This window comes from Panulirus ornatus, chromosome 7, assembly GCF_036320965.1.
Source record: "Panulirus ornatus isolate Po-2019 chromosome 7, ASM3632096v1, whole genome shotgun sequence".
Lineage (NCBI taxonomy): Eukaryota > Metazoa > Arthropoda > Malacostraca > Decapoda > Palinuridae > Panulirus > Panulirus ornatus.
Window position 1 is genome coordinate 28686355 of NC_092230.1, and position 59025 is coordinate 28745379.

The 59025-nt window shown below is 43.5% G+C and overlaps 1 protein-coding gene across 1 annotated transcript; it reads left to right on the forward strand.

The window, feature by feature from the left end:
- The first annotated feature begins 15673 nt into the window (after positions 1 to 15673).
- LOC139749476 (fibroblast growth factor 1-like) lies at positions 15674 to 57859 on the forward strand. Its single transcript, XM_071663383.1, has 5 exons — positions 15674 to 16785; positions 24283 to 24972; positions 51234 to 51385; positions 52698 to 52801; positions 53330 to 57859. Exons 2-5 carry the CDS (start codon positions 24818 to 24820, stop codon positions 53525 to 53527), a joined length of 609 nt encoding a protein of 202 aa, XP_071519484.1. The 5' UTR covers positions 15674 to 16785; positions 24283 to 24817; the 3' UTR covers positions 53528 to 57859.
- Positions 57860 to 59025: the final 1166 nt, after the last annotated feature.

Below are 59025 nucleotides of genomic sequence, written 5' to 3' on the forward strand. Positions count from 1 at the left end.
ATATATATATATATATATATATATATATATATATATATATATATATATATATATATATCGATAATGGGATGGCCTTGGTTAGGGCCTCAGCTGCCCGTGCCGTCTCGGCTAACATAAAAAGAATATATATTCTCTTTATATTTCAATTATGGCCCGGCCTTGATATGGACTTTTGTCCCTGACTGGAGCCTTCAACATAAAAAAAAAAGAAGTTACCCACACCACTGTGGGGAGGGGAAGGCCTCTGGGTTACTGCCGCCCGGCCACCCACAACACTATACACACACACACACACACACACACACACACACACACTGGGGCAAAAACCGGGGGGCGGGCCTAGCGTGATGGTCGCACGAGATAATTTTAGAGACAGGTGACGATGGCTGAGGTGGGGGTGGACGGGTGGGTGTGGTGGTGGGTTTGGAGTTGGGGGGGGGAGCATAACACGTACCTACCACACCTACTGACACGGGTACCGACCACACCTACTGACACGTTATCAACGACACTTACTGACACCCTTACCTACCATACCTATTGGCACAGTTACCTACTGTACCTACTGACACAGGTACCTACCACTTCTACTGACACAGGTACCTACCACACCTACTTACAAAGTTACCTACCAAACCTACTTACATAATTACCTAATATACCTACTACCACAAGTACTTACCACATAAGCTTACAAAGGTACCTACCACACCTACTTATACAAGCACCTACCACACAAAATGACACAGCCTCCAACATCTACTTGCCATACCCATTCACATGAAAACTTTTCACACACTTACACGGGTACCGCCTACCACACCTACTTACCGCAGTAATCTAAAGAGGTAGTAACGACAGGCACTTGCATGGGTATTAACACACCTGTTTACCTGTCCCACAGATACCTTGAAGAGCTACTTACAACGCCCACTGCTTCCGACGACTACTTACAACACCCAGTTACACAGTTATCGCTACCATCTACCACATCTACTGACGCTAGTATTTTCGGTATTTACTAACCGTAAGCAATTATCATTTTTTTAATGTCCATGATTCTCAATTACACTATAAAAGTATTCAACATAATGCAATTCTTCATATGCTATCAACCTTTCTACTTAATTCTTTTTCTTAATTCTAATTTCCAGTGTTTACCACACTCTGCACTTATTACCCCTTGTAATTAATACACTGCATGTAGCACTATGGCAGGTTAGAGTGCATTGTTCGTGTCCATGATGAGATTAATTTCATTATCAAAGGAGCTGCAGGAAGAGCTAAGAATACTTTGCGCACGGACGCCAGCAGCAGTAACAGCAACAGGAGTAGAAACAGTAACATTAACAAAAAAAATACGAACAGCCATTGTAGAGCAAGAAAGGGGAGATCGAAATTAGCGTTATGTGCTAAGCTAGTAGGTAATGGCTGAAAAAATGAAGGTATGACCCTGTCTTTTTTTAGTATATATATTTGGGTTGAACACATGTACCTATAAATGACCTATGACCACCATATGAAATACCAGTCGCAAGTTCATTTTATTTCATCAAAAGAACCGAAGGTCAGGCCTTAATGTAAACCATATGCACGGGTTACAACCTCCTCAGTGAAGAACTTTGCCAGATCACCATCGACCAGTGTAAACATTCGCCAGGTTATTATTTGCTGAGGAAAACCATCATTTAGGCTGACGTTTGACAGCAAAGGTATTTTCGCCGGTTTGTTGTTTTACTGGTTTACACTGATGACATCCACGAGGTTCCTGATTGCTTGTGAAGGCATTCACATTGACTGTTTGATGGACCAGGTATCTGCCAGGTTGCCGTCTTAGTTTGTCAGTGGCGTCTGCCAGGTTACCGTTTGTTATTGATGGCGTCCGTCCACTAAGTCACCATATATCAAACACATCCATCAGGCTATTTTGTTGATAGTGTATGTGTCCGTTGGGCGACCGTTCGCCAGTGAAACTTCTATCAGGATATCGTTTGTTAGGTGAAGGCATTCGCCATCATACACCTACCCCTGCCAGCAGCAATAAACAATGAACCTTAGCAACACCACCTTCCTGCAGCGCAGCCAAGGGACCTCGGCAACACCTCTGCCCTGCAGCAGCACCACCACCATAAACAACAATTCTTCTCTCCTATAGTAGCACCACGGGGCTCCGGCCTCACATCTCGTGCACCTACACCAGCATCACGGGACTCTTGCCTCACATCTCGTGCACCTGCACCAGCATCACGGGACTCTTGCCTCACATCTCGTGCTCCTGCACCAGCACCATGGGACTCCTGCCTCACGTCTCGTACTCCTGCACCAGCATAGTAGCAATAGTAGCGAGACCACGTGTTCACTTACCCCGACCTTTCGCATCACCTTCTCTTAAATGAGAAATGTCGTAATGACCTTTAACCTCATGCTTTTGGAAGAAAAAGTATTATATGGTTGAAGAATATTATAGTCAGACCCTGTACTACTTTTGCGGACATCATCCAAAGTTGTTCTATGGTCGGCTTGGTGTATGGACACAACAATGGACAGACAAGGACACCACTATTCGCCGTCCCATATTCGCCGACGGAAGCGGCTAAAACAGAATCACCTGTTACAGCAGCAACAAACATACGAGCATAAGAACTACCAAAAGAAACAGAACAACAACGAAGGCACCATTTGCTGCACAACCACAACATCAAAAAGAAAACAGAAAACGAATTAACCTTCGTCTTTGATGGCACTTGGCAGTTTCTTATCTGTACATCCCCGTAGGCCATAATGCCCGGCACATAAATCATAAATCACCTGGAGGAAAGCACTTGGCCTCACCTACGGATTTACATCTTATACTGAACATCCAACGTGGCCATGTAGTGGCGGCAGGTGTCAACTTAGATCGTAGTCATTCCTAGTGACATCGTGCGTCTGGCAACCGTTCAAACTGCCCTGAAGAACGCTCGCAATGGTGAGCCGGGAGTGGGACGCACGCACGCACGCACGCTACCATCATCGCACAGGTACAATATGACCTTAGCCACCACCAACAATAAGCTAGAGGGAAGACAAAAATATAAACAATATCATCAGTAATAGAGAAAAAAAGAAGAATTCCAACATTAGTAGCAGATGCTACAGCACAGAGGGAATGAAAATCGGCAACAGCTGATAAGTACTGATAAGGTATACCAGTGACAACCTAGGAGAAGCAGAAGAAGCAGCATCATCAGCAGCAACATTGACGAAATATCAAAATCATTTCAGAAGACAACAGAGTCAAAGGAATTATAACAACAGTAGTATCGTTAGCAGCAACGGGAATAGCAAACGCATCAACAGGGATAGCGGGCACAGCATCAACAGCAGCAGGAGCAGCAGTCGGCGTGGTTGGTGTATGAGGGAAGCGGGTGGGGGGGTTGACAGTGTGCCAGGCAGGCAGGGTAAAGTGGCTGGCCGCCGTCGCTAATGACGCTACCTGGGCTGGTCGAGCCATACTTGGTCCCCGGGGGTCAGCAGCTCCCAGGGTGATACCCGGCGGCAGGTGTGGTAGCTGGGCAGGGCGGGCCAGCCGCCACTCGTCATCACCTCCACCAGCAGTACTAGGGACTCCAGTGCCATCTGTTGGCTCAGTAGGTGACAGCAGATGACAAAGACACTGGGAGAAACAAGGGGGAAATGTCGCTGACAGTACTAACGGGACGAGAGAGAGAGAGAGAGAGAGAGAGAGAGAGAGAGAGAGAGAGAGAGAGAGAGAGAGAGAGAGAGAGAGAGAGAGATCTTTCCTGACATGAGCCAAGCGTGGATCGCTTCAATCGCTTCCTTCACTAGAGGCGTCCTTAACCATGAGGGAAAGAAAGACATGTTTAACTTGTACCTACGCTTCGTCCTTCAGTCCTCATGCTCACATACACACTTGAGCTGACTGCGTACAGGTTTTGCTGGGCTACGGCGACGGTACTACGCATTGAGGACGAGAGTACGAGTTTTGGTGATGAAGGCCAGGTCCTTGTCCTGGCACACAACGTTCGCATCAAAGACCAGGCCAATATAGGATCGTACGGTCGTGCTCAAGGATCACACCTTCGTGTTCACGGTGGCTCTATCATCCTCAAGGTTCGTATCGTCGTTCTCAAGGGTCACACTATCGTCGTGCTAAGGGACTGCACTATCATCTTCAAGGGTCGTATTGTCGTGCTCAAGGATCATACCGTCGTCCTTAAGGGTAACACAACCTGAGGCGTTCAAGTTGTGTTACCAAGGAGGGTTTATCCATCAACCCTAGGTAGGCCAGTAACATCAAAGAAAGGCGCAGAGGGAATGTTGAAGGCCACTCAGCGAAAAAACTAGAAATATGTAATCAGTACCAAATTTTAGAAATAGAGATCATTCATTAGATGATATTTGCAGGAAAGTAGATAGGTCATATATTAAATGTAAAGTGCAGCACAAGTGCCAACGGGATAGTATGGTATACGATATACCTTGCAACGGATTTCCGTCCATTTATTAAGAAGAAACACGATGATGCATTACTAAAAGGACAGGCAAACATAAAGTCATCATAGGACATCGAATGCCCTTGCTATCCATAGAGACAATTATGGGCATTTACCAAGGTGGCAAGGAGCAGAAATAGAACATAAAGAAATGACCAAACGAGTGAAATTAGCCTAGATAGCGGCTAACATATGCACAGCAGCTGCAAACACAGCAAATGAGGAACGGGGGATCGGGACCGGGATCTGGGCGAACGAACCAGCCGGGGAGGACCACTGTGCGACATCCAGCGAGGTGAATTGCGGATATATATATATATGTATATATATATATATATATATATATATATATATATATATATATATATTTTTTTTTTTTTTTTCAAACTATTCGCCATTTCCCGCATTAGCGAGGTAGCGTTAAGAACAGAGAACTGGGCCATTGAGGGAATATCCTCACCTGGCCCCCTTCTCTGTTCCTTCTTTTGGAAAATTAAAAAAAAAATTGAGAGGGGAGGATTTCCAGCCCCCCGCTCCCTTCCCCTTTAGTCGCCTTCTACGACACGCAGGGAATACGTGGGAAGTATTCTTTCTCCCCTATCCCCAGGGATAATATATATATATATATATATATATATATATATATTGGGAGAATGAATACTTCCCACGTATTCCCTGCGTGTCATAAAAGGCGACTAAAAGGGGAAGGAGCGGGGAGCTGGAAATCCTCCCCTCTCATTTTCAATTTTTCAAAAGAGGGAATAGAGAAGGGGGCCAAGCGAGGATTTCCCTGAAAGGCTTAGTCTTGTGTTCTTAACGCTACCTCACTAACGCGGGAAATGGCGAAGAGTGTAAATAAAGAAAAAATATCTTGTATTTTTGTAACTTTCTCAATTTCTGTGAAGCCGCTTTCATAACAAAACGTAATCCAGTTAAACACCAGCGTTGTTCACCCTAGCTAACCTTACTCGCAGGTCGTAAAGAGTCGAGGGCAGGAATCTCAAGGAAAACCTTCAAAAATGCTCAACAAAATGCCACCATTGATGGAGGAGGGACTTAACCCTATCTCGCGTCAGCTCAGTCTGACTCTCAGTAAAAGAGAGCAACAAGTCAGGAGTGGTTGACAGAACATAAAGTAGACAATGCGCGCCAACCACGATTACCCAACCAGTAGATTTACTGTAGAGTCTACTGCACCAGGCGAGAGGAGAGAGAGAGAGAGAGAGAGAGAGAGAGAGAGAGAGAGAGAGAGAGAGAGAGAGAGAGAGAGAGGTTGTTACCTGACACCTGACATTGACCACAACCTCACAGAGAAGACCTCAACCACATGACTCCACTATCTTTGGTCCCCGTGAACGCTGACCACAGTGACCTCTCTCCTCAACCTAATGGCAGCTTAGCTCCTCACACCAGGGAGAGCATGCAACCAACTTCAGGTATGAACATCTTCCCTGACGATAACGTGTGCACGCCTTCTGCCGTATACATCTAACCCTACCACAGCTGACCATGGTAACTCCAGACAGATCCCTATCAGCAGAGAAGCACTGAACAATACAGGTAACATTAGCAAGGGTAGATACATCAATGAGAAACGGTCATGATTTTCACTCAGTGTACCTCAGCGGTCACGTTTATACAAATTAGTGTATAATACTGAGCAAACAGGCTTTCTGAACTTTTATAAACACATACATTCTTGAACACTCAGATGTCATTCTGACAAAGAGCCTTGCTCTCCCAGACAATCAATATTCCCTTGCTATACCACTTACCAAAAGGTCCCTATCAGCCAAAATGTCAAGGCTGTCATAGCAATCAGATTAGACCTACAGCACAAAATATAAGACGACTTCCAGTACGTTGATACTGTGTCAGTAAAATCAGCGACCTCACTGGGACCTGTCATCCTAGCACATACATACCACCACGTCAGGGGTGATTCATATTACCACAAGGTCTTAAGATGCCTGACCCTGCCTATATTACTGGTGACGTTAACGCTAGACATACAAACAACGGGTGCTTCTCAACACACATCACACGCAGAAATATAATGATAGAATACTATGGCGCACAACACCAAGGGCAGAACATTACAACACCTATAGGCCACCGAGGCCTTACTACCCGTGACATAATCCTTGGAGATTGAAAGAAAAAGGTACAAATTCCCCATCAAATATACATCAGACAGAGTAACCCCCTACGGGTAGCGATCATATCCTTAGGGTGGTTACAATATCAACCACATTCAACATCATCCCTGCCAGACAAACGCAGGTAACTCACAAAACAAATAGAACCTGTGTACAGAAATTGCAGGCAAAGATCATCCCGGGAAAGACCTCAAGAGGAAGAAAACTGTAGAAACAGACGAGGTAATAGAACTATGATATGAAGCCGTTGGAAAAGCGAGGTCTATAACGATTCTCACCACAAGATACAAAACATTCACATGCACACCAACCACCGGGAAAAACAAACATTGTGTCACGAACTTACTAACTCACTACCACACCCGCAGATGGACTCATGCCATATACCAGCAATGCAAAGATCTCCAGGAAAAAATAATGGAAAAGGCAAAGATAGAAAGAAACAAACACTAGGAAAATACGATCATCGCTCGCACACAAAATATAACAAAGAATTCAAATCATTCTGGCAAGGAGTTGGACGGCTACATAGAAGACCCCCGGGGCAGCATCACATATCCGACAGTTAAACAAAAACAAAATTAATGATGGCCCAGGTACAGTGCGCGAATTCAGAAACAAATGGAATTTTGTATTCAAACTTATCCCCTGAGGAAGAAGAAGAAAGATTTGCAACCAATGCCCACAGGAAAAGAAATTATTGACTGGCTAACTCAGGACAAGGAGAGGAACCATCCCACTTCAGTCAATCAACACAGCTGTTTCCTGACAGCTGACTCTCAATGAAAATCAACTTGTTAGAGCTACGAACAGCCGGCCTATAAACCAAAGAGTCTGCTTTATGAAAGAACCAAATAGACGAGAAACAGATTACAATGCTACCACTTCTTCTTAGCATGTAGACTGCACCTGACACAAGGTACAATCCTGAGGTTAAGGTAAGCCAGGGTAATAATGATACCAAAACCAGGAGTGTCAGATATTCACTCACGAAAATCTTCGACAAAGTGTGGACGATCAGGGCACAACATGAATCATTACAGTCAAACGTGCTAGAAGTTACCAAGAGTCTATGATGCAACTTCCATACACAAACGCACTGCCATAGTCACCATCAAGTCAGCAGCGTCACCGTTTTCATTTGCTAAGCGGGGTTCCCCAAGGTAGCGTCCTGTCACTAACACCATTCGTAACCTATACAACAGATGTTCACCCACCAGCTGGGAATATAAACGTGTATTTGTTTTATGCAGACGACGCAACCTCACTTTGTACAGCCATCAGTCTCAGGCTTCCAGTATGCAACTTAGAAAAAGTCTAGAAAATGAAGACCAATGTAAACAAACTCAATAGACAGAGTAAAAACCCGATTACAAATGTACAGAGGCTGACTGGATAATGCATCATAAGAATTGTAAAATCTTCGGCTACACGAACATAACGAGGATATTCATAATACAACATATTAACAAAACAAAAGACCCGAAGAAAATTACACACACACACACACACACACACACACACACACACACACACACATGCACACACACACATACATACATACATACATACATACATACATACATATATATATATATATATATATATATATATATATATATATATATATATATATATATATATATATATATATATACATATATATCAAAGAATCCCTAACTAGCTTTTGGGGAAGCAAGAGCTACACCTACTGAAAGCTGTAATTCCTCCCACATTAACCTACTTCCTAACGCCCACTTAACTCGCCTCCACGCCTGGGGTAACTCGGGAAGATCTGGGGTGATCATGGTGAACACTTGGGGGAGACCTGGGTATGACATAGGAGGACCTGAGAAAGCCCTGGGGGAGCTGTACAGAAGCAGCATAGAAAAGGTGACAAAGCTACAAGGATCAACATACCCACGACCTCTACAGTACAGCACAAACATGGAACATCCATGGTTCCCACGGAGCCTCAAAACACTGAGGGAGGCTTCAGTCATCCATCGATATACACAGTGAGCAAATTTTAGCTCAGCTTAGCCAGTTTCCCTACTAAACCAATGTTACACACACCATCACTAACACGGGGTACGTAGGCAAAGCACGAAAAATTCGCTTCAGGCAAACACACACACACACACGTCACTACCCACACTATCCGTCTGTTCATTCAACAAGTATTTTGCTTCTCGACTGTCCCTTCCTCCTTTCCAACCCTCTTTGCTTTCCCTCATAATAAGGTCAATGATAACGATTATTTTGATGATAGTGTTGTCATTATCTTTATCATGATCATTATCATTATCAATATACTATCAACATCACAATCATCATTATTGATATTATAATTATTATTACTATCATTATCATTATTATTATCATATTATTATTATTATTATTATTATTATTATTATTATCATCATTATTATTATTATTATTATCATTATTATTATCATTATCATTATCATTATTGTTATTATTATTATTATTATTATTATTATTATTATTATTATTATTATTATCATCATTATTATTATCATTATTATTGTCATTACTGTTATCATTAGCAGTTATCCTATCAGTATAGTAATAATGATAATAATAATAATGATAAAAGCGTGCTGCGGGTCCTAGCCTCAGTTGCTGTGATCAATATGGAAAACTCACAGGTGAGGTGGCCGAAATAATGTCTGTAGAACATACGTGGTAGCGTTAGAGCTAATAAGGCTCTAGAGGGCTTTTGATTCTATGGGAAGTGTCACGCTGTGTACTGAAAATCCAAAAGTCAAGATTACTTCGGATGGTCAGTTCGAAATGAGCGTAGAGGTCAAATGTTCGGTTCCAAGGCATGCCACTAAATGAACATGGCGTGGGTTAGTACCTTCCCTTAGCTCAATTTGGTCGATATGAAGGCCAATTCCCTGGGCATCAGGTGCTGTAAACCTTGTTTATCGACTCCATCAGCAACCTCTGGCCATAACACTTTCCTCCACTTTAAAGTATACCGTCTTCTCCTCTCCTCGAGTCGTATATAGCATACCGTAGGATAAAAAAGGCGTGAGGTCATGTGATCTTGGATTGTTTACGGTGGAAGGCTACCTCAGCGCCGACTGGTGGCGGGTAGAGGTGGCTAGGCTGGAATTACTTCACCGGGAGTACATCACAAGAGCTTTGGAGAAGCTTATGTGCCTCCTTGTCCGTATCTACATCCAGGTTTTAAATTACCAGAGTTGGCAGTAGTAATCTATACGTTTACGCCCTTGTAGATAACCGCTCGGCCTTTGTGAAGTTGTAGGTCTTGGAGAAGTGACGTATTATTTTCCTTGTAAAAAAGGGGCCCGCTGTTGATCGTAGTTCACAACCATCTGGGGTTATTTACCCAGGCGTAAGCGAGTTGACACCTTCCTCTGACTATGGTAACTGAAATACGTGAATATAGATACTCAAAGGCGGATATTACTGAGGGTTAAGATGAAAGCCGGACCATTATACTCAAGGGTCGTACTGTCGTGCTCAAGGGTCGTACCATCGCGCTCAAGGATGTGTGGACGTGTATGTTTATACATGTGTACATAGGTGGGTTGGGCCATTCTTTCGTCTGTTTCCTTGCGCTGCCTCGCTAACGCGGGAGACAGCGACAAAGTATAATAAAAAATAAACAATATATATATATATATATATATATATATATATATATATATATATATATATATATATATATATATATATATATATATAATGCTTTAATGAAAGCTTTGAATTTCCTATTTGACTAACAAGTTTGCTAATTCGTAGACGGAATTTTCTCTGTAATTTGACTTTCCTGTCGTTTTCTACATTGGTGTCACCAGCACTTCGCTATCACGGAGCTTTACGCCACACCTGAGACTAATGGTTCTAAGCAACAAGTGCTCTAGAGGCACTCAAGAAATCTAACCAGAGACACCCTGAAAATGAAAATCCAAACTACATAATCCAGTCGTGACAAGAGAAGGCTAATTTTCATGGAAATTCTTCTTATATCAACTTTCAACTGCGATTAATAGGTAGGTAACCCCATAGTTTACCCTCAGCCTTTACAGCCAGCCAGCAGCTCCCACTCAAGGTTAGAGGGAGCTGGCAGAACATTGCAAGCAACCACTAGAAAGAATCCTCTGCACGGCTTGTTACTTCTACGTCCGTCTTACTAAACAGAAGGTCCATCTTTCACTTCATTCATCATCCAACCATCGCGATGAAGACACCTCCGGACATCGAAGAGGATCAGCTGACATCTCTTCGCCTCAATAAGGGAAAACGTTCCCAGAATATCGCAACTGTAACAACTATAACGACCTTTTGACAAAGAATGAACTCAGGAGAATTGATATTCGGTCTTGCTCAAGAAAGTAGTTCAACAATAAGAAGTGGTGATATACAAAGGAGAGAGAGAGAGAGAGAGAGAGAGAGAGAGAGAGAGAGAGAGAGAGAGAGAGAGAGAGAGAGAGAGGCTGGGAACAGGAGAGAGGGGTGTGGCAGGAGGTGAGGCAGGCGTCATGGTTGGCAAGGGTCGGGTAGGGCAGCAGACGGCTAATGCTCTCTCTCCCTCAATTAACCTGACGTCATATATCTTGAAAATTATATACACTACGTTGGTGCCCTCCGCCCCCGCACGTGCAGCTGTGGTCCAGCTCTCACCACGTGCTACAACCACAAATGCCAGACCCAACAGTGTCATATCCACCAGTGTCGCATCCGGTGGTGTGACATCCACCAGCATAAAATTCGCCAGTGTCATATCCACCAGTGTCACACCCACCAACATCAAAGCGACCAGTGTCACAGCCAGAAGTGTCATATACAGGCCAGGAGGTTTAGTGGCTGGGTGCCACGCCCTAGGGCATCGGCAGGTAGGCCTCACCCAGCAAAGACCTATATATACACATAGTATATATCACTCTGCCCCTTACACATGGGGTATTTTTAAACCCATCACTGGGAGAGGAAAGACAACCTCCCCGGGTTGCGTACGGGTCGAGTAAGATGGTTAATAACTGGCTCCAAATGAGTCTTTTAATACCGTGTAGCACTCAGGTATTGTCATGTTGTGAAGGCAGTGGGGACGTGTGTGGTGGGTATGTGTGTCGAGTGGACGTGTGTGGCGTAGGTGTGCGTTGAGAGGACGTGTGTGGTGTGTGTGTGTGTGTGTGTGTGTGTGTGTTGAGCGGACGTGTGTGGCGCGTGAGTGTGCTGAGAGTACGTGTGTGGTGTGGGTGCGTATTGAGTGTACCTGTCAAAGGTTCGTGGGTGGCGTTATCCTCCTCACCCTCTTTCTGTCTTTGTTCCTCCTTGTCTTAACTCTAGCCATAGACGCGAGGAGGACTGAGAGCTATGATTGAGGTCTACGTCACTTGTCATACTGATACTGAAACCTGTGGTGATTACGAGGTACAGAGGGAGGGAGAGACTATCAATCGTAAATTTCAAACTTGTGTATGATCGTAGATGAATCGATGTTGCCGTAGTCACAGCGCTATCAATGAGGAACGTTTGGAAGATGGCTTACAGAAAAGTTGAAGTAGCATGTACTTATTCACTGGAGATTCTAAGTGTGTAATGTCGGATTCCTTTTGTTAATCAGTTTTTTTATTATTTCATTTCTCACTGGGTCTTTAAGTGCCCTTTGTATTCTACTAGTTTCTGCGAATATTGGTCTCAGGAATTCATGTCCTTCACAGCGTTAAGAGATCCTGGAAATCGGCCCCATTTGGTGAGCTGCTGCTAGTTAAGAGGTGAACACCCCCGCTACACTGACAGGAGGCTCAGTTTTTCTCGGATAAAAAATGATTCCAACAACGGCTAACGACAGTACTTGAGAGATATGATAGCTGAGAAACGATGAGGTAGTATCCGAAACGACATTTTACGAGTTTCTTTTCCAAAAGTCCAAATCTAAGACAGAACAGATAACTTACAGACTTATTTCCATTCTCTTCTCCCTCGCGTCATTTTCCGTCATGTCCACCCATGTTCTATGTGGCAAGGCTCCTTCTTCCTTGGATGACTGTTTCACATGGGCGCACGTCACCCAGCAGCCTACCGCTGTCTCCTCGGCCAACTTATCTGACAGCACATCCGAGTCTGTACATTCATCCTGACCTGGACAACCACAAGTCATGTGACAACACACCAACACCAGGGGTGTTCCCAGCAACACATACGTCGTCCACCATCCTTGACGAGGCATCAAGCTGAGGTGGTCTGGGCGGGTGCCATGCCGACCCACGTGTGTCATGACGTCACGGCACGCTTCGAACTGGATTAAGTTCCTACGTTGAAGTTATCAATATATATATATATATATATATATATATATATATATATATATATATATATATATATATATATATATATATATATATATATATCATAAAGATATTACGTGTGGATACTACGTTGGATAATACACACCCGAGAGATGGATCTAATCGGACACTGATGTAGAAGCAAGCCAAAGGTAAGCAACTGCATTGTGTCAGGTGTGGCTGAAGAGATACATAAGACTGTATTTCAGTGAGGTAAGACGCGGGCCTCTGGCACATGCAGAATGATCCGTGATATGTTTTCTGCTAGCTCCTTTGCCTCTGTTGGGCCCAACACTCCTACTTCAATTTGGATGTTGCTTTACAAGGAACCACGTAGTACAGCATGGTCACTGAAGTCCATCACACAAGAATGCTCATAAGATCCACAAGGGACAGCCAGTGAAGAGAGCTGGAGATTTTAGTGCTGATAAGATTTTAGAGTCACCAGGACACGATAAGAGCCTCGTGCAACCCTGGATGTGGGTAGGACGTGTGTCAGTGGCGCTCTCTGGCCGCCTGCAAGTCAACGTGTCGACCTGAACCTCTCTCTCTCTCTCTCTCTCTCTCTCTCTCTCTCTCTCTCTCTCTCTCTCTCTCTCTCTCTCTCTCCTCTCCAGCTTGATACTTGATGACGCCAAAGTGGCCCTACCATCTTTACACGATAGTGTGTACCTCCAGCGAATTTGATTGTGAAAGAGATATACGTATGAGATACCTTTGCCAGTGACCGAGTGAAACAATAACTCAATGAGGGCCTCTCGAGAGGCCTACGTCGGAGCTGCGTTTGCCTCACTGTAAACAAAGGGCCACGGCCCTCCGGACGTTGGAGTTGTGACCCACCCAACTAACCAGAGAAGTTGTGACCCACCCAGCTGATCACAGGAGTTGTGACCCACCCAGCTGATCACAGGAGTTGTGACCCACCCAGCTGATCACAGGAGTTGTGACCCACCCAGCTGATCACAGGAGTTGTGACCCACCCAGCTGATCACAGGAGTTGTGATCCACCCAGCTGATCACAGGAGTTGTGACCCACCCAGCTGATCACAGGAGTTGTGATCCACCCAGCTGATCACAGGAGTTGTGATCCACCCAGCTGATCACAGGAGTTGTGACCCACCCAGCTGATCACAGGAGTTGTGACCCACCCAGCTGATCACAGGAGTTGTGATCCACCCAGCTGATCACAGGAGTTGTGACCCACCCAGCTGATCACAGGAGTTGTGACCCACCCAGCTGATCACAGGAGTTGTGACCCACCCAGCTGATCACAGGAGTTGTGACCCACCCAGCTGATCACAGGAGTTGTGATCCACCCAGCTGACCACAGTTGTTGTGACCAAAGGAACTCCACAACAATTTCCTCGAGAGGCAGAGGGCGATCGCCTAACGGACGTTGATCACCGCATTCACTCTGTACCAACCAGTGCTCGTTCAGACGTTCACATACAAAATTGTCTTATACCTGCTACTGTGAATGTCATAGATAATTGATGAACAAGTGCACTGCTAAGCAAGGAAAGAGCTTCGTGTTCCCATAGTTATGTGTGTGTCAACTACTGTATTAATGAAACGCAGCCAACATGAAAATATTCATCACTTAATGTTCATCATCAAATACATATGTCAACACAGTATTACTGCAGTTCAAGCATATAACTTTATATCACTTAATGTTCACCATCAATTACATAATTTATGTCAACACAATACTACAGCAATTCAACCTGCACGTAACTTTACATCACTCAATGTTCAACAAATCACCACAAAATGTATAATGTGTAAACCATAAGATATGTTCCCTAAAACTTCCTGTACAATGTAGATAGACTTTATTAATGTGCTTATTGAAAGCGTAGAAGTATCCAGCCCCACCTTGATCTTAAGCTCTTTCGTCATTAAGAAACTAGTTTCTGTTATGACCTCTAGGTATGTAATTCCTCTGCTGTGTATTTTTAGCCGAATGGCTGCCTGAAATCATTAAACTGCTCTTCGTCAATTAATTCTATGTGGCTAATATTTCATTGACCCACAGACTTTAGAATGAGCTCCCTTGATTTTACCAAACACTCCAGCTTACGACTTTTTATGTATACGTGGAAGAATTCTATTTACCTGATATATATATATATATATATATATATATATATATATATATATATATATATATATATATATATATATAGAGAGAGAGAGAGAGAGAGAGAGAGAGAGAGAGAGAGAGAGAGAGAGAGAGAGAGAGAGAGAGAGAGAGAGAGAGGTATAACACTTTAGGTTACAAAGAGAAATATTTCTTAGACGAAAAATGCGGTACAAGTTTATGGAGGTTATGACCATGTCAATAGGTCATGATGATAGTATTTCCCCACGAGTTCTTACCATGGTACCATGTGGGTCGTGAGCCGCCAGTATGATAGCACGTGTCCCAACCTGGCCTGTCGCGACAGTGCCCGCGTGTCGCCACCCTCCGATACCACATAACTCATACAGTAATCTATTAATACAACACAAGTCGTAGGTGATACAACAAGGGATAGCACTAGGAGTGTGGAAATCAGAAATTATTTGCAGATGTTGGTGTGAGGAGACCACATGTGGTTGAGGGTTCATGGTTGTGTAGGAAGTGATTATGGTTGTGGTGGTATGGCTGGGGCCTGGGCTGGGCCTCGCTTGGGCTGCCAGTGCCCGACTAACCCTTCCCCAGCCTGGGCCGCTGCTGCCGCCCGCGCCACACACTTGGACCACGCCTCCCTCACCCTACCTGCCTACCTACTTACCTACACCCTTACTACCTTACATCATCCCTCGAACACCCTGCATCCTACACCCCATCGTTTTACACCCTCTGTAGATACACCTTCGGACCCACACACCTCCTGCCGTACATTTGCTGTTGAAAGCCACACAGCCACAGCAGAGGTGCTGATTTGACATATGTGGTTATGTGCGATGTTGCCCCCGCCCCCCTCTCTGTTTCCTTTGATTCTGTAAATATGAACTAAAAGACACAAGTCATTCCCAAGCGGTGTGGAAGACGACACCTGCCGCCCCACCTGTACCAGCTGTGAAGTTACCTCCGAGTGTAAACAACTGTTAACCTGAGACGCTCACACACGGTCGAGTGCACCAGAGACTCACCAGAACCAAAGGTGTTGTGGATACGTAAAATCAACCAAGTGTAACTTTCTTAGATGTTGTATGATGATCAATTACAAGTGAGTGTGCTTGGGTATGAGGACGAACAGTGAGGTGAGCGGGAGTGAGAGGGTTGTGAGACAAGCGTTACCAAGTTTTGAGTTCAAGTAAGTGGAGGACTATTGGACCTCTGTGGACCAGTGACCACCCTCCACGTCTGGAGCGCCACACTAGCGGACGTCCGGCCGCAAAAGACCTCTGAAGAGCGACACCAGTAGGCGTTTACCCCCCACACGACCCTTGAGTTGCGACATCACCAGACTTCCCAGCTGCAAACGAACTCCTGAGGTGCGACACCAGCACACGTCCAGCTGCAGACGACCCCCTGAGGAGACGTGTGGACCAGCAGACGTCTGGCGCCCTGCGACCCCCTCCCCCTCCACATGAAAGGGCGACGTGTGCCACAACAAGCACTGATTGACAGTGTTGGGAGGTAGCGTCGCCCTCCCTCGACGCTACAGGAGCCTGGCCTGAACCAGGACCTTCCAGCTAAATCTTCGTCTCTAGCGCACTGGACGTGGCCCTTCACCACCACAACCACCGCCACCGCACTGATTATTACCACCACCACCACATCACCATCAGGTAGGTTCCCTTGCGAGGTTGCCTGCCATATAGTCACCTCCATGATTCCTGCCCGTGACTCACTACAAAGTCTCCTGCTCAAGCCAGACGACACCACACTTACTGACTGAGCATCAGTGTGGAGTAGCATGGCAGTGTGAGAGACACACTTACCCTTCTCTTGTCAGCGGATTCGTATAAGAAAGTATTTCTTTTCAAGGGCAGACGAGATAAAACTGCGAACATTGTCCCGACGCTCGTCCAAGCGTAGTAATCTGGCCGTGTTTTTGACATCACTCGCGAGAGTGAAAAAAAAGAGGTAAATATAGACGTCATGTGTCCGTGTTCACACCAACACACACACACACACACACACACACACACACACACACGCGCGGCGCGGATGTAATCTGAAAGACAAATATACATTTCCAAGAGAGCTGGCCGACTACTAATGCTGCCGTGGACACAAAGGTTAAAGAAATAAAAGAAAAGAAGATAAAGGCAAGTTAGCAGACGAGGGAGGAAGCTTAGGTAAAATACTGAAAATATTAGCGGCTTTTCAGCCGGCATCACACGTCGCTCCCATCTGTAGCTCTCGCTGGAGCGCCAGGCATCATTCAGCATATTAACGTGCTGGGGGAAACATAACAAGGTAGCGACAGACGACTGAGGGAAGCATCAGTCTGATCAACAGTCTGGGAGTTTTTTCTTCCTGTAGTAAGAAAATTAACGAATATGATGACATCAGAATTTTCAGCGTGAAATCATTTCCACACGACGGTATCTGGCAGTACAAATGAGTTATATTGCCCAAAACCGCTATTCTTTAATTACCTCACCATCTCCTCCCGGTCTTGGTATTGGAAAACAACCTAGTTCAAGTGATGCAACTTTCATATATCTATCGAAATGACAATATAGACAATTAAGTACAAAGAACAAAAATCTGTTATTGAATGATATTTAGTCTGGGTTGAGCCAGCAGTATTCTGGAAAGGGAGCTGTGGTTTCGGTGCATTATACACGACAGCTAGAGACTGAGTGTGAACGAATGTGGCCTTTGTTGTCTTTTTCCTAGCGCTGCCTCGCGCACATGCGGGGGGTGGAGGTTGTTATTTCATGTGTAGCGGGGTGGCGACGAGAATGAATAAGGGCAGACAGTATGAATTATGTACATATGTATATATGTATATGTATGTGTGTGTATACATATGTATACGTTGAAATGTGTAGGCATGTATATGTGCGTGTGTGTATGTGGGTGGGTTGGGCCATTCTTTCGTCTGTTTCCTTGCGCTACCTCGCTAACGCGGGAGACAGCGACAAAGCATAATGAATAGAAAATAGAATATATATATATATATATATATATATATATATATATATATATATATATATATATATATATATATATATACACACACACACTTAGTTTCAGGAACTCTGGGTTACAGCAAGCTCCTGCCTCGAATCTCACAGCAATCTGTGGATTAAAGAGAGTCTTAAAGGATACACTAGCATTCTTTCCGCAGTTCTTGACGGTGGACAGCTGGGAGGCCGGTGCTACCCCACCATATGGTACAAGGATTTAGCTGTGTGTGTGTGCCTGGCATTGGAAAGGGAGATTGAGTTACATAGTAAAGTTGAATATTCATAGACATCCAATGAAGAAACGAAGGAGAGAGAGAAACAAATACCTACCAACTTATCTACGAGTACTTACCAAGTGTCTGGGTTGTTGAATAACAGTGTTGCTCTAGCCTGACACACACCTCTCATCATTGTCTATTCGAGATCGATCAGAGATCGACCTCAGCCATTTTAACAGGCTTTCTTTGAAATGTTTATATAGATGTCCCTAGGGTGATTCTGTGTCTTCCAATCTGAAAGGCTTTTATATTCATATCATTATTCTTGATGCTCTCTATTTGCTGCCATGGATAAAGTGGTATGTACCATTCTCTATCCACAGCCAAGCCTCACGGACCTTTTGGTGGTACCCCTCGTCAGTTTCATATGCTGTGGTTCAGTTCATTTGTCCCCGTTGACCTCTGTATGCCATATCGCTCCACTCGCTCTAACACTCGCACACCTCACACCCACCTGAACGAACAGACCCCAAACATTCAGAAACTTTCACTCTATCCTTCCTCATCCTCCTCGATTTCTCCCTTTTCCTTGTTCCCTCCACATCTGACATGTATACTCTGTCATCCTCTCCTCACTCATCCTTTCCACATGTCCACACCATTTCAGCATACGCTCTTCAGCTCTGTCGTATATATTTCTCTTACTACCGCACCTCTCTCTTACCCTAACATTTCTTATTTGATCAACCCTCCTCGCACCAGAAATTGTCCTCAGACATTCAATTTCAAACATATCCTCCCTTTTTCTACATCTTTATCTAAGGTCCATGCCTTGCATCCATAAAACACGGTTGGGACTACTAAACCATCAAATATACCCATCATTTTCCTTTCTATGATTTCTTCAATGAGCCCAGGACTTCTGCCCCCTCACCCACCCTATGGTTCACTTCGACTTCTATGGTTCCATTCACTGCCAATATTCACTCTCAAGTATCTAAAGCTCTTCACTTCCTCTAAGATCTCTTCATTCAAACTCACAATCCAAATAATCTGCTTCTCTTCATTTCTGTTTATTCACATTTACTCTCAACGTTCTTTTCGCACACACTCTGCCAAACTCAGGTACCAACTTCTACAATTTCTCACTTGAATCTGCCACCAGCATTGAGTCATCAACAAACAGCAACTGACTTATTTCTCAGGCCTTTACACCTCCAATAGACTGCATACCTGCTTCTCTCTGCAAGACACTTGCTTTCATCTACCTCATAAGCCCGTTCATAGATAAATTGAACAACTATGGTGATATCACACTCTCCTGCCACACACACACACACACACACACACACACACACACACACACACACACACACACACAACTATCAATCAATCTATCTATCTATCTATCTATTATCTATCTATCTATCTATCTATCTATCTATCTATCTATCTATCTATCTATATATATATATATATATATATATATATATATATATATATATATATATATATATATATATATATATATTTATATATAACTATGACAGCTTAGTTACCAGCACAGGGAAACATTTCTCTGACTACACGTGCAGGAAGTAGCAAGTAATCCTTGCCCTAGACGCCACATACATATGTTACAAAAATTTCACACTGACGCAGTTGAGACGAGGCACAGGTGTGGGGGGTTAGTGACAGCGGCGGGTGATAGGGCGCGTCTGGCGGGACTGAAACTGCGGCAGCACCTCCCTAGGGCGACACTCGGCTCTGATGGGGCAAGACTAGACCTGACACTTAAGAAACATGCTCAAGGACCGTGACGTCGTCCTCAAGGATCGCATCGTGCTCATGGCTTACACCGTCATGATCGAGTGTCGTAAACTGCTGGGTGCAGAAGGATCGTACCGTCGTGGTCAAGGGGGTCACTGTATGACGTCCGCTGGAGAGGGTTCTCATTCATAACTTGCGTGGCGGCGGTGGGCGAGGTGCGTGGTCCGGGGAGGGACGCCCGCCACTTGGCCCTCAACAATGGCAAGCGTCACCTGCACTTACTCTAGCGTGGAGGTGCAACGCGCGGCCTCCTGCTAACCCCCCCCCCCCCAACCACACACACACACACACACACACACACACACAGATCGCAAACGCTGAGACACCTCCCCGAAACTACGTACGCATTTAGCCTAACTTGAACATATCATTTGTTAAAAGATACGTGTGTAATGTGTTACTTTACAGGAAGCTGTCTTAACTTGCTACTAACACAAACACGCACAGTTTATATATATATATATATATATATATATATATATATATATATATATATATATATATATATATATATATATATATATATATATATATATATATATATATATATATATATATATATATATATATATATATATATATATATATATATATATATATATATATATATATATATCACGTACTATCAAAATAAACTGATGTACCTCCTTTCACCTAAGGATTCGAGTGTGTGGAGTGTAACAGCTCTGCTATGGCGGAATAAAAGTCTCCCATATCAGTCTTCTATGATCCATGAGATCCAGTAGCGCCCATGGAATCAACAGTGTGCGCAGAGTTGATCGAGTCAGAAATGATGGGGGTAAGAAAGAGGCGTAGTATTAAGAAGAGTATTGTTGAGAGGGCTGAAGAGTGTGAATTGAAATGGTTTAGTCAAATGGAGAGGATGATCGAGGAGAGGTCGACAAAGAGGGGTCTATGTGTCAGAAGTGGCGTTGACAAGAAGGAGGGGAGGAACAAATTGGAGATGTATGGTGGATATATGTGTGTATATGTAGCCCACTTGTACAGAACAAGAGGGGATGATTAAGGAACCACCAATATAGCCTAACCCGACCAATTACTTGGCTCTGGTCATAATAATCAACGCAGACGACCTACACTCAATATCACATGTTTTTATCACAGTGTCAAGACGATCAGCAAACCAACTCGAGAGCAGAACAAACCTCCGACCATCACCCAGTATTGTGAGAGCCAACACCTCCCTGTCTATCACCCTCCCACTCACGGGTTCGGGTGATTGGGAGGGTAAGGCGCTGGGGGTTCGACTGGGCCGAATATTTCCACCCACGCGCTCACCAGGATCCTTCACCCGTCACCATAACATCTAACAAACATATACCAAATATAATTCAGTCGTAAGAAATGAAAGAAAGAAATTATCGGAAGTTTGTTTAGGGCGACCTAAATAGACATTCAGCTCCGGCACCCGACGAAAATGAAGCTTTTCACGGAACGCTTCTGAGATATAGAGAAGCCTGGTGTGTTCACTTCTGTAAGTAATGTTTCGTATCTTCACTTTTGTAAGTAATACGAATGATAATACGGCTTCTCCTTGTCGATAAATGTTTATTTTTCTATTGAAAAAAGAAAATAATCTCATTGTATCATAAGGTTTTATGGTACATATAGCGTCTTTTTCTTATACTTGATAGCCGTTTCCCGCATTATTGAGGCAGCGCCAAGAACAGGTGAAAAAAGGTCCCATTCGCTTACATTCATTCTCTAGCTTTAATGTGTATTACACCAAAACCACAACCCGCAATCCACATCCAGGCCCTATAGATCTTTCCATGGTTTACCCCGGACGGTTTACATGCCCTGGTTTAGTCCAGTGGCTGCACGTCAACCCCTGTATAACACATCGTTTCAATTTACTCTATTCCGTGGACACCTTTCACACTCCTGCATGTTCAGGTTTTTATCACTCAAAATCTTTTTTAACCCCGTCCTTCCATCACCAATTTGGTCTCCCGCTTCTCCTTGTTCTCTCCACTTCTGACACATATATCCTCTTAAACTCTCTTATTTATTCTCTCCATATGTTCAAACTAATTAAACACATCCTCTTCTGCTCTCTCTACCACACTCTTTTTGTTACCACACATCTCCCTTACCCTTTCATTACTTACTCGATCAAACCACCTCACACCACATATTGTCCTCAAACAATTGTTCCAACACACCCACCCTATTTCGCACATCCCAAAATCCAATTTACATTGTTTGGATTACTATACCTTTAGACATACCTATTTTGTCCTCCCATATAACGACTTTCCTCTCCGCACATTCTTACATGCTCCCAGAACCTTCTCCCCCCCACGCACCTTGTGACTCATTTCCGCTCTCATGGTTCCATTTGCCGTCATATCCACTCCCATATAATTAAAATACCCCACTTTCATCCAATTTCTTTTTCATTCAAACTCAAACAAACCCAAATTAATTTGTCCCTCTACCTTGCTAAATCTTGTAACATTGCTTTAATTTACATTTACTCTTCCTCTTTTCACACACTTCCAAACTCAGTTACCAACTTTTGCAATTTCCCACTTGAATCCGCCACCAGTGATATGTCAACTGTAAAGGACAACTGATTCGCTTTCCAGTCCCCATTATCTCCAACAGATTGCAGATTCGCCTCTCTCTCGAAGTTTCTTGCATTTATGTCCCCTCTCCACCGTATCTATAAACAATTGTATATACACCACAGATCGAATTCGAACCCCGGGTAAGGCTCCTGGCTGCCTCGGCCACACGGAGTTTAAGAGACACATACACCCAGGGTTCGAATCCGATCCATGGTGTAAGCCATTTAGAAGAGCACCACTTAATTGATTCTCCGCATGGTTTTCGACATCGCTCATGCTTGACGAATCTGCTTGATTTCTTTTAATATATAATCAACATGTATGATACGATAAAACAGTGGATCTAGAGTTTCAGAAAGCTTTTTATGTGGTTTCGTATCAAAAGATACTGACAAAAATTGTCGCACGGCATTGATGGGGTTGTACTTCTGTGGATAGAAAAATGGTTGACTGGCCGTAAACAAAGAGCTGTTATCAATGATCAAGCTTCAGAATGGTTAGATGTAACAAATGGAGTGCCACAAGGATCAGTCTTGGGACCGATTCTCTTTCTCATATACATTATGATATTGATAATGGGCTGCATTGCAAGATATCCAAATTCGTTGTTGATACAAAGCTGGGAAATAAATCTACAAATGAACTCGAACGTCTACAGCTTCAAGCTGGCTTAGACAAACGATGAAATGGGCTCATAAGTGGCAAATGAATTTTGCTATCGATATTGCAAAGTTTCACATATCGGTAGTAAACGAAAAAGCACAATTACAGTATGAATTCTACTGAAATGTCAAAGGTAAATGAGGAAAACGACTTGGGCGTAATAATCTCAAAAGAGCGAACAGTATTCTTAAATTCCCAGTTTGGGGCCATCGAATTTAAGTGTAGGGAAATTATCCTCACTTTTTCAATTCATTGGCTAGTCCACATCTTGAATTTTGTGGTCAGTTTTGGTCACCCTACCTTAAAAGAAAAGTACCACGATGATTCGCGGTCTGAAAAACAAAGTCTCTTAGATCAGATGAACCATGATCTATCAAGTTACTCAAGAGTTGATTCGTCTGATTTTTCTTGTAGTTATGGGTACAAACTTGTGGAGCAAGCGTTCTACTTCGAAAGAAGCGAGGTACTTTTTATTCAACAGGATTGTTAACACTTGGAACGATTTACCAATTAGAGTGGTTGAAAGTAGTACTTTTGATACGTTTAAGGATAGGCTCGAAAAATACTTCGCTTTAAGCCTACGATTTTCATCATTTGCGCCTCCTTAGTCAAAATGACAACTTGCAAGTTATTCTCTTTAAATCATTTGTATGCATTCTAACTTTTACCGCACTGATCTGTGAGTTTTTGATATCTTCCAAAATCACAAACATCCTCGAAAGGACCCAGTGGTCTGTTGCTCTTTCAACTCTTTTGTATAACCACAAGGAAACGGATATATGATGGTGGAAATTTCTTGAACCTAGCCAGCTGATAATGATTTTGTCTTATCTCTACAGGTGTGGAGACCACGACCAGTAGACTTCTACCGTCTGGCCGGTACATCAATTTAGCGCATCCGTCCCTTGGTACCTGTGGCTTCCAGACGAACCAACAGTGATGATGTTGACCGAAGTGATGATGCTGACTGAAGGAACTATTGTGTTCAGACATCCCCCTGAGACCACGGCCAGTCTGTGTATATAGAGAGACCAAATAGACTGATACGGAAGTTTCAGTAGATCGTTGCTTTGTGAATAGTAAAGACTTGTCGTTGTGTGTAGTGCAACAGATCTTTTGACCTCGTGTCGCTCACTGTTAGCAGAAAACAGCTATCTTCTCCAAGACCTCCGCCTGGAGTGAGGATCGACCCGTCTTACCACAGCGTGAAAGATCGACCAAGCCCGCCTCATATCAAGACCTAGGACCGTCTAGATTCTTCAGCAGAGCCTGGAACCGCTCCTCGCTGGGCTTGAACACATTCCTCTAAAATTTGTGTGACGGTGCGGCCAGCCAGAGGGCCGGTCAGCGAGCCTCCCCGGCGCCAGTCACAGGATGTCCCAGTGCTGCCGGTGTCTGTGCTGCCGGGAGGAGAGCTCCGAGGACTCCGACCTGGAGGAGGAGGTGGCCTTACCCCCCGGCCTCCTGCCTGTGCAGAACGAGGGCAAGGCCCAGGAGACTGTCCCCATCCATACCCCCACCGCCAGCAGGTAGGTTTGCCTCTGGTCATTGCTGTAGCAACTTCCTAGATCATAACTGAAGACCCGCCAGGCTGTTAACATCTCGTATTATGGTAAACGAATGTACTAATTCTAGCAGTGAATTAAAGAATAGAGAAGGGACGTTATCCAAAGCAAATAAACTACGTTAGAACCAAATTCTCACCTTCGAATATAATCTAAACAGACTGAAAAGAGCTGCATTTATCCTTGTATGATATTCTACCTCACGTGAGGTGCTTCTATACTGGTTCATACCAGGTTGAAGATGGCTGGATTAGGTGGGTGTAGCTTTTATAGGAAAGTTGGGGAAAACTGAGTTTATGACTGGTATAATCTTATAAACCATCAGATCTAATAACGAGAAATTTATATCTGACGCATCAGCATTTGTTACAACTACTTTGAATTGTCATAGGTGCTGCATGACACCACCAGGTCTGGGTTAGGCTGGTCGTGTTCCAATGACACTCTGCCTGGACCGTGAGGGACTTCTTGAGTTACCACGACACACCACTTGGACGGTGACATATTGGTCGTGTTCCCATGTCACACCACCCTACTGTACACGTTGCACGGGATTAAATAGATAAAAAGAGGCAAAAGATATTCCTCGAACGCAGCCCTTATGTTTATATTGTCATACCGTTCGGCCACTGGCATTACTACTGCCCAGCTCAGCAGGTCGAGCCATCATGGTGGCAGAAGAGTGAAATAAATCACATGCGCGGAACCTTGAGCCCTCCTCCTGTCACCACGACCCATTGCACACTTTTATGGCTGTCACTGCTCGGAAGGATTATCAAAACCTACCAATTTTTCCTGCCTTCTTGCAGTGTGAGACTTACGCTCAGTGCATAACATTCTCAGAGGGTTTGTGTCTTAGTAAACCGTCTAGACATTAGTGGAATGTAAATGCTAAATAGGCATTCGATTATCTGAACGTGAAGAAAAAAAAATAATGTTGACGTGACCGCACTGTCACCCTCAGAGATGTTCATGAGTGGCCTCAGGCAGCGTCAACGCCGCAGCTGCCAGACATACATATCTAATTTACAGGCCGTAAACATGTCCGACATTGGCACTTTTTTTTCTGCTTTTCAACGTCATATTACGCGCGTCACATTTTTTCTTTTTTTCCTAGCTGGTACAGAGATAGATTTTTAATTAAATTTAGACCAAGTAATTGCCAAGTACAAGATTTATAGGCAGACCAGGAAGATAGGCAATAGACGATAAAAGAAACAGATGGGACTGACAGATGATGGCGGAGAGGGACGGAGACAGAGAGCCAGAAGACAATCAGATAACGTTTCATGGATAGAAATCCAAGCAGAAAGACAGACGGGCTGTATGAGGACCATTAACATTCCGGTACTTTTAGCTTTATCTGTGACATCAAATTCCCTTTGCGGTTAACGAGAGCAAGACTTATTTTCATGAGTTACGTAAGTCATAATATAAGCAGCTCCACTGCAACTCTGTAGGTTTTGTCTATAAGTCTGACACACTTTCCGTTCTTATCCTATCACCAGTGGTGTTCCCCAGGGTTCTGTCCTACCGCCCACTCTCTTTTTTTCTCTCCACGAACTCTCTTCAACTTTTAACCCAATGTGCACTTACGATTCCACTCTGCATACTTGTCACTCACTTTCCCTCCACCCCTAATATTAGTTATTTTTCTCGCACTGAACATATATCCTCTCTTAACTCGAACTTGTGCAGCTTCACAGAATGGGGAAGCATTAACCTGGTTAAATCAAGTGGTGCTAAAACGCAATTTCTATTTGTACCTTTCCTAAATGTTATCCTCTCTTAACTCGAACTTGTGCAGCTTCACAGAATGGGGAAGCATTAACCTGGTTAAATCAAGTGGTGCTAAAACGCAATTTCTATTTGTACCTTTCCTAAATGTTACTCGTTTCCCTCTTTTCAATTTAAAGAGACTACAACTCGTCCTTGTGATAACATGAACATGTTGAGCATAACCGCATTCTCCTCTCTCTTCGAGAAATTCCATATAAGCAATATCGCAAAATCTTTTTTTTTTTTTTTTTTTATACTTTGTCGCTGTCTCCCGCGTTTGCGAGGTAGCGCAAGGAAACAGACGAAAGAAATGGCCCAACCCCCCCCATACACATGTACATACACACGTCCACACACGCAAATATACATACCTACACAGCTTTCCATGGTTTACCCCGGACGCTTCACATGCCTTGATTCAATCCACTGACAGCACGTCAACCCCTGTATACCACATCGCTCCAATTCACTCTATTCCTTGCCCTCCTTTCACCCTCCTGCATGTTCAGGCCCCGATCACACAAAATCCTTTTCACTCCATCTTTCCACCTCCAATTTGGTCTCCCTCTTCTCCTCGTTCCCTCCACCTCCGACACATATATCCTCTTGGTCAATCTTTCCTCACTGATTCTCTCCATGTGCCCAAACCATTTCAAAACACCCTCTTCTGCTCTCTCAACCCGCTCTTTTTATTTCCACACATCTCTCTTACCCCTACGTTACTTACTCGATCAAACCACCTCCACACCACACATTGTCCTCAAACATCTCATTTCCAGCACATCCATCCTCCTGCGCACAACTCTATCCATAGCCCACGCCTCGCAACCATACAACATTGTTGGAACTACTATTCCTTCAAACATACCCATTTTTGCTTTCCGGGATAATGTTCTCGACTTCCACACATTTTTCAAGGCTCCCAAAATTTTCGCCCCCTCCCCCACCCTATGATCCACTTCCGCTTCCATGGTTCCATCCGCTGACAAGATCCACTCCCAGATATCTAAACACTTCACTTCCTCCAGTTTTTCACCATTCAAACTCACCTCCCAATTGACTTGACCCTCAACCCTACTGTACCTAATAACCTTGCTCTTATTCACATTTACTCTTAACTTTCTTCTTCCACACACTTTACCAAACTCCGTCACCAAAATCTACTTCCCAAAAACTGCCGTTGTTGTACTGTTTCTTTTAGATGTTGGAGGCTCTAGTCACGGACAAAAGTGCATATTGCGCTCGGGTCCTAATTGAAAATATATAGAAGTTACAGAAAGAGAAAAAGAAGAGACAGGGAAAAGTATCTACGAATTTTGGAGGATGTTAAAAACCAGTCTTCTAAAACGTGCCACGTCGTAGCTTATTGGGAAAGACATGAAAGGGTAGAGCTTCGATATGTAAGGAAAGAAGCAGTTATCAAAAAGCTCACCCTAGCGTTGCCAAGTGCCACACAGTAATCATGTGATATATATATATATATATATATATATATATATATATATATATATATATATATATATATATATATATATATATATATATATATATATATGGTTAAGGGCATGACCTTGATAAGGGCCTCAATTGCCCGTGTCGTCTAACATAATAAAAAAAAAGTACTTTTCGCGTAATGGGGAAAGTCAGGTGACCTAAAGTTTCAGTAGGTGGAAGAAAACTGTGACCGCCAGTTTCAGGGATGGCAAAAGTAACCTGATCAGTTTGGAGAAACGGGGATAAGGACATGTTTCATTTGGAAAAGCTTCGGTGATGGTGATAAGTCAAAGTTTCAGTATATGAAGACGCTTAGGCAGGATTAATTTTCAGAAAGTCGGGCACAAAGGTAAAGGGAAGTGAGGTTCAGGAAAGTTTCACTGGTTGTTGAAACTAGGATAAGTATAGTTTCCAGTAGGAGGATGTCTTTCAGTAAGTCCCACTTTCACCTTGCAAATGATAAGATATGTTTCAGTCGGCCAAAAGGTGGAGTGGGTGCCATAAGACTCGGTTTCGTTTGGGTAACATACTGAAAGGCAAGTTTCATAGGTAAAGTTTCAGTGAGAGGATGCTCTTTGGGGATAAAACTCAGTTTCAATCGGCTATGATACAAAGAGAAAGCTAAGTTTCAGTGAGCAACAGGAAGGAGCCGTGTGAATACTTTGTGGGTAAGAAACCTAGTTTCAGTTGCTTAAGAAACAGACGAAAAGCCAAGTTTCACCGGGAAAGTTTCAGAGGAGTAAAGCTCAGCTTGACGACGATTGAGAAACAGAGGCAGGTGATGGGGTGGGTCTGTTTCACATGCGACAGAGCTGTGGCACACCGGACGAGGCGTACAGTGACTGTGGCACACCCGATGAGGTATAGCACCAAATAGGTCGTGACTGTGGCACACCAGCTGAGGTATAGCGCTATGTAGCTCGTGCCTGTAGCACGCTAGTAGAGTCACAGCGCTATGTAGCTCGCGACTGTGACACACAAAATGAAGCACAGCACTTTAACGTGGCTCGCGGGCGTAGCTAGGGCAGGTGAGACAACACTATGTACCTAGTGAGAGTAGCACACCATATGGAGCATAGAACTGTGTGAATCGTAAATGCTGCACACCGAGTGAGCTATAGGTCTATGTAACCCATAAAGGCTGCTCACCAGGTGAGACACAGTTCTACGTAACTCAGGAATACTGTCCACCAGGTGAGACATAGCTCACTGTAACTCATAAATGCTGCTCACCAGGTGAGGCACAGTACTATATAACTCATGAATGTTGCACACCAGGTGAGGCACAGCGCTATGTAACTCATGACTGAGGCAACACGTGGCACATGGGACTTTGGCATGCGTCTATAGGGTAGTATGCAGCCCACGCACTCTGCATGCGTTCTTAACCCGTGCACCAAGTTACCCCGCCACACACACACACACACACACACACACACACACACACACACACACACATAAGGGCCTCTGTGGTGTAGAGGTCACCGTTACTGACTATGAGTCATAACGAGCGCGCGCAGGGTCCCAAACCCGAGTGAGTTCGAATCCTGGGCGTGGCAGTTGGCATAAATTTAACCCAGGTGTTCGTCCTCCCCTCGGGACTGGTCGAGAAATGAGTACCTGGTTTATGCTGGTGTGTGTGTGTGTGTGTGTGTGTGTGTGTGTGTGTGTGTGTGTGTGTGTGTGTACAGACTTGGGAGAATGACATGGCATACACACAACAGGTTAAGAAACGGGGCAACACTCTTCCCGTCACACACAAATAACAATCACAAATATTAATCAGACACACAAACACGTCCCTAACCTGTCGCCAGAATCCCACATAAAGATAACAATAAAGGAGACAAATCGTCTGTTTGCACGTATCAAATAGCATTCAAGTATATGGATAAAGAATTGCGACAGAGTCAACCAAAATGTTCCACACTTACCCACACAACATGGCTATAGGTTCGGTCACTTCGCTGCCACACTCTGCACACGGACCCCACACAAGACTTTCTGGATGTCTTCAACCACTTCCTCTCCCTCATAGTGCTAGTGGTAACTGGCAATGGATATCACCAAAGCGTTTGACACTATCCCCTGACACAATCTCATGCTCTTGCTCCTAATATCGTCAATCTCTTATTGCATGACTTTCCATCACAACCTGAAGACAGGTTTATGAAAGTTCTGTCATATGCAGATGACCTCAAAGTCACATCGCGACACCATGACACTACTCAAGCAACAACAGACATGTAGCATTACAACACGCAATTAGAACAATGGTTCGCTCAGTGCAGGATGACTGCAATACGACAGACATCCACTGTCATCCTGGTAACCTCAGACAGACTTGACTCTAACCTACACTCTCGTATAATCCTGAATAATGAACCACTTCTTCCCAAGAGAACTCCAGCCACACTGGGTATCACGTGTGACACACACACACACACACACACACACACACACACACACACACACACACACACAACACACGGCATCTGCTCCCCACCCCACCAGCATTAACACAAAAGCCATAAACCATCAAACGCCCCAGGACATCTTTAAAGGAATTTTCATTGCTTGAGTAAATTTTCACAAGGGCCCACCTTAGTGCGTGGAGATGAACAATAACTATCATTATGATAGAAAGCTCACAAGAAATATTACAGTTCACACATTCTTATACAAAAAGGAGCTTTAAAAAGGGCCTAGTTGCTTAAGGTCCCGAATACTGGAAGAGAAAGAAGGACCTACTTGGGAAACTGCCCCACAGTTAAGTATGTTAAGAGACGCTCTGAAATGTTCTTCGAACACTTATCGCCACCAGTAGTGGAGATGGAAAAGAATACCTTCGTGTCTTATGCAAATAAATCATCCTATCCATCCTAGGCTGCTCCTTACCAACCTGGTCATCTTCCTTGACCTTTTTACCTGCCTGGTTATCTTTCGTGTCAAATGGAAACATAGAGCTGCAATCCACACACCGCGGAGCACTTAGAACAATCACTGGCTCACAGGCAACCACAAACAAACAACAACTATACAACGAAAGAAAGAAATTACTTCAAACAGAATATCAAAGGAATGCAGATACAAGAGAATACAGACAACAACAGACCACTGGTTCCTTTCGAGGCTGTTTGTGACAGCGGAAGATGTCAGAAACTCGTAGATTACTCAGGTAAAATTTGGAAGATATACAGGGAATTCAAAGTGAATAACCTGCAAATTGTCAACGTGACTAAGGAGACGCAAATGATGTAAGTCGCCGGCTTACCAAACCATCCAAACCACCCCAAAACCAACCATCAAAACCCCAAGTAAAACAGAGAAAACAAATTTCGCAGCCTACTTCTAGATTCTTTCTCCCACAGCAAACACAACATTGACAAAACATATACACAAACAGATAACTCGAAAAATGACACCTTTAAACAACTACCATCCCAGTCTTAAACTCAGTTCGCCAAACATCCATCTAAAACAACATCCCCATCACCCCAACATTACAAACACCGAATCAACATATCACAAGACCCTTTCTGTCCGCCTTAATATTGCTGCCCTTTCCTCTGTTCTCCAGGGATTGTTTTTAGTGACGGTTTGGTGAGATGTCTGTCTGTTTCACTGTCATGAAGACTTGGACCCAAGGCACGCTCCTGGCAAGTGCTTCCCATAGTTTCTGTGTAGAGACTGGCCACACGAGGACTGGTCGGTATTTTACCTCTTTTTTTAATCGACCTGCGAAGCTTTTTTGCTTCTCGTTCTTTCGTGTTTCTCTCCCCCTATACCTTCTTGGTCTTTAAAGAGTCAGGTTTACAAACACCTGTAGAACTATGTTGTTATTTTTTTTCTCACTTTTTTCCTCACCCGAAATGGTTTTCATTGGGTCATGTTTTGCCCATGCCATGCTACTATATATATATATATATATATATATATATATATATATATATATATATATATATATATATATATATATATATATCGATGGACAGACAAAATGTATATACACCAAGAGAGGGATTCGAACCCGGGTAGGGCGCCTGGATGCCTCAGCCACACGAAGGTTAAAACACACACACACACACACACACACAGACACACGACTTTTCGTGCTTTTACGTGTGTCCCAACCTCATTTCTGTGGGGATAGCATGGACTTTAATCTCACGCGGCTTCGATGGTGTGACACATATGTCGATGGACAGACAAATGTATATACACCAACAGAGGGATTCGAACCGCATTTTCCATCATCACTCCACACACCCTGCGCAAAGATATAGGTTTCCCCAATCCCTAGCACATCCACGTTACACTAATAAACCTCTCCACAATCTCCATCCTTTTACTCTCCTAAGTCATCCCATTCACATTCAGCGCCATCGCTCTCAATCGTTCGTTTCTTCCACCCCTTAGCTCAACTAGTAGACTCCAGTGCAGCATCTTATCCTTTTGTGCCTCACCCTTGACAGGTCACTGGCAGAGGGCAGTGTTCACAGAGTCAGCGAGGCTCCAAAATTGTTAAAAACTAAAAGTAACATTAAACCTCAGGTGTTTGTCCACATCTAAGAGTATTGCCCTGATGTAATTGGTCACATTGGCTTTGATAGACACGTTAACAACAGCAGTGGAGGAATGCCCAGGTACACATCACATCAAAACACCTGGGATAAATGGCGGTTCAGAGAGATCCATCCGCGTCGGGATGGGCGGATTTTGGCTAAGCTGGCAGCAACGCTCAGGATGTAAGGGAATGTAGCACCTCCTCTCAGGCGCCACAGAGGTCGTTCTCAAAGACCGGCCCAAAATGCCACAGAAATATGTGAGGATGGGATTCTCTTTTTTTTTTCCCGGGCAGGTGGTGGGTGGGTGTAAGTGCCATCTTTCAACATCCACGGCCTGCCTCATGCCGCACACGACTACGCCGACGACGGGCGAGTGGCTCACAGGTATGCAGGATGAAAGATGGTCACGGATCAGATGGATGAAGAAATGCCGAGAGTAGATAAGAGACAAGACTACATGAATAAACTGGAAAGAGTAGTTGTGTACATGTGTTAATCATGGGCTGGATGAGCCCGTGGTATATATTCTAGAGCCCCTTTTTCATTATATGTATATATATATATATATATATATATATATATATATATATATATATATATATATATATATATATATATACAGACTATCACAACTTACAATGGTTCGAGTCACGATTTCTCAACTTCACTATAGTGCGACAGCGATGAGCGTTTAGCAGAAACCGTACTTCGAATTTTGAAATTTGATCGTTTACATATATACACTTGCTGCCTTCATCCACTCTCGTCGCTACCCCGCCACACATGAAATGGCACACCCCCTCCCCCGCACGCTCGCGAGGTAGCGTTAGGAAAAGACAACAAAGGCCACATTCGTTCACACTCAGTCTCTAGCTGTCATGTATAATGCACCGAAACCACAGCTCCCTTTCCACATCCAGGCCCCACAAAACTTTCCATAGTTTAACCCAGACGCTTCACATGCCCTGGTTCAATCCATTGACAGTACATCGAGGCCACGGGTAGAATTCGAGCATATGGAAATTAAGATACATAGCCACTAGTCAGTCGTCTAGATTTTTTCTCCGCCTCAATCTCAGCTCTGTGAGGGTGTAATGGTAACATGGACGTTATTCTAACGCAGCACCGACGGTGTGTAAGAGAACGCCATAGATTAGCTGTTCAAGGTGAGAGGGAACTCTCATAACACCGAATCCGCGAATGGCCAGTCTTCCCACAAAAACTACGGGAAGCAGCAGCCAAATGCGTGCCTCGAGTCCAAGCCTTAGGGGGCGGGGACACATGGAGACAGCTCATGAGAACTGTCACGAAAATAAATCTTTTAGAATTGAGAGGGAGCGCAGGAACATTAAGCGTACGGAAGGGAAGGCTGAAGAGAAGTGACGCCAGGGGAATTAATGAGACGGATGGCTTTTGATTCCACTCTAGTTAATTAGGAGGTGGAGCGTGAACCACCCTAGATCCATATGCAGTACTTCATACTAGGTCGAATAAAACCCCTATAGATATAAATCATCTGCTCTTAAGAAAAATACTTAAGGCACCTGCACAACCCTGCCACCTTATGGGAATCATATTGATTACGTGGGGTTTCAGTCATAGAGCGGAGGGAATGGTTAAGATGTGGATATATATTATTACAGGGTTGAACTGTGGTGTTTTGAAACTGAAGAGAGAGGAGACGAATGATGTCTAGATAGAGGTATAAGGAGATATTGCGTTTCATCATTATCAAACCTGTTTCCCCACCCCGAGATGATTCACAAGTCCGAATTGAGAGGAAAAAGTACCTTCAGTTAGAGAAAGGGAACTGGTATTTGAGGAAGGAGGTAGGGAAAGTCAGTTGAAGTGTGTAAAGTGGAATCATTCTGATCATTGTGAATAGAATTAGATGTAAGAGAAGATTATCTATTGAGAGAAGACGGGATTAGGTGACAGGACAGAAACCTAAGGAACACAGGTATTGTTAGAATAGGAGGGGGAAGTCACTCCATCGACGACTATTGCAATGAAACGGTCAGAGACGAAACTATGCGTCAGGGAACGGATAGAGGCAAAGAAACTAATGGAAGGAAGTATGGAGGGCAAAGACTTCGGCCATACCCTATCAAATGCTTTGGAGATATCGAGGGCTGCTACAGAAGTTTCTTAAATATCCCTGATAGAGGACCAGAGACTAGTAATGACTCACATACGAGAGGTCATCAGTAGTCCTAACACTACGAATAACGGAGTAGTGATCAGAAGTGAAAGTTTGGTAGAGTTTCAAAGGCTTGGAGGCACAGGAAGTGATAGCAATGGGGCGATAATGATTAGGGTGGCTAGAGCGGTCTCATTTTTATCTTTCTTTTAGGAATGGGCTGCACCAAGGCGTGCTTCCAAGGAAAGGGTAAAATCTGGGTTTAGCAGGGAAAGTTGACTTACAGGTGTTGTTGAAGATGTTTTTGGCGAAGGACCAAAGAGACTTCTCAGTAGAAGTCACGTCAGCACACTGTCTTTTTTATCAAAGTGTGGCTGACTTTACGAACAACAGCTTTGCAGTGATTCAGAGAAAAAAATACTACTGAGTGAGTGTCAGAGGGAAGGAAAGAGCTTCAGAGGCCGGTACTCACCGTCTCTGTGGCTAAAGCATCAGAGCAAATGCGATCAGACCGTGGTCCTGGGAAAGAAGACTTAGTAGAATATATACAAGTTCCCATTCCAGCCGAGAATACGTCTGCTATGCGGTTAGCGCAATACTGGGCATGTCTAATAGAGAACAGAACTCATCACATGGAAATTCAATAAAGAAACTGCCCAGGGACGACTGTTGAGCTCCCCGAAAGTACCAAAGATGGAATTTCGGGGAAGGCAATAGAGGGTTGGCTTGCACAATTTGATTTCGAATCTGATTTCAATACACATGTTTTGAGTCTATCTTTTGAGCGTTTGTTGTCATTTACGTTTCAAAGCCCTGCAATCAAAGCAATATTAGCATGTTTTATAATTCCTTTATGAACATGATAATTATGTCCTGATAATTAGCACATTTTTGTCAATCTGTTCATATGTTATCGAAGGAAAACTATTAGATTTTGTTAACGATATTAGTCAACCTTTTTCCCTTTCTTACAGTATTTTTTCATAATCTTATAATATGAGGTTAATGGCAACTCATCCCTTTGACTTCCCACTGTTCTTTGCCTACTATGTGCGCGGGACAAATATTTCTTAAGATAAGAATCACCAAAGTAATGACCTATACTTTATTTTTTTTCTCCTATATCAGTAAACGGATGATTACTGATATGATATCAAAGACTGAAGTCAAAGACTATGGAATAAAGAATGTAAAAGAAATTTAGAAAAAAAAAAAGACGAGTAACTTTCGACATTTCGAATTCCACTGAGCCCATAGGTGGCGATACTTTTTTTGCTGACTGTACTTATACATTCTGATGAATACTAACTTTTCTGAGTAACATGCATAAAAGTTTGCGCTTGCAGTGCCTCCCAGTACGTGTATCTGTTTAATGGTATAGAAATATATATATATATATATATATATATATATATATATATATATATATATATATATATATATATATATATATATATATATATTCATTTATCTATCTATTATACTTAGTCGCTGTCTCCCGCGTTAGCAAGGTAGCACAAGGAAACGGACGAAAGAATGGCCCAACCCACCCACAGACATGTATATACATAAACGCCCACACACCCACATATACATACCCATACATTTCAACGTATACATACATATACATACACAGACATATACATTTATACACACGTACATATTCATACTTGCTGCCTTCATCCATTTCCCGTCGCCACCCTGCCACACATGAAATGGCACCCCTCCTCTCCCGCGCGCGCGCGCAAGGTAGCCCTTGGAAAAGACTACAAAGGCCACATTCGTTCCCACTCAGTCTCTAGCTGTTATGTGTAATGCTACGAAACCACAGTTCCCTTTCCACATCCGGGCCCTCGTTCAATCCATTGACAGCACGTCCACCCCGGTATACCACATCGTTCCAATTCACTCTATTCCTTCACGCCTTTCACCCTCCTGTATGTTGAGGCCCCAACCACTCAAAATCTTTTTCACTCCATCCTTCCATATAAATATACGCTACCATCTAGCATCCACAGCCCCACATTCCATCTTAAAGCCTTTAACCCCAAATCTACATTCCCAGCCCCCTCACCCCACGCTTCCACCCCCACACCACCACTTCCACCCTCACAGTCCCACAATCCGACTCCCCACCCCTGCACTCCCACTCACAGCCCTCACCCAACTAGCATTTTTTTTCCCATCAAGCTGTCAATGATTTTATTTTTATTTTTTCATACAGTTGGCAGTAATGGTGGGCCGGAGCCAGAGGTAGCTGGCACGGGGGGGGGGGGGCATACTGATTCATGGTAGGTGGGCAGGGGTTGAGTTATTCTGGTGGGTGGGAAAGGATGGGTTATTCTGGTGGGTGGGCAGGGTTGAGTTGTTCTGGTGGGTGGGCAAGGATGGGCTATTCTGGTGGGTGGGCAAGGGTGGGCTATTCTGGTGGGTGGGCACGGATGGGTTATTCTGGTGGATGGGTATTGATGGGTTATTCAGGTGGGTGGGCAACGGTAGGCTATTCTGGTGGGTGGGCAGGGGTGGGTTATTCTGGTGGGTGGGCAAGGGTGAGTTATCTTGGTGGCTTGGCAAGGGTGGGTTATTCTGGTGGTTGGGCAAGGGTGGGCTATTCTGGTGGTTGGGCAAGGGTGGGATATTCTGGTGGTTGGGTATGGGTGGGCTATTCTGGAGGGTGGGCAGGGATGGACTATTCTGGGGATCTGGTAAGAGAGTGTGTGTGTGTGTGTGTGTGTGTGTGTGTGTGTGTGTGTGTGTGTGTGATCACTTATTATAGAGGTATGTGAGGAGAGCCAGCGGCTGGGCAGGCCACTCACGCCAGTCGTCTGCACATGGGACGTGTAGTGTAGTGTAGTGTAGAGTAGTGTAGCGTAGCGTAGCGTAGTGTAGCGTAGTATAGCAGGGAAAAAACACAAGAAAGCAGCTGCACCAAAGGCAGATGGGAGCTTTGACCCCATTCTTTTATACATTGGTTACCCACTTCCCGTTTTCTATCCTCTGCGATTATTCTTTTTGAAGGTAGTTGATGGAACAACAGGAATAATAATGATAATAATAATATATATATATATATATATATATATATATATATATATATATATATATATATATATATATATATATATATATATATATATATGTTCCCATGAGTCCACGGGAAAAATGAAACACGATCAGTTCCCAAGTGCACTTTCGTGTGATAATCACATTATTAGGGGAGACACAAGAAAGAAATGTAACAGTCAGTTGATATAGAACGAAGAGACGTAGCTAGGACGCCATTTGGTAAACATGCGATTGTAATGTTAGTGCTAGAGTGATGAACACCTTGTTGTATGTTGCTGATATATGCTTGGTAATGTTACCATAAGTGGTCTGATATAAACACACACGCCAGCATCATTGCAGCACAGGGGCGGCATTGTAACGTGCCAGAGTCGTTGTGACGCCCTCTTGCATCAGTATGTAACAAAGAGAAGCATAATTGTAACACACACCAGCACCATTATGAATGATGCTGAAGTGTGATAGGTAATGCTGCTTCGATATGTTGTGTATTGATCATGCTTTGTGTTATAATGAAGGCAATGTCGTGCTCAAATGGTGCTGATGTGTGTTTCAATGGTGCTAATGTGTTACAATGCTGCTATGGTGTTGCAATGATGCTGACATGTGTATGTTATATTGGTGCTGATAAGTATTTCAGTGATATCGGTGTGTATCATTATGATGCTGTTATGTGTTACAGTAATGCTGACATATGTTGCAACTATGCTGGTGTGCATACAGTGATGCTGATGTGTGTTACAGCTAAGATGGTGCGGATACAATGTTGCTGATAAGTGTTACAATGATGCTAATGCGTAATACAGTTATGCTAGCGTGGGTACAATGTTACTGACAAGTGTTACAATGATGCTGATGCGTGTTACCAGTGCTGGTGCAGATACAATGTTGCTGATAAGTGTTACAATGATGCTGCTCTGTGTTACAGTTATGTTGTTTCATGATAGGATGTTTGAATGTGTTATTTGTTGTGTTATGGCAGAGGTGATCTTGCACTGTTTTGACTGTTGTGTGTTAACTCTTGCTGGTGTGTGTTAAGTGATGCCTCTGTGTGTGCGCGCGCGCGCGTGTGTGTGTGTGTGTGTGTGTGTGTGTGTGTGTGTGTGTGTGTGTGTGTCTGTGTGTTGGATTAAGTGCTAACATATGTAATGCCCCTCTGTGTTAAGAGCTGATGGCGCGTGTTAGATAATGGTTGAACGTGTTATACGCTACTTACGAGTGATGATCAGTGTTGTTCAGTGTTATATGTTGTTCATTGTTATATGATACTGTTCAAACGTAAAGTAATGCCGCTCGGGGTGTTAAGTGACGGTGCTGAGTGCTTCATGATGCTCCTCAAGTTTTAAGTAAAGCTTTTCGAGTGTTAAGTAATGTTGGTCAGGTGTTATGTAATGCGATTCAACAGTTTAGCGTGTACAGCAATGCTGCTGCGTGTTATGTAGTGTTATGATGACTCACTCAGCGTATGACGTCATGGGTTGTGGCGGACGGCCACCAAGTGTTGCCAGCCTTGGCAGTTGTATCTTGCCCCCTAAGAACCCGTTGGTAACCCTGGACCTCAAGCGTCAGTGAGTCAGTCGGCGAGGCCGAGGGTGACACTGGGTACTGGTGGCGGTGACGAGCCCCCCCTGAGTGGCTTGGGTGGGGGTTGTTTGCCTGGAAAGAGGCGGCCAACATCCATCCTCGACTCTCCACACAACAACATCAATGGCAGGGCTGCAAAAGACGATGTTCGCAACACATCCTGAGCATACCTATCGTGCGTTGGCTATGCTGTACTTCTGTTTTTTTCAAAACTGCCTCAAGAAATGAAGATCTTGATGTAGTTCCAAGTGTGTGGTCGACAGTTTTAGTCATGTTTGTACCTCATCCGTCAGTGGTGGAGACACTGAAGAAATTATCTTTAAGAAATGTTTAATTTTGTCTTGGTTCATATGACCTTTATTCTCATGCCAAAAGAGCTTTCTTAATGATGAAAAACCGCATAATGACAGTGTTATATAATGTTCTCTGTAACGTTAGATTAATTATAATGATTCAGCATAGGCCAAGGGGGTTAATGCAAATAATGCAACTTTCATTTATCATGAGAGAAAAAGGGTTGTTTTTGTAGGCCCACATCTGTCCTCATATCTCCTGGCCAGGGATCTGCCCCGTCTAAACAGATTTACCCTTTGACTCGTATAGACGCCTTGACCTCTGACCTGTCATTTATATATATCCTGACCTCTAACTTACTGTCTATGGACAGCCTGACCTCTGGCCAATTATATATAGGTATTCCAATCATCTGACGTGTCATTCACGGATATTTTGATCGTCTGCCCTGTCATTTATGGTCACCTTGATCGTCTGACCTATTATTTATGATCACCTGGACCATCTGACCTGTCAATGGACACCTTGACCATCTGACCTGTTATTTATGGGGACCTAAACCATCTGACCTGTCATATATTCTTAACCACCTGACCCGTCACCCATCCTCATTCTGACGTATGCCAAGATAAAATAGGAATTCGCCATCACGTCGGCTGTATCAGACAAATTAACACTTGGTCCTCGTTTAATTTGATCCTTGGCAAGTGTCCCGTGTGTCAGCTGTATCATGCATCAATACGGAGCACTGGGGCCGAGAATTGGCTGGCTCACCCCTAATACACTACGTACAGCAGATGATGACTCCCCTGTCTACATGGAGGTATATATATATATATATATATATATATATATATATATATATATATATATATATATATATATATATATATATATATATATATTGTCCTTCTTTCTTCCTGGGAATGATGGAATACCACAACTACGTTTTCCACAAAACTAACTCAGAATAAAGTCAACTGTTGTTCCGTTTAACGCCACAATGTTTCGTATTTCTTCATCCATTATCAAGCGATCAAAAAAAAAAGAAACCAGCTAAGACTACGAATGTTACAACACAGAGGACAGAGCACCCATGCTGATGCTGCAAGTATTAGCTTAACATCGATAACACATACACAACGTTCACACCGCAGTCACCCAGAGACTAAGGTTGACTCCCTCTTATCTGTTAGGTCAATGGTAGGAGGAGATGCTATTGCTAATATCATGTTCCTTCCTTCCCGACTGGATGTCCAGAATGTTCCGCAAGTTATATTGTCATTTCTTGCAGTTAGTGGCTGTCCATCATACAGAGAGAGGATACCCCTGGCATTAACTTGATAACTGATTAAGAGATTCATATATCTAAGAAAAATTGCCTCGAATATCTATAATTTTCCTATCCTCAAATTTTGCTACGATTTTTATATAATACGTCATCTGGTCTGTAGTTAATGATTGTTGTCATTCGTTTAAGTCTACGCTACACGCAGACCTCACACATCATATCCTCGATGGCTTCATCCAACCACAGCCCCTCTCCCGCACAGTAGTAGTGGCAATAAACATCAACAAAACATTCGACCCTGTGCCGTGACACGTCAAGTAATAGGTAGGAACTCGACACCATCCTCCGTAACAGCTGCAGAAAGCGGTTGGCCAGTTTCACAGCCGGTCACCATGGAATAGTCCCTCCAATACAAGCAATGGAATCAAAATCGTAAAGAACTCTCCTGCAACAGGTTTTTCACATCAAACAACTTACCCATTTACAATCCAAGCAATTGCAGTTATCTTCAGTCACTCCTGTTTCACAATAAAATCCTTGGCATCTAGAAACTTGCCAACGTAATATCAGTCCTAAAACCCTCTAAGCCACCCAGTTCCCCCTCCTCCTACCACACTAGATCACTTCTGTCTTCAGTATCCAAACTCTGTGAAAAACTGATCCACAGCAGAAGTAAACAAAACATCCCACTCTCCTCCACACAGCCTGGCTTCAGACCCAAACACTCAACCTCCATGTTCCATACTAACCTCACACAACATATCCTAGGTGGCTTCAACCAACCACAGACCCTGTCCTGCACAGTACTAATGGCAACACACATCTTTATAAAAAAAAAAAAAAGGTACCTGACACCACCCACCACAACAATGACAAAAAGTAGCTGGCTCACAACAGCTTCATCTCTAAGCCACTTGAACTCTACAACGTAGTTTCACAAGGAGCAGCTCTTTCTCCAACTCTCCTCAACCTCTTCCCACGCGACCTCCGAATACCTCAGACTAACCCCATCATGAAGGTCCTTTCATATGCAGCCTACCTCACACTCACATCACAAAACCCTAACACCACAGTAGCAACATCAAGCATGCAGCACTGCATTACTCAGCTGGGACAATGGCTCACCTAGAACAGAATGTGTGCAGGTTCATAGAAGGTTTCAAGGCTCTTTTAAACCCAGACAGATACGAATCCATCTCACACCCTTTAGTCACCTTGAGTGGACAGTCACTCCCAGTGAACAAAACACCAACCATTCTTGGCATTACAAACGACAGACATATGACATTTACTCCGCACACAGATAAAATCAACACAAAAGGACTTCAAAAATGCCCTCAGAACATCAACTGGCACCAGATTTGTATAAGAAAAAGAATCCCACATCATTCTATACAAACAATTCGTCAGCTTCTATTTGAAGTACGCCACACCTGCTTAATACTCTCAAAAGCAAGCATAATAAAGCTGCAAATCACACAAAAAGTACACGTCGAACAATCACTGACTGCCTAGCAACCATGAACACTCAATACTGACACAGTGAAACAAAAAATCCCCCAGCCTCAACATGCTCGGCACTCAGTTCTATGCAAAGGCACAAGACCCGTCCCACCCAAACCAATTTATAATCTATCCCCTGCCTCACGTTTCAGTAACCTCTGCTGACAGGTCCCCCACCTTTAACGAGTATAACACCGACAAAGCACATAGTCACTGAAATAACCCGACGAGTGCTAAATCCCGCTCTCAATTTAGTCCTAAATTCCAACCCACCAGACACACCCATCAGAAGCCACACCCCAGACGAAGCACATCACATTTTCCTGTCTACGTTCTGGACATCAATTATCTCTACAACACCACGGGCACTGTTTCAACATATCTCAAGACCCTTTATGCCTACGATGCAACTACCATAACGAAGACACCGAGCACTCACTGCTTATTTGCCCTGGAATCTCCACACATAAGACGCACACACACAACAACATTACTCTTTGTAACCGATGGTCTCAACTGATGGATGTAGCTGGCTTCCTGGAAGCTGCAGAAACCTCAGAGAGATGATAGGGTCTCATGGGACAGAAAACAAGCAAGTACATATACCCGGTAACCACAAACATTTAAACGCCGGCACAAGGATATAAAAATACTTCCAAATATAAACTCACTTGAATAAGTTTAACCTTTCCGTGATTCATTACAACAGTACTAGACCCTTGCAACCACCACTTTATAATCAACTATCAGCTCCCAAGGTAAAAGAAAAAGCTTACCCCTGCTTCATACCTCACCAACCTATACTAACAGATCTCTCTCTTACCCAGTAAACACGACATTGACCATCCTCCTCACCCAGTCGTACACTCGACTCCATCAAATATACGTCTATGTGAAACTAGACTTCCTTAGCATGAACGAACAATATTCCCTCATCGACGTTCAGGATACGACAACTATCTCTCCAACGCTGCAAACCCTGATCCAGTAAAAGGCTCCTCATGCCCAAGATGCACCTTTCATGTTGAAAAGACTGAATATCTGCCCCTTATTTGTCCTGCATTCACCTCACACACTCAGAAGCATAACATCAACACACTTCATGACCTGTGGTCCAGTCCAGCGTATAAATCAGCTTTCTGAGTGCTGCGGGATCCTGGGGCGGGAAAGCAAGGAGGTAGAATGCAAAAATACAATAATTGGCTTCCGTGCATTTCATCAAGATAACCTTCTCTAAGACTCTCTCTCTCTCTCTCTCTCTCTCTCTCTCTCTCTCTCTCTCTCTCTCTCTCTCTCTCTCTCTCTCATATATCTGCTCGTACTGCCCCCCACACTCACCTCACCTCCCTCCCTCCCTCCCTTTAGCTGCCACACCCACCTCATCTGCTCTCACACACCACCTCACTCTCTCCTGCTCTCAACTACCTCATTTCGCTCCCTTCCTCCTTCTCTCACAACCATTCAACCTCATTCTCTATCTCCTACATTCACACACCCGCCTCACCTCCCTCCCTCCCTCATGCTCTCACGACAGCCTCTCCTCTTTCCCTCCTTCCTACTCTCCCGCCCGCCTCCCCTCAACCCCTCTCTTCACTCTCTGCCTCACCAGGAAAATGTGATTCACACATTGCACCGGTTCCGTCCGTCATCATCTGGCCAACAAGCTATGAAGTCAATTACTACTTGGCATTGTCTTGTCTAGTCCAATTAGCGGCTGTGAACAAGAGGACAAATGGTGGCAAGGGGGTGCCATCTGTCACTTTCTTGCTAGTCATTTTCACCAACATTATTCTACGTTTAACACATGCTCAATTTCCAAAAAGGAAAACGTAGAGCTAAGTACCAATCATTTTGCCGTGCCTTTGACTTCCTCGAGAAAATACTAGCCAGCACCTGAGGGCGGCTCAGCGCGTGACGATGAAAGTCGAGAAGTTTCTCGTCTTGCATACCAGATGATGACGCGCAGAGAGCCGTTGGATAAAGGTAGTGGATCAGACCGATAATTATCATCCTATACCTTTTCTGCTTCACGACAGTAAGGACGCTCTCGACGACGACTTGAAGACGCGGTGCGACCCGTTCACCATACGAGGAGCGCTCATGTTAGGTGCCTTGAAACCACGTTTTAGATGTGGGTAATGCTTGCAATACTCCAGACGAGGACCATGCACTAGTGGACCAATGCCAGCCATAGTTTGCTTCTTTACCAGCGCCGCTCTTGTCATTTGAGCCTTGGCCTCCAAAATTCTCTTGGCAAGTTGGCGAAGCCAATTGGTGATGCTGGAGGGTGAGGAATCTGGGTACTGGTGACTGTGGGTGACGTCTCCATGCTTGGACTGGCGCCAGGGAGTCCCGTCACCATCATCTGGCATCGGGAAGAGCGAGTACGTCGTTACACAAGGTCGCTGGAGCGGAGCCACGACCCTTGGCCTCAAACACGGGCATTATTCATTCCTCTGGATGTGGCATCACCGCTTATGTCACCAAGTGTACGTCTTTAGCACGACCCCCGGGCCTGATAGCATTGGCCTTTGCCATGACCCATTAGCGGTGGTCAGATCAAAGACCAGATCATCATACCGGTGCGCTCAAGGGTCATCATACCCGTCGTGCTGAACAGCTGTGTTCAGAGCGACCTCTGTCGAATGACCTACACACCCCAGTATGGACGTATCATTCGCGTCCTCACAAACATCACCGACTCTCGTTTAGACAACAAATCATCCTTTACAACTCGCCAGAGACAGAGAGCAACGCCGCGTTAACGCCTTGACATAAGAACACTCATCTGGAAATAAAGCAACCAAGCAATAGCGTGGTAGAGCTGATATAATTCCTACTTTGCTTTGGTGATACTTAAATGAAAATATGTTCTCTTTCCATTGCCACTCATGACGGACACGGGCAGTTGAGTGGATCTCTGGCCATTCATGTCATCCTTCCCGTATATTATTCGCATTGAATGCCATTATGCTAAACTTCAGTCTCGCTTTGTTATTTGGCAGGGTGCGAGGTGTCACAGATAACAGGTGTCAGTGTGGACCAGACACTCGGACTGTACATTCAAGAGCCGGGGCTGTTTGCGTGTTGGCGTACACAGCTACAGGAGTTTTTCTTCTATTTTAGCTGAGACGTCACATGCAACTTGCTGCCCTAATCAAGGCCATCTCATTAACCCTAGCCTAAGCCAGAGGTATCCAGTTTATCAATCAGCCTCATGTGGGAGGATGAACAGCTAGGCTGCCTGCGGACTGACTGACGCGACCAGGGTATGAACGTATGCGGACCCGACCCCGGGTGGCTCGTGAATGCGTCACGGTCAGGAGGATTACGCTTAATGAACATTAATTTCAACTGAGGGTCGTGCGGGGCGGGTACGAGAGCAAAACATAAACTTTGCAACAAATTCATTAACGCTAGATACATATGCAAGTATTGCAGCTAGATAGCTATCTAGATTAATAAACACGATAGTAAATCCCATTAATAAACACGAAAGTAAATCCCATTAGAACCTTGAGATTATCAGAAATAACATAAAGAAGACTTACAACAGTCAACATTGCCGGCAGGATGTAGCAGACATGTCAGTACACCTCTCCTGGGGTTGAGGGTGGTAGATGAACGGCCGCCGTATATCCCAGACACATGTACCACAGCTGAAGGCAGATGTTGAATGCATGAACCTTCTTGGTGCCTAAATTGACTTTCACAGTTTCCGTTCAACACACACACTCGCCAAACGAAAACAACCGACTGTCTTTTCGATGCTCAAACATTAAAGATCAGGTTCGACTATGAATCCGAACTACGATTCGAAACATTTCGAAAAGAATTGCGCGATTAATGATATATATATATATATATATATGTATATGGTGACCACACTAGTCCATGATGATAGTTATGAAAGTGAAGTCGCAGTTCAGTAGTTCATATAATTCAATTTGACATGTAATTTTTCCATATATGTGACACATGTTTCACGGAGACAATCCGCCTCAAGTGCAAATGATTCATAAAGTTTTATGAATCTCAACACCAACACAAAAGCGTCGTCTGAACTCCGCCATACTAGACAACATGTCTCGAATGGCGGAGTTGAAACGGAGTTTTTGTGCTGGTGATTTGAAAAACTTCAGGAATTATTGTTGACACTTGATGACGCGGATTGTGTCCGTGAAACATGTTGTGCCACATGTAAAGAAAAATTACTTATTAAATAAAACTGTATGAACTTGTACTGATTTGCGATTTCACCTTCAGTGAAAAGTTTTTATCGAGGATGTAAGGCATGTGTACGTGTAGGAAGAGAGGAAAGTGATTGGTTCTCAGTGAATGTAGGTTTGCGGCAGGGGCGTGTGATGTCTCCATGGTTGTTTAATTTGTTTATGGATGGGGTTGTTAGGGAGGTGAATGAAAGAGTTTTGGAAAGAGGGGCAAGTATGAAGTCTGTTGTGGATGAGATAGCTTGGGAAGTGAGTCAGTTGTTGTTCGCTGATGATACAGCGCTGGTGGCTGATTCATGTGAGAAACTGCAGAAGCTGGTGACTGAGTTTGGTAAGGTGTGTGAAAGAGGAAAGTTAAGAGTAAATGTGAATAAGAGCAAGGTTATTAGGTACAGTAGGGTTGAGGGTCAAGTCAATTGGGAGGTGAGTTTGAATGGAGAAAAACTGGAGGAAGTGAAGTGTTTTAGATATCTGGGAGTGGATCTGGCAGCGGATGGAACCATGGAAGCGGAAGTGGATCATAGGGTGGGGGAGGGGGCGAAAATTCTGGGAGCCTTGAAGAATGTGTGGAAGTCGAGAACATTATCTCGGAAAGCAAAAATGGGTATGTTTGAAGGAATAGTGGTTCCAACAATGTTGTATGGTTGCGAGGTGTGGGCTATGGATAGAGTTGTGCGCAGGAGGATGGATGTGCTGGAAATGAGATGTTTGAGGACAATGTGTGGTGTGAGGTGGTTTGATCGAGTAAGTAACGTAAGGGTAAGAGAGATGTGTGGAAATAAAAAGAGCGTGGTTGAGAGAGCAGAAGAGGGTGTTTTGAAATGGTTTGGGCACATGGAGAGAATGAGTGAGGAAAGATTGACCAAGAGGATATATGTGTCGGAGGTGGGAGGAACGAGGAGAAGAGGGAGACCAAATTGGAGGTGGAAAGATGGAGTGAAAAAGATTTTGTGTGATCGGGGCCTGAACATGCAGGAGGGTGAAAGGAGGGCAAGGAATTGAGTGAATTGGATCGATGTGGTATACCGGGGTTGACGTGCTGTCAGTGGATTGAATCAAGGCATGTGAAGCGTCTGGGGTAAACCATGGAAAGCTGTGTAGGTATGTATATTTGCGTGTGTGGACGTATGTATATACATGTGTATGGGGGGGGGGTTGGGCCATTTCTTTCGTCTGTTTCCTTGCGCTACCTCGCAAACGCGGGAGACAGCGACAAAGCAAAAAAAAAAAAAATATATATATATATATATATATATATATATATATATATATATATATATATATATATATATATATATATATATATATATATATATATATATATATATATATATATATATATACTCCTTCTTTTTAATTTTCCAAAAGAAGGAACAGAGAAGAGGTCCAGGTGAGGATATTCCCTCAAAGGCCCAGTCCTCTGTTCTTAACGCTACCTCGCTATCGCGGGAAATAGCGAATAGTATGAAAAAAAAAAATATATATATATATATACTCATTAAGACTGATATATCTTGACAATGTTAATGCTGTAAACATGTGTAAGAGATCTACTTGCATGAATCTAGTGGGTTTGGCGAAGACGTAAAATATAATCTCAGTAAATCAAATAATTCTGCCTCTTAGCCGACCGCCTCCAACCCCTTCCCTCCCCCGGTCCACACACCTACTCAGCACTCCATTACAGGTGAAGTCGTGCGCTGTACAGCAACATCCTCCCTCTCCACCCCTGGTCAATCCCTCGTATAAAGATCACGCCATCATACACAAGGGTCATACGGTTGTCCTCAAGGGTCGCACCGTCGTCTTTAAAGAAGGTACCGTCGTGGTCGAGTCGTAACCGTGGTCAAAGGTCGTGCTGTTGTGCTCAAGGGTCGTACCGTCTTGCTAAAGGGTCGTACTGTCGCCGTGCTCGGAGGGTTGAACTAAGAGGAGAGTCCTGATCAGATCACTTCCAAGCATCGTTCAAATAATCTCCACCCTCCACCCTCAACGCTCTCGGACCAGTCAACATCTTCGCTCTCGCTGGAATGAAAGAGAGAGAGAGAGAGAGAGAGAGAGAGAGAGAGAGAGAGAGAGAGAGAGAGAGAGAGAGAGAGAGAGAGAGAGAGAGAGAGAGAGAGAGCACCTAAAAAAAAATTACCTTATTTCATGCCCGTCCTAAGCTTATTCGATTCTTCTAAACCGCCCACAGAAGGCAAAGCAGTGCTTGTACTCGTACAGGATACAATCCTTGCAAGTGCGAGGGCGCCTCACATTTTACCCATAGCACTTCCATTGAAAAAGAAGAATAAATCTATGTTATAAAAAAAAATCAAACAGCAACACACCACTGGGGCCTTTTGTGGCTATTCTTCCAGCATCCCCACTACCACCACTATCATCATCATCATCTCCCGCTCAGTATATCTCCCTCTGCTCCTACAGTCAGCGCTCAGGAACGATTCAACGTCCCATTTCCGACTGAGTTTAGATGCTCCTCCGCGACCATATCCCTTGTCATTGGCACTTTTCCTCCCGTCATCTATCACATCTCCGGTCTAAGGTACTGCTTCTCTACGTTACTCACCCTCCTTCCCCTCTCCACCTACATCTTTTTTTAGCGTAGACCGTCTAGACATCTTGTATCATCTTATCTCTCATAAATTGTAAGGCGAGTTGCGAGTGCAGATGATCTAGCGTCAGGGCTTGACTGTGAGAGTCGTTCCTGTCAGATCCATCTCCCCCGGATATTTACTTGTGAAATATATCAGACATATATTTCCCGTGTATATATATATATATATATATATATATATATATATATATATATATATATATATATATATATATATATATATATATATATATATATATATATATATATATATATATATATACTTAGAATTGAATACGACAGCATATTTAAAGCAATTAATCTTTATCAGCATCATTCTACCATTAGGTAAGTTCTCAAACACCAGTTGTCCAAAATTATGAATTTCATTTCAGTCAAGCTTTCGCCTTCACAGAGGCAGCACCAAAAATCCACAAAAACGAGAAAAACTGCGTCACAAAACTAGGATATGATATGTAAAACACAAACAAAATATAAGGAAAGAAACGCACTTGGAAAGAAACAGTACAAAGCACATGAAAGTAAGGAAAAACACTAAAAGCGAAACAAAATAACAGTATCATGAAGGGCAGTACAAGTTATAATCTAAATACAAAATATAGAAACAGAAGAATAGAAAACATTACAGTTGAGGAAAAACAATATTAGACAAGGTAGGGTAATAGAAAGTCCATCAATAAATACACTAAGTTGGGCCATGCGAGACCGTTGTCTGGGTGCGGAGTTAAGGTTAGGTTGGACTCGTCTGATTCTCTCTGACCTTCGCAACCCGATACCGGGTTGGTCAGCGAACTCGGTAGCTTGTGGCGGGTACTACAACGGCATTAGGTCTACGTTCTATTGTCGGGCCACCTTTGAGCTGTATGGCTGCGGTCATGTTTGTCTGGATATTGATGAAGGATGCTTTCTCTCTAATGTGAATGGCTTCTAATGTCAGTATTCTCCTGGTGATGACTTTGGTGTTAGTAATATTAATAACACCATAGGAACGATCATCATAGCCGAGCGTTGGAGGGCATTATATGATATACATATATTGCTTGATGAAGTCAGTTTCTTGTCTTAACATGTAATATATGAAAGAACTTCCATTTTTTTCTTTATCTCCTGTGGTTTCTGGTCTATTTGTGATATACAGAAATGTGTTTGGTTCAAAGAGCTTTGTATACAAAGTTAGGGAATATTATGCTACACACAGATCATAGTGCCACAACCATAGCAATGAAGTTATAGGATTAAATGTATACACAACTACCATGGTCATAGCTATGAAGATATAGTTTAAACAGATATGGCTACCATAGCCATAGCTAAGAGGCTATAGCTTTAAACATAGACAAGACTACTGTAGCCTAGTTAACAAGGCTACCATAGCCATAGCTAAGAGGATGTAGCTTTAAACAGAGACGTAGCTTTATACATAGACATTTGTACCATAGCTTGGCACACAAGATTCGGAAGCACAATTTTGATGGTTGAAGTCATGAAGTTGTCAGACATTCAAATTCCACTTATTCTTTTGAAACTAATATTCCCTAAAGACTCGTTACTGCAGGTCTTATTCAGTGTGGAGAAGGTAGAAAAAGCTGTATACACAGAGGAAGAACCAGGCAGGATGAGGTAGACGCCATTAAAACTGCCTCTCTCCTCTCCATTACAGGGAGTGCTTGTTGGACCCGCCCCTTCGAGAGCGGCTCTCCCGACAGCCGCAGCTCAGCGTCAGGAAGCAGCTCTTCTCCATGACGGGCTGGAACCTGGCCATCTTCCCCGACATGAGGGTCAAGGGCACAAGGGAGTTCTACAACATCTACGGTCAGTTCGCTGCTGTTCGGGGAGAAGGGCATCAGCCTGTGGAGAGCTTGAATAATAGTTGATTTTAGTTAACTCCTAAATGTCGTCTGAGCTGGAGTCAACTGAGGGACTAAAATAGTTAAATTCTAATTGACTCCTGGACATTATATGGGATGAAATCATATGAGAGCTTAACTTCAGTTAACCCCAGCTGGAGAAATCATTGTTTGGACGGTAGACAAGTGAGAGTTTGAACAGTTGTTGAATTCCATCGACTCCTGTTGGGGTGGACACTGAATGGGACAAAGCCAAATGGGGAGTTTGAGTTGTGGTTAAAGACTATCATCCATTAAGTCTGATTGATATTTGAATTGACTTGCAACACAGGCAGTCTGCTGGCGCTGTGAAATAACTTAGTGAAATTTTTTTTTATATCAGACGGGTGTCAAAATAAAATGACCACTGTCTCAGCAAAAGCACCAGGATTCTTCCTGCTATTATGAGCCATGGCCCATCCCATGACCAGTCGCGTCCTGTCCTCACCACCGTGTAACTAATGCTTCACTGCAGTTGTCCTTCTTTAACCATCCTTCTCTCTCACCTCCTGCTACTCCCCCATCAAGGATCGACGTCTGCTCTTCCATCTCTGCTCATTCACTCTGACTTATTGCCTTTACCATTGAGGGGCCGACAGCTGCTCTTCCCTCACCACCTTTTATACTAACCTCCTGCCTCTCCCCATCAAGGACTGACAACTGTTCTTTCTTTCCCACCTACGCCTCTCACCTCCTGTCTCCCCCTACCAAGGACTGACGGCTACTCCTCCTTCCCTACCCATCCTTCTCACTTCTTGCCTCTTCCTATCGAAGACTAACAGCTGTTCTTTCTACCTTCTTCAACCATCCCTTTCACTCTCTACCTATTCCGTTTTTCTGATGACTTCTACTCCCAAGGTTTCAACAGCTCTGGTTATGTATCAGATATTCCCCGCGGTCACATCTTAATTATGCTGACTATTTAAGAGATGTGGTCTAGTACTGTATGGATTCCTGAGTTTGCTTTAAGAGAAAAGCAACATAACTCTAGACTTGAGTCTGCATGTTCTGTTAGGAGTCTTTTTCGTCACAGAAGTCGATATAAATGTCTTTGTTGCCTTCACTGATATTATGTGTCACTACAAAAGTAAGAAAACGTCTGTAAATAAGAAAGATTTTTGTCGTACAAGTTAAGGAATATATCTATGTCTGGGTCTTTCTCCTCATTTTAATGAGAGGGATTTCCTTATTGTAAACATTTTCATCATGAGGGTGAGAATGGAGTGTGTCTCCCACAGCCATCCTGGAGCTGCGCGCCGTGGGTAAGGCTGAGGTCCAGATTCGGGGCGTCGACTCCGGCCTCTTCCTGGCCATGACCCATAAGGGCAAGCTGTACGGAGAGGTGAGTGAGAGAGTGAGAGAGCAGTGAGAGAGAGAGAGAGAGAGAGAGAGAGAGAGAGAGAGAGAGAGAGAGAGAGAGAGAGAGAGAGAGAGAGAGAGAGAGAGAGAGAGAGAGAGAGAGAGAGAGAGAGAGAGAGAGCATTCTGAGACAATGTACGAAGGAGTCAGTTTGTCTGATATGTGCAAGATAAACATTAGTATCCTCGTTAAGTTTTGTAAATCATTATATGCATTTGCAAACGTGGTCATCATTTTCCCTAAGCCCATGTAAAGTAAATTTATTCTTTTCAAATGTAGATTTAATGATTTTTATGAACACTGTAAAGTTGAACATGTTATTCTTTTTTCTTATATAACGAACATAAACTTTATGAGGTAGTTGATTGTCTTCCTCCATTGAATACGATTTTTCCTTTACTCTAAGACGTGTGTTGAACATGAGGAGACTCCAGACATTATTCATTTGAGTATGCGGAGGACATTATGTTGCCGAAGTGCTTACTAACCCATGCCCCTGTTCCCCTCACAGCCCAACGAACTGAAGGAGAGCACCGTGTGGGTAGAGACGCTCTCCGGCGCCTTTTACAACTACCTGAACAAGAGGTACGCCCACCTGGGCTGGTACCTGGGCCTTAAGAAGAGCGGGAAACCTAAGCGTGGCCACAAGACGGAGTACGGCCAACGCGCCGTCCAGTTCCTCCCCAGACACCCCTACCCGATCGGCTAGGTTGGCTGCGGTGCATTTCTTTGAATATACTTAGTGGTGGGACATTTGTTCAAGTGGGCCCTATTGCCTGGCCTAGCACTGACTGGAAGATGTGCACATTCGCCACAGTGGACAACAAAGGACGGTACCCTGCTTGGAAAAGTCTTTTGGACCATTTTACCCTCCCCTCTTATTTTTTTTTTTTTTTTTTGACCCGACTGAAAATTCCTTCAGAGGCGTCCTTCTAGTCTGCTACCGTAGCAACGTACACGCCTTCATTATCTCTATACAGCAACGAAAGGCAGTTATTGCGGAACTTACATTTTCTTTTCTTTCTTTCAAGTCCCTGAGACTCTTGTAGCTTTCTTTTCTTTGTTAATGTATGCTCACTCATGAATGGGGAATGTACAAGGAAACTCCAGAATCCTTTCTATATCCTTCCCAGTAGATGAATGGTGAGTCTGATCGCAGGTAAGACTTACTTCCGGGTTAGCTAGGGTGCGACCAGGACGTGGATGATGGGGTCATCAGACATGCATTTGGGTCTGTTGGCTCGAGCAGCACAGTACAGGTCAGCTAAGTGAAAACGTCGTCCATACGTACGATGATTGTGAAGGTGATGGTTTGGAGGTGTAGCAGAGACAGAGAAAGAGCGTCCTTAGCGAAACTACAAGGTTCTGCAACCGACGGAATTCCTCACCCAGTTATGAAAATGCCATTAGGTGCGTACTCAGGATGAGTCCCTCACATAAGCTTGTGGTATAGTCTGATAACATTTCCTTCTGTTGAAGCTGTTCACTGAAGAGAAAAGCATTTGTAGTTATGAATATTTGTCTATTTCTCGGCACATAATCTAGAAGTAGGTTCTGGGGGTTGTGAGCCCGATGGAATGGGATTCGTAAGGGATGATATTCAGTTAGTTAAAGTAACAGAGATTGGCAGGGCCAGATTACTTACTACTTCTCACCCGGTGAAAAGAACAAGGCCTATGTAGGGCTTGGCGGTGACAAGCGAGCTTCATATCTAACTTTGAATCAGACTTCGCTCTTCCATGCAGGTTTGATACCTCGTTGAATGTTGGTGTGACTTTCAGTTACGTTCCGTATCTTGCACTCCCATTGGTAAATCTGCTTCGCCTTCATGAGGTGAAAGCCAGTAAGCAAATCCCTTTCATGCCAAGTGAGACAGATGTAAACAGACGTCACGACGTAGCTGCATGCTGCCTATGTAGGAACACAGTGATTATATGTTGATACATAATGTAATTACGGGCTATTCAAGCTGCAGACTTGACCGATTTGCAGCTGTTGCTGTTTGTAGACGACACGGCTCTGATGGGAGAGTCCTAGAAATTCCAGAAGCTGGTGACAGCTTGGGATAATGTGTGGAAGGATAAGGTTAAGAGTGAATGTGATCACGAGAAAGGTAATGAATTGCAGCGGAAGGATGGAAGGAAGGTTTGAATGTAAGACTGCATGGGTAGAGCCCAGGGGAAGTGGAGTGGTTTAAATGCTTGGGAGTAGGTGTGGTAATAGGTGGGACCATGGGGGATGAAGTGAGTAATAAGGTGAGGGATGGGCTAATGTCCAAGTGCATTAAGGAGCGTGTGGAAAGAGAGGTCGGAGTCTGTTAAGGCAAAATGCGTACGCTTGAAGGTACTGTTGTTCTGAAATTGTATTATGGATTTGTCTTGGGTTTCGAACGCAAAAGAAAGGAAAAGGGTAGATGTACTGGAAGTGAAATGCCTGAGGACGATATGTGGTGTGAGTCAAGCTGATCGTGTAAGGAATGGTAATGGAGGAGAGTGGTGTAGTAGTTAGTGCAAACTGACAAAGAGAGCCGAACAAAATGTGCTGAAATGGTTAGGACATATGGAGAGGATACGCGAGGAAAGAGCGACTTAGAGGATCTAGGTGTCAGAATTGGTGAGAAGACGGGAGAGGGAGAATAAAATAAGATTGAATGACACAGTGGAAGCTTTGGGATATCGGGACCTGAACATTCAAGAGAGTGAGAGGCGTGCATGGAATAGAATTAATTGGACTGACGTCTCATAAAGGAGGTTGATGTGCTGTTATTCAGCTGATCTAGGGCATATGAAGTCTGTTGCGTTTAGCTGTGGATGGCAGGTACTGATTTCAATACATTATTCAGGAGTGCAAGAGAAGAAATGGATAAAGATTAAGGATGTTCGTTTGTTCCCGACGCTTTTTTTCTAAGGCGGGATAAGTAGCTGCCCATCTAGTCATAGCTAAAGCTGAATACGTAATTCACACGTTCAAAACACAAAAATCTTCACAGTTATAGAGTCAAAAAAGCATGTATTTACCAAGTGATATATTTTCCATGCAGCGTAACTCATACATGAAAATCAACTGAGGATTGATATTCATATTAATCATTTGACATCAAGCTGATCCGTGCTTTATTGAAATCATCATACGTGAGTCAGCTTTCTGTTGATAAGGGTTCCCTGAATTTTGGATGATGTTGCGCTCTTTGGTAGCTTAATCCGGCCCTGCTGATTAGGAATAAGCGTACCTCTACGATCATGAGACACATGCTTCTCAAATATACTATCTTCATCTTTTTTCTCACTCAATTGAACTGCAGTACGTGAAGATTTTACCGGCCCATAGTTATGCCCAAAATACTGAAGTGGCTTGAACTCTCGATAAGAATTAAGTAGTGGCTATCACAAAGTGTCTTTAAACAGAACTGGAGAAAGTCGGTTCAGCAGTAAAGTGAAGGTAAAGAAAGGAAGGTGTTTGTATCAAAGCATTTGAACATAATGTAAGCTCCTGACCTGGAGTTCTGGGAAAGCCGAGGAACACGTTGAACCTACGGATATCGTTGTCTTCACATACTCTGTGAAATGAGCTTCTTATAGGTCAGCACTCTGTGCTTGTGTAAATGCTTTAGCCTTCAGGATTGCTCTTGTCCTTCAAGTTTTAATATTCTGTAGCCTAGCTTACTTCCTGCGTTCATAAACAATAGTAAGCTTTCCGTACAACTCAAATGTGAATCATATATTTTTATCATCTTTTGTAGAGATTATATGTGCTCTGAGGTGTTAGAAGTATGAATTTTAGTCTACTGTAAATAATTGAACCAAATGTAGGTGGTATGATGACGCCTTATACAATGTACAAGCAGCCAGTTTTGGCTTTGCATTTAGTCGCTCTCCAAGTGAGGTGTTTGTAAGGGTGCAGGTAGTGGCATGACTGAGCGGCGACACTAAGTCAGGTAACTTGAAAATTCAAAATACTTCTGCTGGTGCACTGGGATATTTTCCCCCTTCGAAACCAGGCAGTTTTGATGCTTATTCTCAGTAACTTCGATGCAGCTATGTGATACAGTGTAACATATCTTACATTCGTGATTTGAAATCAGTTATGGATTAGTATTCTGCATTTAATTCGTGATTAGAAGGAAATTATAAGCGAATGTGATATCTGGACAAATAGATGTTGATTTTCTGAAGAACTAGTCCTAATCCCAATAGTCTGAATCATGTCTTTGTCTGAACCTCTTACATTGTCCTCGTTTGGACGCTAAACTTTACTGCTTTAGGTAATTATAGGGCTTGGGGATGCCTGGCTAGTGTACTTATTTTTGCCTCCAAATATGAACGAAATGTTTAAAATCAATCTCATCATTTATCAAAGTCGTACCAGAGTTACTAGCCTAAACCTGTCCCTTATTAGATTAAGTCAAGTTATATCTTTAAAAGTTTGGTTACGTTTGTTTCAGTGTGGTAGATGTAGTGAAGTTTTAAGTTACTGACAAAAAAAGAATACTGGAGCAATTCTGACGTAAACGTACTTTGGGTAATGTAGCATGAATGTTGTTGAATTCTTTAAAGATTATTAGAAAAGGCCAAATGGACTGATTATCATACGAACAATAAATACTTTGACTTGGGAGAGAAGTAATGCACATTAATGTTCTTCTTGGACTTTTATTCTTCTTTCTTTTCTGCATCCCAGGAGCGTCAGAGTTGGGTTATCAAAACTATTCACTGGTACTTCTCACTCTACATGATAATCTCACGAGACCCTGGCTAACCTAGGAAAACCTTGCATACAAGTAGGGTAGAATAGGAAGTTTCCGGTAAGTGTACTGACAAAGTCCCACAAAGCGAGGTGCTTACTGTTCAGTGTTGTGCCATTCTGAATGACTGATAATAACCCACCACTTATGAGCCACTTGTTGGAGTATAAACGAAAGTGAACTACTGTTCACTTATAAAGGTGAAGTGTTGAAAGTGGAAACAGCCAGTTTATATATATATATATATATATATATATATATATATATATATATATATATATATATATATATATATATATATATATATATTTTTTTTTTTTTTTTTTTTTTTATACTTTGTCGCTGTCTCCCGCGTTTGCGAGGTAGCGCAAGGAAACAGGCGAAAGAAATGGCCCAACCCCCCCCCCCATACACATGTACATACACACGTCCACACACGCAAATATACATACCTACACAGCTTTCCATGGTTTACCCCGGACGCTTCACATGCCTTGATTCAATCCACTGACAGCACGTCAACCCCTGTATACCACATCGCTCCAATTCACTCTATTTCTTGCCCTCCTTTCACCCTCCTGCATGTTCAGGCCCCGATCACACAAAATCCTTTTCACTCCATCTTTCCACCTCCAATTTGGTCTCCCTCTTCTCCTCGTTCCCTCCACCTCCGACACATATATCCTCTTGGTCAATCTTTCCTCACTCATTCTCTCCATGTGCCCAAACCATTTCAAAACACCCTCTTCTGCTCTCTCAACCACGCTCTTTTTATTTCCACACATCTCTCTTACCCTTACGTTACTTACTCGATCAAACCACCTCACACCACACATTGTCCTCAAACATCTCATTTCCAGCACATCCATCCTCCTGCGCACAACTCTATCCATAGCCCACGCCTCGCAACCATACAACATTGTTGGAACCACTATTCCTTCAAACATACCCATTTTTGCTTTCCGGGATAATGTTCTCGACTTCCACACATTTTTCAAGGCTCCCAAAATTTTCGCCCCCTCCCCCACCCTATGATCCACTTCCGCTTCCATGGTTCCATCCGCTGACAGATCCACTCCCAGATATCTAAAACACTTCACTTCCTCCAGTTTTTCTCCATTCAAACTCACCTCCCAATTGACTTGACCCTCAACCCTACTGTACCTAATAACCTTGCTCTTATTCACATATATATATTCGTTATATATATATATATAACGAAACCTCCTATATTAGGTTAGGTTTGGTTGAGCTGGCAAGCTATTTTTTCAAGTAACCCATTGATTTTCATTTAAATCATAGTGCATTATTGGTCAGCGCTCATCTAAAGTTGTTAATCTTACCTGAGCTAGGCAGGAAAAGTTCAGTGACATCTTGGTACATTACTTTCTATGAACAGTAGGCTACTTCAAAATCTCGGGGCGCCACTTGCATTCGGAACAGGATTCGTATCTGGTTACTTTGTG

Excerpts from the sequence above, each read along its gene's own strand:
- LOC139749476 (XM_071663383.1), top strand. The coding sequence starts at position 24,818 with ATGTCCCAGTGCTGCCGGTGTCTGTGCTGCCGGGAGGAGAGCTCCGAG. Across the intron at positions 24,973-51,233 it reads CATACCCCCACCGCCAGCAG|GGAGTGCTTGTTGGACCCGC; the intron begins GTAGGTTTGCCT and ends TCTCCATTACAG. Across the intron at positions 51,386-52,697 it reads GGAGTTCTACAACATCTACG|CCATCCTGGAGCTGCGCGCC; the intron begins GTCAGTTCGCTG and ends TGTCTCCCACAG.